The sequence below is a fragment of the Erigeron canadensis genome, chromosome 6, assembly GCF_010389155.1.
Source record: "Erigeron canadensis isolate Cc75 chromosome 6, C_canadensis_v1, whole genome shotgun sequence".
In the NCBI taxonomy this organism is placed as follows: Eukaryota; Viridiplantae; Streptophyta; class Magnoliopsida; order Asterales; family Asteraceae; genus Erigeron; species Erigeron canadensis.
The window spans coordinates 29,032,174-29,102,116 of NC_057766.1; the positions used below are offsets into that span (position 1 = coordinate 29,032,174).

Genomic DNA, 69,943 nt, shown 5'->3' on the forward strand with positions numbered 1-69,943 from the left:
TGCTACGGTACGGGCGAAGCCCTTGCTGTCGGCGCCGTGGTTGGAATGGTCGGAGATGACGGAGGTTGGTGGTGGTTATCCCGCGAAGGAAAAAACCTATAAATTTTAAACCCTAAAATGCTAAAAAAGAGTTGTAAGTCTCGCCGGAGATGGTCGCCGTCACCAGAGCATCATGATGGTGGTCGGAATGATGGTGGTCGGAGATGATCATGGTGGTGGTGGTGGTGATGGTCGGAGATGGAAGGAAAAAGGAAGAAGAAGGAGAAAAAACCTTGTACTTTTTGTACTTTTTTAAATGTTTGTACTATAATTATCTTTCCTTTATATATATATATATATATATGGGAAAAGTGAATATAAGGTTGTCCGACACCTAAGTTTAGGTGTGTAACCCCTCACATACTAATTTTTTAATATTTGTTGAATTTTAATTAAAACACATGTCCCCTTGATTTTTATGGATTAAAAAAATAATATATGAGTATTCCACATCTAAGCTTAACAACCTAACAACCTTATATTCCCATATATATATATATATATATATATATTTTACACGTCTTTAGTATCTGCCTATTTTTCATACACTATTTTCAATAACATTGTATATAATATACAATAAATAGAATGTTATTAAAACCTATTTTTCATACACTATTTTCAATAACATTGTATATAAAATACAATAAATAGAATGTTATTAAAAACTATAAGTATCTAAAGAACATAAATAAAAATACCATTAATATAAAAACATTAATAAAAAGTATATAGGTTTGAAAAACCTAAACTACTTTAATTAATCTACAGTATAATTAAAACAGGAGGTTAGGTACACTTACCACTCCTAATCTCCCTAGTTTAAATTAATACTTAATTCTCTATTTTTTAATGTTATTTTAATAAAAATGGCTGACCATTAATAAAAAAATCTTATAAAGTTTTTATTATTATTATTATTATTATTATTATTATTATTATTATTATTATTATTATTATATATACCACCTAAAAAAAACCCACACATATTCTCAACCTAAGAAAAAACCTATGACAAAAAAAACCTACGATCGATTACCAAAAAAGTTTTTTTATTTATATACTTTGTTTATATTTAATCATTAATACTATTCTTATTTAACATTGAATTCTTATGTTATTGGTATTATAATCTCTTTTGACTTAGTTTGTTGTCCATTATAGGTTCATTATGACTTTTTAAGCCCTCACATATTCTCAACCCTAAGAAAAAACCTACGGCTAAAAAGAAGAAAATCAAAACGTTCGAGATGGTCTTTGTTGATTAATTGGTATGTATTTTTCAAATTATATACTCGACACTTTTTGTTCTCTTTTTATTTAACTAAAGTTGAAAAAAAAAGGTAAACTGGAATCAATATTTATATGGAGTTAATTTTCATATGTTTCTTATTTAGCATTCGTATTGATTAAGTTGTGATATTAGTCATACACTTTTTGTTTCTCTTTTTAAAAAAGGGTAAACTAGAACCAACATTTATATGAAGTTAATTTTCATATGTTTTATTCTTTAGCTTTCGTATTCATTAAGTTGTAATATTCGTCATACACTTTTTGTTTAACAATTATTATAAGATTTATATAGCTTGAGACTACCCGTCTAATGGATGAGCTTGCGCACTAGTTATAAAATATAAATAATACTCGTACAAAGTAGTACTTTAACAAATAAACAAAAGAGAAAACTAAAATTTTTTGAGGGTTTGCTAAACGCAGCCTTAAAGACTATAGTTAATTTGCATTAAATAGTTGTATACTTATCATAAAATTTAGTAGGTACGTTACTTTTAATATAAAAGTTACAATTTTTTTTAACGTGGTTGAATTTAACATTTTCCATATATTTTTTTTAAAAGTTAAGTGTAACCTTTAAGACTGCATTTAACATTTTTCTATATCCTTTTATAAGTCCCAAAATCATACCAAGAAAAAAAAAGAAAAAGAAAAAAAAAAGAAAAAGAGTAAAATAAGTGGAACCTATGACATTATCTTCTATCATCCCTCCTATCTTTCTCCTTTCCTCTCCCAAACACTCGCCAGTCGCCATATAGCGTGCCTCTCCTTTCGCGTACATGAAATAATGCTCCCCCTATCCCTCCCTTTTATCATACCAATCATTCCAGATGATTCTTAACACATCGATTTACCATCAAAATGACTATCATTATTAGCGCCACCGCGTTCTATTTTAGTATAGAGAGGCCACCGCGTTCTATTTAATTGTATCTTTGTTATAATTTATAACTATAAAATTGTATAGATTTATAGTCAATGTGTGTAAGTGTACATATAAATATGTCATTGACATAACAATTTGTAATCTTTTGCCTCATTTGTAATAATACAAGTTCTCATTTTCCCTTCCACTTCCACTCTCTAACTTTTTCTCATAATAAACCAACTAACACGTTAATAACACACTGAATAGTGAATACTCATAATTAGTGTTAAAAAGTGGGTATATCAAATTAAGCGAATGGTATACGAATAATATGATTGTACAAACCCAACACTCTAATTATTCTCGGCAAACTTGTATAAAAAAAGTATAGGGCTTTAGAGGCCCACATTATTGGGTATAACATTGGGTGTAACATTATTGGGTGTCTCTACAATGACTGGCAGCCCATTCTGTACCCATGCTAGATAGCCTCCTCCCATGTTGTATACATACTTGAATCCCTACAAAATAAGTTTTAGATCAAGTTTTGACTATGTAAACAAAATTGTTATTGTTAAATACTAGGTAAACATTCGATACTATGGAACTGTTCTACTTCTTCAATTCAGTTCTTCTAAGATCGTGCTTTTAGTGATTTAAACAATATATGTTTGTATGCTCTATAACTTTAAAAGATCAAGTGAATACTAAATTGGTAAATTTGAAACAAGAAAATTAAGATTACAAATAAACTTACTGCATCAAGAAGATCAATTGTTGCATAAACTGAACGGACCCCCGATTGACAACCCTACATACAAAAATTTGAGAGTTGAGGTCCTTGAGGACACACATGGCGCACTTGATTTGATGTGGTAGATATAATCCAACGCAATTATAAGTTTGGCAAACTTTTACAACAAAATTTCACTTATTTGCCTTTAGAAACAGTAGCCGATCAAGGAGTCGATCCTTACCCTAGCAACAGCAGGTAAAATCGGAAACAGTTTTCTACCTTAGGTAAGGATAAGGTGATCTATTTTATTGAAGTGAATGAGGAAGTTTAATGAATTTATAGAGCCTTAACATAAATCATATTGTAATTTTAAACATATATTCAAAATTTCAAAAAAAAAAAGGAAAGGGGAATATAAGGCTGTCCGACACCTAAGTTTAGGTGTGGAACCCTTCACATACCAATATTTTATTATTTCTTGTTTAATGAATAAATGTTTGAGCCCTATGATATTTATTGTTTAAAAAATTAGTATGTGAGTGTTCCACACCTAAGCTTAGATACCCGACAGTCTTATATTACCATCCCCTAAAAAAAATATGATATTTGCTGATATATGTTTTGTGTATAAATCTTCTTGATGCATTATAAAATGATTACAATTTCCAATATAGCAAATACCTTATAAAAAAAATTTGATTTTATAATAAAACAAATAGAAAAAGTCCTTTTTATAAAGGGAGATGATATTTATACCACCAATATTAATTAGTGTTGCATTGCTGACTTGTAAAATATATATACTGTGGTACATTTATTAAAAATGATGGTACTAATATTATTAATCTTTTATAAAGCAAAGCTACATAGTAATTCCAGTTCGAAAAAAAGAAAAAACAAAAAAACTGTAGAGTAAATCATTGTTTATTTGACCCACCACAATAAGATGCTCATCTTTTGTACATTCTGGTAGTACTTGTTCCATGAATTTGGGATTCTTCACCCTACCTAAAACCACACATTTAATCAATCTCCAAAAAACCTGGATTTGAATATAACTACCATGAATATAAAATTAAAAAAAAAAGGTATAATCACCTTCAGGGGTATTGAACATGTAAGCAATGTTGAGTACATCATTATAATCAACATGACCTTTATTAAATTCTTCCTCAGTCCTATGTTGACCAAAAACAAAATAATAAACTATTAAAACATCATAAGAAACGAATTTCATTTATATATATCGTTCATAATAAACCTCAAAATATCATATATGACCAAAACACGCTTTAACACCTGACGTCAAGGTAACGATAGTTGCTATTATGTAGAAGATCGTTAGCTTTTAGGACATCGATAGTAGTAATTTGTGATTCTGAGCTACAAGATTGAAGAAAACGTTTATTATAGAATAAAAACAAAAGGAATGATAATTAATTTGTGATGTGTAACGAATGAAATTTGGCAAACGTTAATTTACAGTGCTTACCTTGGTTTCTTGTCCATGATTGAGGTAGTAAAAGATAGAGTTGACGATTAGGTACCAAAAGACCATATGATATTATATGGTGCATGATGATGAAGATAGAGTGTGATATTGAGTATTAGTTTATATCTAGCGGGTCCATACAATTGTGAATTATTTTATTTTAACTTTCATTTGGTTACTCGGATGAGTTAAATTAATTAACTAGAGATTAATAGCAACCATATGCCTTTGAATGATTTAATTATTAGAATCGTGTCTGCATGATGCGGCGACGATGGTGATAGTGATAATGATAACGGTGTGGGTAGGCGGCGACAGGCGACGGTGGTGGCGATGTGATAGTAAATGTAAAATTAATTAATTAATATAAAAGGGTTAGTTAGTATGGTTATTTAGGGGTTAAATGATTTATGTTGTAATTATTTCATCAAAGACATTATCTATATCTATATTATATTATAAAGTAAATAACTTTGTTCAACATTTTGAGTTTTAACATTCCATTAAACTACACTACTTGTTATCGCCACCATCGCCGGCACCACCACCCCCAATTTCCACTGTCATCACCTCCATCACTGCTACAACGCGCGAATACCGTTCTAGTAAATATATTAACTGATCAAGTTTAAGTTAGTCAATTAAAAAAGAAGTAATATGATCCAATCAAATTCTGAATTACTTATAAGGAAGATGTAGTTTGTTTATATGTTATAAGGAAGATGTAGTTTATTTTATATGAAAATAAAGATATTGTTTTTCTTTACATAATAATATACTTTTTTCTCTTTTCAAACGAAATTTTCATTGAGAAAATACACAAAAAATGTATGTTATCATACGGTGTATTAATACAACATCATCAATATCTTTTAAAGCCTCTTTTAATAGCCCAACAGTATACCCGAGTCCTCCAATGAAGGGATTTGTTCCGGAGACCCCGGTTCGAATCCTAGAGGGGGCAAGGTTTACCTTAATTAAATGTTGTGTCTTTTGTAGCGGTTTAATTAAGGGTTTTCCTCCCCAGTGGTTCCTTGACTTCATGGATCGGTCGCTAGTGACTGTCACCCTAGGACTGACTCTGTTCGACCTGCCTTGATTGCATAGCTAATGCTTCCCGTATGGATGTAACGGCTAGCCGTCTCGTGACACGAACGTTAAAAAAAATTGATTAAATATAAAAATGAACATTTTTTTTTAAAAGTAAACTTCATCCATAGCAATAATACACTACTCCACAATTACGGAGTAGCAAAATGGTTACAAAGGAGGAATTGTTACATTAAATCTATTCCAATCCTCCGAGCTAATAGTTCCTTGCTTTAATTAATCTACTTCTATGCCACAAGAAACCTATCGATTTAATATTTAGAAAAACTTTATCACTATAAAAATGAACATTTGTTTTGAGATATTGTCACATCGCAAAATAGAAACATAGATATTTAACACATGAGAAATTAACATCATTACATATATAGAGGCTCGATCAAAGCTCTTGAACTTTGGATGTCAACACTGCCATAACAGGTAGAGCATTCTCTACCCAAGCAAGATACCCACCTTCCATGTTGTATACATGCTTAAATCCCTGTAAAAATTTATTTCATTGTATTCATATAAAATCTAAAGTCTTATGATTTTGTAGAAGAAACACTAAATTGAGATGTTAAAAAAAAAATACTGCTTTGTGAAGAACTTTTGTTGCGTGTAGAGAACGAACCCCGGATTGACAACCCTTTACACATAAAAAACCAACGTTGTTGCAATTAGTTACATAAATAATGATTTGATTTACCAAAGTCCACCACATCTCAAATAATAATAATAATGATTTACCACAACAAGATGATCATCCTTGTTACACAATCGGAGCACTTGTTCTATGAAGTTGTTATTTTTCACTCTCCCTGAAATGACACAAGTAATTATATATATCAAGAGATTAGAAGAAAGGGTTTCTTATATAAATGTAGATAAAAAAAATGTACAGTTAGCTGAGAGGATTTGTTGAATTCAATTTGATGCAAATGTTCTGTATGTTAATCTTGTTGTCACTCCTCTTTGAGCGAATTTTATAGGAATAATGTGAATAAAAGTTATTTTCCATAAAAAAAAAAACAAATAAAAGTTATCAAAGAATTTAAAAAGGGAGAACTTTAAGACCCTAATTACATATTTCGGTTATTAATCATATTATAATAGAATGGACAAATATGATAAATTATAAACTAAAATTGGGTATATATGAAATTATTAGTTTTAGTTGGTTAATATATATGTAATTAGGGTGTTAAAATGGGGTATATATGAAATTCTGCTTTAAAAAAATATGTTTAATACTAAACGTTTTTCCATTGATCCTCATTTTCTCAATTTGGATAACATAAAACCCATATTTCTTTTACTAGGGTAAAATGACTAAAATCGATGTAAAGATGATAATTTTGTACTTACCCTTATTACAGAAAAAATATTGGACAAAATGAGCGGGCAAAATTGTATTTGCACTTTAACTTTACAATATATAATTTTAGAAATACATTTTGTTCAATTATTATAAATGCATTTATCCATAAAGTAAAAATTTATAGTGACGTATATCTATAAAATCTCAAAAAAATGTTCAAAACAAAATGCTAGACAAGTAGACAACACATGCAATTCACGGTCATAAATTATGGATCAGTGACAAAACATGAATATTCGGATCGACATCTTTTAAATTGAAATATCTGACTATTATAAATAGTAAGATATTAGATTTTAGACCCGTGTCTGACACTGGACATAGGGTTTATGATATTATCGATATTACATCTTGATACATTTAATTCATAAAAGCTTATAATTTTGAAAATATACGGTTTTAAGTGTTATACTTTACAAGTAGTAGTACAATAACCACAGGTTCGTCACTGTCATTATTTAGCTGAGACAAATTGATGAAAGTGTTTGTTGTAGTCATTACAACAGACACATGCAACAATAATTTCATTATTATATAATTGTTTGAAACTCATTGTACTCATAATCTTAATATATACTAAAAGGAAACTGACCAAACTTCAATTGACCAATCACAACCCTCAATTTATTTAAATTATCAAATTAAACATGTGACTTAATTCAATTTATTATTAAAATTAAGTTATGCAATTTAAAACAAAAATTAAATGTCGACTAAAATCACTCTAGATAAATACAGCTATTAATCCAATATACCTAATAAATAAGATTTTGTTATGTAAAAAAAAATGTCGACCTTATTATTGAAAAACTCTATTCATACAATTTTTTATGTATATTAATAAATTAAAGTAATCTTAGATGGTTCACAACTACCAATTGAAGTTAGAGTAGGATAAAAATTGATATTACATTATTTACAACAGAGGTAGATGTTAGGTAGTTTTAGTCATCCCAAAACCAATCTTTATCGATTATTGGTTTGTATTTATAACATTAAGTTTTTACATATGGGCAATTGTATATTATGGTTTTTCGGGTTAAGTTGAAAAAGGGTCTCAATGTGTTGATATAAGACAAAGATGGAAAGACAAATATCACTTCAATAATGTCGTCTACAAAAAAGTATTGCAAAAGATGAAGAATGATATATAAACTTTTTTTAAACCATTTGAATTAGGACTCTGTATTTACATTTGAGTATCTCAATTTTTTTAGAGTATAATTTTACATACTAACTTACCAGTATATATTATCGTCTTGCACATATTATCCCTTATAATGATAATGTTGTAAATCCCGTGTATTTGACACGGGTCTAAAATCTAGTGTGATATTATTATGAAAGATAATTAAGAATTAAAATATAAACATACTTGTGATCTTGTACTTGACATTCAAGTATATGTATATGTGTTTAATCATGATGCGCCCCCGATAACATGAATATGTTTTGTTTTAATCACTGTCCATTGATAATTAGATAACCATTAGGATTGTTTTCATATTGTTTGATAACAATTAGGACTATTGGTTTGAGTGACAATTGTAACTTTAAAAAATTAAATATAAATACTTTTTGCAACTTTTTAAAAAAAATTTAAAAAATCTTCTTAAGTTGATGACTAAAAATAAATATAAATTAAATATTCAGGACTAAAAAGTATAAATTGTTGATGAAAAACAAAAAAAATGTAAATTAATGAGACTTTTTCTACAAATAAATATAAATACTAATATAATAATATATTTGGATAATGATTATTATGATTTTTAATTAATGAGTCAATTTGATGAAATTGAGCGATTTGATTGGTTAATAAGTCATTAGTTCAACTGTCTTATAGTATATATTAAAATAAGATTTGAAGATTTTTAATCACTTTAACCTTATCAACTTTATGGATTTCAAATCTCTGGAGACAGAGGTCATGGGTTCGATCATCATCCCATGCAAAGGTTGGAGGGCCTTTTCTACCATTTAGGTAGAAACTGGAAGCAGTCTCTCTACTTAGGTAGAGGTAAGGTCTGTCTACATCTTAACCTCCCCCATACACCGTCGAGGTATTGGGGCTCAAAACCCACGGAAGGCGGCATTGAGCAGTTATTTACTTCTAAATCTTAATTTTGATTGCCTTATTTTTAGTTTAGCTATCGAATCTAGAAATCATCAAAAATTGATAAGAGTTTTGGTCTCACTTAAAATTCGGTACTACTTTCTGATATCGAGACAAAAAAAAACTTGAGATTTGACAAAAATAGCTCAACTTATCCCTAAAATTACCTTGAGGGGTGTTAAGCATATAAGGTATATTAAGTGTATCACTGAAATCAACATGCCCATCCATAAATTCTTCCCGAGTCCTATTATTATAGAGAGATAATAATAAATTAAAGACATGAACAAATACAAAAAGCATATATGACAAGAGTTATAAATTATTACCACTTTATATATAGTAAAAAAAAATCATAACAAAATAAACAAAGAGAATCAATCACCTGACATCGAGGTAATGGAAGTTGCGATCGCGGAGAAAATGGTTGGCTTTGTGAACATCTATGGTGATGATATTTGATTCTGAGCTACAAAAACACTGAATTATGAAAAGAAGTAGAAAGATCATTGTAATCATCCTTAAATTTTGATTAATCGTGATGTACATGTGAACATTCATTTGTAAGAATTAATTGCTAATAACTAAGGTGAATATTACAAATATTTGAATTTGTAGAGCTAGAGTTGGGGGAATAAATATAACATAAAAATGCGACTTTGTGAACAAGACAGACAGTGTGCGTGATTTGCAACTTAACTTGGTGCGCCAACAAGTTTGTTTATTGATCGATTTTGACTGTTTGTTAGTTTACCCGCCCGCCCACAAAATGATTTCCCATTTTTTAAAATTTGTATATGAAAATTAATGTTTATCTAATAACTAATTAAATACAAGTAGATCATAACAAAAAGAACATACCTCTTAGTTGGAAGTAATTAAGACGGAATTTGATCTTTTTACACTTTTTAGAGGTTGAGTCAACGGTATTTTTTTTTCCCAACAAGTGATTGAAAAATGTTTTCTGCTAAACTTTGTATAGTTTACAACCTAAACTAAGTTAATATAATTAGACGACTACACCGACTTATATTATAGAAGGTATCTTGTTACCTTGATTTAACTTTTACAAATTTATTGTTTAATAGTAGGTCAAGTTCAAGACATATTTTAAGTACTAAGTTAAGTACCAGCGCGATGTTGCGGTGGTCGTGACAGCGACTGTGTGATGGTTGAGCGACTGTTGGTGGTGAAGCGGCGTTGTGTTGTGTATATAATTGATGTAAATGGTTAATGGACATATTTTAAATGATAAAGGATTGATAGTGTAATTTAATCATTAATATTAAAGAGGTAGTGTATGTGAAAGTATTTTAAGGGGTGTTAAGTGAAAATATTATATTTTTAACATTACCAAAAATAAAAAAAGTGAAAATATTATATTTTTAACATTACCAAAAATAAAAAAGCTATTTTTATATTATAGTGAGCTTCAATTACAACTTATAATAACACTTTGTTCTGCAATTACTCTAATATTTTTTTTTCTAATTTTTAAATCTTTGAAATACCTTTTATTCTATGAAATGTCAAACAAAGCCCTTAAGGCAACACTTAACGTGCATAAAAAATTGTACATTTTTATATTAAAAGCTCACCCTAAATTTTATGATAAATGTACAACTAATTAATGTAAGTTAATGAAAACCCTTTTAAGTTTTCATATAGCAATACCCTTTATTTTATTACCTTTTAAATTTCTTTTTTTTTTTTTTGGAAGTTCATGTTGTTTGTTATAATAATAAAATATAACTTTATCAAGTTCGTATTAAGTTTGAAGTTTTTATTATTTGACTTTATTATCTATACTAATTTAATAAAACAAATCATTTTTTTTCCTTAAAATTTTACCTTTTTTCGATAAAAGACTGTCATTCCTTGTTAACTTGTCTTAATCATCAATAAAAACAAGCAACATAGTTGTAGTGTCAGTTGACTTATAAACTTTCTACATCTGAAAAAATCAAAATTACTTTTCTGTTTTATTCACCAATTTAAATATCTCCATCTAATATACTTATAATACCCTTAATGATATGATTTACAGTATATATCTCCAAACACTTAAAATAACTACAATATCACATTTAACATTAATTACTTTTACATTTACCACCATCACCGTCCCCACTGACGTCCTCACCACCGTCACCATCAATCCATCACCACCTCCGTCATATCACCTCCGTCATCACTATCCCGCTGCCACCGTATTATACAGGAATAAGTTATAGTTTTTAAAAAATGAATGAACACTACGCAAAACTAATTAATTTATTCACAATTATATTTTTACAATATCCAAATAAAAGGTTTGACCAAACACCACTACTAAGCTTTCAATCCAGGATATGGAGAAGAATGGGAGTAGTAAAACGGCATCGGCGTTACGCTGGGGAATCCTCCGCCGTGCCCTTATTCCTTCCACCACCACCACCACCACCACCATTGATTCCCGTAATTTTCTATTATTTAATATTTTTTGATCTATTATATATTTCTTTATTTCAGCTAGCAGTTTACTGTATAATTTACCTGATGATCATTGACTACATGTACACATAGATAAAATACAAAGTTATGTATGATGTAGTACTAGTTATTTACCTTTAATAACCAATTTAGCTTTGTAAAATTAAATAATAAAAATCATTTGTTATGTAATGTGGCAGAAGAAGAGGAAGCATCTATATCTAGAAAGCCTAATAATAATAATAATAACAATAATGTTGGGTTCGGTTTGATACCGTTCCGTTTAGTATCATCGGATCGATCTAAACAACAAGAATTATTCACAAACGAAGCAGAAGAAGAAGAAAAAGAAAAAGAAAAAGAAAAAGCTTGTTGTGTATGCTATACATTGCCTGATCACAATTCTACCAAGCTCTTTTTATAGTAAGATACTATATATTTTCGTACATTTTCATTAAGTCGTTTTTAGATTCGATTAGTCGAGTGTGTTGCTATTTGTTTTATTCATGATGGATATAAGTTTGAGAAAAATCATAGATGCATAAGTTGAAAATTGTGAATTTTTATATCGAATTTAAGCTTCAAACTGAATTGTAAAAGGTTAAATAGATTGGGTTCTCCTTGTTTAGGTTATATGGAGAGTGCAAGTTACGTGACCTAACTAGGGTCGTGGTGGCCGTTCCCTGTCCATCTGTTTTTGTATCGGCCACCTCAAGTTGTTTACCTAGGGAGGTTCAAACTTGAGATCTTTTGTAACGACATGAGGATGCGTGACCATTAGGCCACCTTGGTGTTCCGTGTTCGTTTGTCAGTTTTATTCTAGACATATGATAAAAAAAAATTTCACTAGTGTTGCCGGTAGGTTTTGGATTGAATTACGAGTTGCCGTGATCTTGTGGTATATTGTATGTTACTCGTATAATGTTTTCTTCTAATTGAATATATTGTTTTTAACAGTTTGATGTAATGATGGAAGTTCTTATGAGTTTAATGTCTATTTAAAGAAAGAAGCTTTGGATTGTTGCTTTGTATGTGATTATTGCCAACTTATGTTTTCCAATGCAGTCAAAGAGTGGACAATTGTGCAAATCTCAACGACTTCAGGATCTGTAACACATATGACATTGACAACACGGGCATTGTTTGTAAGTTCTCTTTGCACCCAAAATATCAGCTCTCATAATTAGGATATGACTAGAGTATACAAACCTTAATAGGAATAGTTAAATGATGTCCATAGACCAGAAACTCAAAGTCAACAACTCAACATGTAATAAAGCATATATAACATATTTGTAATGCACGTGACTCAAATTTACTACACTATCTAATTTTCAATGGGATGACCATGTCGGGATCTGAGAAAATCTTTTCTGGTGTTTACTTATTCAACATTACAAGTGTTTTGTACATACAAATTAGTCATTTCCTTCTCTTCCTTTTTTTTTTCTTTCCAGTTAATCTGCGTGTTACATTGACTTATAAACACATCAAATTTTTAAATCTATACTTCCCTGTGCAAAGCCTACTGTTGAATAAAGCATTATTCATGCTGCAAATGGATGGGAGGTCTATTTCATAAAGCTCGATAGTTTAAGATAAATGAAATGACTACTTTCTGGGTGATGAAAACTGAATTCGGCTGTCATGGAAATACATTATAAATACTTCAGCCATAACGCTTATTTTAGCAAAAAGGACGTTATGTGATAGATATTCAGTAAAATTCTGTCTTTACCTCTCTCTTAAAGAAGCTAATTTATTAATTATTTCTTCAAGTTATATATATTCATAGTTTCTTGTTGCATAAATTCTGTGTACTGATTCATTGAACAGGTTCTTGGCCATCAGAGGAAGTCCTTGCTTATTATTGTTTATCTCAGCTAGACTTATTCAGGTTACCGCTTAAGTTTTGTCTCTACAGCTGAATCAATTCTGTCTTGCTGTTTTCTTTTTCTGTTTCACCGTTTGTACCTGTGGAGGAACTTATAAACAAGCATATCCTAATTTTGTAATATACTTTTCTTACCAATTCAGGTCTAAAAGAGTAATTGAACTTGGATCAGGATACGGCCTAGCAGGCTTACTTATAGCTGCTGTCACAAAAGCATTAGAAGTTGTTATATCAGATGGAAATCCTCAAGTAGTTGATTGTATCCTCTTTGTTCCTCCATTATCAAAGCTTCAATTCATATATTTTTTTTAATCAGATGTCTTGCTTATGAAAATGTCCTTAAGATCTATAGATCTTCTTCAGATTTGGAGATGCTTAACATTTAGATATTCAGCGTAATGTAAAGGCGAATTTAACTGTATTTGGTGGTACAAAAGTGAAATCTATGATGCTGCACTGGAACCATGATGAACTCTCAGATATGTCTAACAGCTTTGACATCATCGTTGCAAGTGATTGGTAATCTTTACCCATTTGACTTTTAATAAAGGCTAATAGATGAGAGGTTGGGTAGCAGGTTAAAATGGATTCGGGTTAAAAGGGTCATCTTTTACTACCTGAAGAAAACGGACATGTTGGGTTGGGTAGACCCACAAACACTTCTTTGTCCACTTTTAAGTTTTTATCAAGAACTAATCTGCTAATTCAATTACAGAAGCATTATTATTGTAATAACTAGACACATGTCCGCGCGATGTTGCGGTGTGGCGGCGGCGGCGACGGGTGGTGGCGGCGGTGTCGGTGTGATTGTTAGTGAAAGTAATTTTTTTAATGGTTGAAAGATGTATGTTGTAGATAATTTCATTAAGGGTATTATAGGTTATTTGGTAGAGATATATAAATTAATGAATAAAAGAAAAAGGTAGTTTGGGTTTATCTAGTTCTTTTTGAGAAATCTGGAGGAGTAAATGGTTTATAAGGTAGTATAGGTATAGATATTGATAATCCAAATATTGGGATAAAACCATCTACGAGGATTTATGTATTAATGATAGACTTTGGACTAGTTTTAATCCGTTTAACATATATCCCTTGTTGCTAATTTTTTATTATTTGACCCTCATAGCTAGGTTATCTATAACTAATCGATCCATTAACATGTATACTGGGTCGAAATTGCCACATCACATATATACTTATTTTTTATTATGCTCCCCTTAACTTCTCTAATAAATTCCATTTTCACTCATATCTTTGCAGTACTTTCTTCAAAGAATTCCATAAAGGCCTTGTTCAAACTATCAAATGCTTGTTAAGGAAAGAAGGGACATCAGAAGCCATTTTTGTGGGCCCTAAAAGAGGCAACTCATTAGATGAGTTTTTGATGGAGGTAAAACAGAGTGGCTTGCAATTTACAGTTGATGAAATCTACAATTCAGAAGTTTGGAGGCGTCATCAGAACTTTAGCAACAACGACGCCTCTTGGCCTAACTATGAGAAGGATCACTGCTACCCGTTATTGGTCCGAATTACACTTTAAAATCTGAAGGTTTTCCATTTTTGTTTGCCTCTATTTTATGCTACTTGAATTTAGCATGAGTTACTTCTCGTTTTTCTCGCTACATTTTCTTTATTAAAAACAGGCAGCCTGCACAGAGCATTGTTTTCTAATTGTTTTTGTTTTATGTCCATGAATTCTTCATTTCTCTCTTCAAGAACTCGTTAGTCAAGTTTGGACACTGTTATGAAAGCTTTCATAGTTCAGGATCATCTAACATACCCAACCAAATTAAGGGTACTGAAATTGCATTTTGTTCTTTTGATGTAAATAATTATTCAATGACGTTTTGTATCTGAGAATCATATGCACGGAATAAGTTCTATAGGGAATATTACTTGGTTGGTCAAGTACTCAAGAAAGCAGAATGGCATAAAAGCCAAAAATACCGTGGAACATTCTTTTGTGAGTTTGAGCGTTGGCGAAGAAATCAATCAGAATATGCTACTGTTGGTTACCATTAAGTAAAAATAAACACCTTAATTGTAACAAACAGTCAATTACTAACCGATCTACCTTAGTATTTTTTTCATAGTTGTATTTTTTTTCCTGGTTCTTGAGTTTTATTTTTTTTTAATGTTGCATAATATTGATGTTGCCTATTTGAAAAGCAAAAAAAAGCCATTGAACGGTGTGAGAGTGCGACGGTTACCACAAGTTCACAACCCGCAACGGCTCAACAAACGCCAACTTACCATGTATCATCCCAAACCATGAGCTTCATACTGTAGGTAATGCCAATACCTTAAAAAATGTTTGTTGCATGTTACCTGAATAATACGCTTAGAAGTATGATATATAGTCAATTGGTATGTGGTGAATGGTGGCGGTTTGTGGTCGTCTCGAACCAAAAACAAAGAGAAATTAGCAAGCAAAGCTTTGGACAGCCGTACGTGCTCTCTCATTATGGAAACTTAAATTAGGGACAGTAAAAACCAGTTCCTGGGCTGTTGGCAGTGGCTGTGAGTTAGAAAATCGAATAAGAAAAATGTTTTAAAGGTTTAAGCTCAAGAAACCAAGCATGGGTAGAACTTGGGTGGTTGTTTGCTTTGTTTCTCACGTAGTCACGTGTACTGTGTAAATATATTTGTGTCTGTGATGTAAAGGAAAAAGGGTGCAGGGAAATTACTAGCATTTTATAACAAGGCACATAAGGTGGGTTTGGGTCATGGGTTGGGTTGGGCCGAACTTGAAGATGGGCTAAGGGGTCTTGAGCTATTTTTAACTAGTAACTTCATTTAGCCTTTTAATTATACATATTTGTATGGTTAACTTGTATATAAAATAATATTTTTATTTACTTATTTATATTTTCATAAATTACTAAATGTTTTAATGTATAAGTGTGTTTTTTAAATATATATCAACATATACGTCGTATAGGATTTTTCTACTGCAAAGGCTCATAGCTAATCATATTATCACACAAGATATGTTATTGGGGTCATCATTGACTAGTTCATCAGCCTGATAAATGTGTGTCGGCATCATTATCCTTTAACGATGTTTGATCTTGTTGACACATAAAAAGTTCAAATGCCAAATATTTAAATTGAACTTTCTGAAAATAGAACATGTAATAGTAGACTTTTTAAGTTTAGCAAATCGAAATTTGGCTGGTTTCACATAATGTTACTATTATAACTTATAAGTCTGTCTAACATTAAAATACAAGCCGCTCATTTATTTCTTTAGTTTTAAACTTAATAGTAAACTTTTTAAGTTTAGCAAATTGAAATTTGGCGGGTGTCAAATAATGTTACTATTATAACTTATAAGTCTGTTTAACATTAAAATACAAGCTGCTCATTTATTTCTTTAGTTTTAAACTTTTACTAATGGATTCTGATTTAAAAAAAACAACTGCATTCTTACCATAAAATTGAAAAATGAACTTTTGATATAATTTTTTTTTTTTTTTTTTGCAGTATATTAATAGTTTTTAACATTGTTATTAGAAATTTAAAGAAAAAAAAAAAAAACAGCCACAACCCACATGGTTCCTAAGCTATTAAAAAAGTTGTAGTTAATGGCAGCTCATGTAGTACCGTTAGCGATTGTATCCATTTAGACTGTTTGGAGCAAGGCGTATCCTTTCACTTTATGGGACACCTTGAACATCGCCACATGGGAGTTCCGGAGAGAGAAATGGTGGATGGCGTTACAAAAAAGACGCGTTCGAAATGGAAAGAAAAAATGAATTTTTGGGAATTTGGCCCATACCAACTGCCATTATTGGTCCGATTCAAACTTTTTCCTATTTTTTAATTTTCTTTCTAATATTAATTCTATATATCTTTTTCCTTTCATCACAAAATTGGTCTCAAAAAGGGCTTCCTATTAATGCCTCATTCCAACAAAAATTAAAAGAAAGTCGCTTGCTAATTGGTCGTCACATGACAAGAGATGCCATTAGGAGGGGTTTCCAATTAAGGTCTCGCTCCTCTTAGGGGGTGTTTGATTCACTAGAATCCTTTGTCATTTGTAGGAATTGGAATCTACATTCTATTTTTCACTTTGTTTGGTTGGAAATATTGATTGAATTGGAATTCCAAATTTTCCTTTAAATTCCTTAAAACAAAGAATTTACAATTTCTTCATTAAACCAATGTAAAGTAATTCCATTGGAATTGAACAATTTTACAAAATAGCCCACAAACTAAATAAATATAAACATATTTCATGAGCTTTGTATTCCTCAAATCATCCGTTGTTGTGCCATCAACAACCACAACCTCCAACCACGGGACCCATTGACCACCGCCAACCTCCACCCAACTCACCGACCACCGCCAACAACAACCTGAGCCACTTACCAACGCCAAAAACCACCCGACCCACTGACTACTACTAACAATTACCTAACCCACTTACCACCACAAACAACCACCGCCATAAACCACCCAACTCACTACCTTTCTTAAGTTGTTGTATATATTTTTACTTTCTCCTTATTTGATTGAAAGATACAATTTTTATGAGAAAGGAGATGTTTTTGAAAGTAAAAGGAAAATTGATGTTGGAATATTATTTTTCTTTTTCATGTGAGTAAGAGATTCCACTATGCATGTAGAGATGTGACAGAGTGACTAAAGAGGATAGTACCAATTATTAATGGGAAATTCCGATCAAAGGGTAAAGTTGTCATTTAATACAATTTTATGCTATGTGATACTATTTGAATTCCATTAGTTTTGACAATCAAACACAAAACAAATTTTAAAACCTTTCGATTCTAATTCCTTCGACAGATTTCAATTATTTCAAAAATATTGTGCAAGTACATACCTATATCTTTTTGTAGGTATGAGTCTCCAAGTTCTTTTTTGCCCTAATCTGTTTTCTCCAAGTTATTTTCACTCAAGTTTAAAAAGATAAAATGCTAATATGCTATAATACAATGGGGGTCAATTCATTAATACAATATTTGATTGTCAAAATACTTTTTATTTTAATGTAAAATTTAGGATTAATATTGTGTTTTCTGTTGTGAAAATTTGAGTTACAATTTGAGTATTTGACGACACATAAAAGGTAATTAAAATAAAACTAATGTCTCATTAGTTGTGATGTTTCTTTGTAAATGGACGAAAAATAAATAGAGGGATTTAAAGTGAAAATTGGAAATTAATTCCAAACTATTAAATATAATTAAAATGATAGTTATCATCATTTTCAAACAAAAAGAAAGAACACGCAATTCGGCCAAACATGTCAAATTATTCCTAATCGTTTATAGGCTTTGAATATCATCTTTTTAAGGTACTATTTTTTAATTTTCTAGTCTAATTAATAGTTAAATAAAAATATCGTAGGTTAAGAATAGGTGACTGTTTGGGCCCATATTAATTTCTTAGTATCCGGGCTTAGTTATGAAACATGTATTAAAATTTGGTAAGATATAGAGATAGTTTTTGTGTCACGCTATGTAACATAAAAAAGTTAAGAAAACCTATTATTTTGTAAGGTAATGATAAAATAATGATAAGGAAGTGAAAATTATTGGCTTGGGAAGTATTAGATAAAGAAAAATCAGAAAAGACGATATGTCTCAATATTGATGATTTATATGGATTTGGTTAATAGGTAACCAAAGATTTTGAAAAATACAAGTGTAAGTTGTAGCAGGACCACATGTGAGTATATAGGACTTAAACTAGTAGATGATTATATGAAATCGGATTACATTTGAGTAAGGGTTTCATATGAGTATATGGTTGAATATTGCCGTTGTTTAATTCATATATAAGTTTTAGTTGTTGTGATATATTAATGAGAATTGAGCAGTGGGTGCAGTCAAGAGTGATATAATAAATATTTATATGCAGTGATGTGTAGTTATATGAAGATTGCCTTATATGCCAGTTTATATGTTAGTTATGATAATAGCTAAGACGTAGGAGTGAAATTTGTAACTATCGCTAAGAACATACCGATTATTATGATGACTAAAGTAATAGTAGTGGAAGTGCCATTATTGAAGGCTTTATGATGGTTATGTAGTTAAGTATAGTGGTTATAAGTGATTTTATGCATTAATTGGTGTTTAGGCGTTTAGTGGAATAATCGCCGTTATTATGGTTGTAGTTCATAATTATGGTGTTGGTGGTATTTCAATTGTTGAGGTTGCATACTTAGATATGCTATGACATTGAATAAGTTAGTATATTAGTTAAAATGTTAATTAAGCCAGGAATGTATTAGAGAAGATGGTCATTAGGTTAACAATGTGTTAATCGGACATTTTATCGTGCGAATGTTTATTTGATGTAATTATGTGTGTTGTGATCATTTTTAGTCGTGTGATGTGTTAGATGTTTTGTTGTGCAAGTGTATTGTCTTTTATGCAACCACACGTGCTGTAATTGTTATGTGATCGCGGAAATGTGTTAGTCATGTTGTCATGTGTTACCTAGATGTTTTGTTGTGTAGTTGTGTATATTATGTAATCACACATGCTTTAATTGTTAGGTGATCATCATGTGATTGTGTGATGTAAATTTGGATACAGAAGGCTAATGTGCAGATTTTGTGGATGTATGCAGATTGACGATGTAGAAGCAGTTAATCCTTCTATGCAAATAGTTGTATTATTTACTTTCGTATAGTTTGATACAATGACTCTATTTTAGTAGGCAGAGGCAGAGTTGATTATATGGAGGTTGGCTATATACGTGTAGTCTGGTCCATATAACTGAACGACTGGCAGATTATACTTGCAGACTATCTTGCAGTTTATCTCACGCCGTAAGATATACATGCAGTTTATGTAATGCAGAAAATTATCAGTATGATATACACGCAGTTTATGTAATACAGAAGATTAATATGTTTATTTTTTATATATTAACTAAGCGGTGTATTTTTTTCTTTAATTATAATGCTGTAGGTGCTTGTGGATTTAACGGACAAGCACGTGGAAAGTTATAGCCGTGGATGAGCACTCCGAAAGGTTTACGCAAGTGTTATCTTTAAATTACAGCTGAATATATTATACTTGTTACATTAATATCCCATATTTTGAAACTAAATATGTAATTCTCTTTAAGTTGGCAATGTGGTCGTTAAACTGAGTCGTGTCAAGTATTTTGGTTGTTAAAAGCAGGTTGTTTTGAAAACTAGCAGGTATTGATTGTTGATATTACGATGAGGTCATGCCGAAATTTCAAAATTTTCCATTTGGTCGTTTTGAAATAAATTGGCATTTGGTATGGTCAAATACATATGTACTTACTTAATACATATTTATTTATAAAAACTAAATAAAGTTAAAAAAAAGAGACAGGCGTAACATTTCTACTTTGAGGGAGCTCTTTAACGTGGATCTGGTTAAGACAACGTATGTTAAACCTATCGCTATCGTATCGCGACACGAAGTTTTCAAGCAAAATTCACCTTTCAAAAAAATTGTGGACACAGGGATAATAGGATATAGTGCTATTCGTTTGACATTTACAAAAGATAAAAGGAATTAATGAGACACTAATTTTATTTTAATTTCAGCTATACCTTTTATGTGTTGTCAAATTGTAAGCCAATTTCCTTAACAACATAAAATACAATAGCATATATTTTTTTTTCCTCCAAATGAAAAAGAAGCATACTTTGAAAATTCACTCTGTTTTTTATGTATTGAAACTAATATGTACAAGGTTTTTCATTCAACTTGAATATCATAAGTCTTATTTTCGCTTTCCCTTTTACAATATTAGTAAATGTAACAAAACTCAAATATAATTAGTAAAAACTTACTCAACCATCTCATTTTAAATGTCATAGTTTGACTTGATAAACTTTTTCCTTATTAAGGGCCACTACTTAGAACTTGACCACTACTTAGCCTTAAACGTCGAATCGATTACCTCACATAAAATCCATTATCATATAGTACTTCACCCAGCACATATATAATCGTATATTGACTCAAACCAAAAGTTGTAAAGTGTCACCCAAATTAGTGATTACCCACTTATGCCTAGGTACATAGGCAGTAAGAGTAGGAGGGGCCAATGTATCGCTAGAAATTTTTAATTTAGTCATAAATTTTCAAATTCTTTTTATGATTTGTGAATTTTGCCCCCTTTCGATGTATTTTTATGGAATTTTTTGATTGTCCTCCCTTGATTTTTTTTTTACCGTCCCTACATAAGTCTGAACTCTTGACCCCTTAGGGGCAAGGATGTAGTCGGCAAAAACTATCGGCAAGTAAGATCGGCAAGTATCGAAAAATCGGCTCCCTACACCATCTACTTTGGCAAAAATCGGCAAATACCATCGGCAACTTCAATCGGCCAATTAAGAATAGCCGATGCATATGAACGTTGTGTGTATTGGAAAATGAGCTTTTGACCAGGTGTGGGGGGTTTGTGGGTGGGTGAATATATATTTTAGTATTTTACAAAGAAGATACAAAGGAACCGATTGACTTGTATTTTTCCACTACACCCACTTATTTGACTACTTTTGGTTAAAATTGGTTTTTTTTTTGTTTAGCTAGGTGTCCACTTGTGATTGGGTGTAACTTTACCAAAATTTTAGTAAATCGGCACTACACTTTTGCCTTTTAGAGAAGCAAAACCTCTCATTTCTTTCTTACACCACTAAACCAAAAGCTTATTTGCGATTAAAGAAAAAAACACATGTTAAAACTTAGTCGTTTAAATTTGTGTCGGACTGTCGGTAGTATCATCTTTTTTTTTTTATCTATAGTTTTTTAAACTTTTCTTTAGAACTATCGTCCACTCTCATTTAGCATGTGCCTTTGTGTACGTACCCCACTTCAGTTGAAAGATTGCTAAACATTAAACTTTACACTTCATGATGGAAAACTAGTGGGTTTTATAAGTCCGTATGATTGATAAACATCAAACTTTACTTCGTGATGGGAAACTAGTGGGTCTAAAATCCCGCAACGTGGGCTATTTCTGTCCACAACCACATTGAAAATCAAGGGCTAAGATTCAACCATTATATTTTAATTTTGACCCTTGATTTGGATAAGGATTCTCTCACGTTATTTTTATAACTTGAGTCAAGCTGGGGACATCTTGACCCTTGATTGAAAATCAAGGGCTAAGATTCAATCTTTATTTTTGAATCTTGACTCTTGATTTTCATCCAAAGACCAAGATTAGCCTAACATGACTAGTCATGTTAGTCTAACTTAAAGGAATCCCCTTCCAAAATAAATGGATAGGGTTAAGTATCCTATAGTGTAAGAAACTTTGAAATTTTTTTTATTGTGTGTATACATTAAAAATTTTGAACATTTCATGTAAGTATCTCGTTAAATTGAACGCTTAATGTAAAAATGTATATGTGGCATTGTGGCAACTATATGAGCTGCCCACGTAGAAGTTTTTGAGTGGTCAACGTAAAATTTTTACGTGTTCAATTTAACGAGATACTTACATAAAATGTTTAAAAATTTTCATGCATACACAAAATAAAAAAAGTTGCAAAGTTACTTACACTCTAGGATACTAAACCCAAATAAATAACAAACAACACAGTGACAGAAAGCTAAAAACATATAAAAGAATATGAATATAAATGTGTATATATACTTAAAAGCAATACAACCACCACGGAAATAAAGTTTGCAATACGAAATATGTAAATATATGTTTAGCTAAAGATAATATAACCATGTTAAAAAATTTATCATATCAAATATCTCCATCTCTATCTCTATCTATATAATAAATAAAAAAGATTGTTATGACATCACTAATTTATATAAATAGTTTATTTGTCATTTTCAAAGTTATTCTAAAAGTTTTGTTTTTTTAATCTTATTTATTTATTTATCATGTCATAAAAAATTTCCTTTTAAAATTTATTACATTTTTATTTTTGTTATTTAAGGATGTTTTTCTTTAAAAAAATATTTTTATTTTCTTTTAAAAACTATAATACTTTATACATGGTAATCATTTCAATAATATTGTCATAATAGATTTTTAAATTATCAGCATACTATGCGGGTTAATAAGCTAACTATAAGGTATATTATTTTGAGGTTATGAGTATCGTTGGACTGCTGCAACTTCAATGACGAAGATCGATTCGTTTTTATAAAACTTTTATCAATATGTCCGGGTATAAAGTCAATGGTGTTGTTGACCCTTTGATAAAATATTTGTACGAAATATGTAGATATATGTCTACCTAATGATAGTATTATAACTAATAATGTTGGTGGCCCATTTATAAAATATTTAACCTTAAAATATTTTATTTATAATAATAAATTTGTACTAGAATTAATTAGCAAAGTGTAATATGGGGCTTAAAAAATTTTTAGACAAAAGTTTGCTTATCCAATGGCAGCATGAGGCCTAAAAAATTGACTTATATGAAAAGTTTGAAAAGAGGGAAAAAAAAAAAGAAGCATTCAAGTAAGTTTTTTAAGTATCAGAAATATTGATGATGTACAGGTACCGGTACGGTACCGATCCTGAATATGATCAAAAGTGGGTACCAATTCCGGTCACATAGAAGTTGGTATAGAACCGAGATTTTGGTATTAAATTCCAACTAATTAATAGCGATTTGGAGGGAAAAAAAAGTTGACGATAAAGACACTGAACATATACTACACTCAGAAACTTAGATGAGACTAGTTGATTGATAAATCCCATCTTACACAAATTTACCAATAGTTCAAGAAAGCAAACCATAAATGAACATAATTTATGCACCTTAAACACTTTTTTATACAGATACCTTTTTAGATTATTTGCCTTTTACAAACGCAATAATCAGATAATCACTTTATAACGCAATCTCAAACACCCTCTAAGTAGGCTTTGAAACAAAGATTGGTAACTATATGGGACTAATCGGGACTTTATTGGGATTGCGGGATTTTTCCTGTACCGATTGATGGTGTTTTAGTTTAAGTGGAAAAAAAATGATTTTTAGTATGAAAGATAACACTGTTTTTTAAATTTATAAAAATATTGTTGTACAAGTAATTACCTCAAACTGAAAACCCAATAACGAGTAGAGTACCCGGTCAAGTGTAATATAGTAAGTGATAAGTTACATGATCGTTCTCAGGGACGCTTCCACTACCTAGTTTATTAATGTGTGTAATTCTAGCGATTGTGGGTTGTCAAGATTTTCTATTTAAACTATCGAAAACAATAAAAAAGTAAAATAAAAGGCCGCAACCGCTTTGTCTAGCGAGAAGCCTTTTAGTTTAACAACTAAAATACGAAAGCAGGAAATAGTAAATTAAAACAAATACTTGTTTGGCATCTCCGATCACATGCTTATGACTTTTATTATTATCTTATATCTATTACTAGTCTGTTCCAAAACTTATTCACGGTTTAGATTCTCCCTAGATTCACTTCGCCTGTGTAAATAGTGTTGTCGCTAGACTTATAATACTCTTTAGACAAATTCTCGTTAGATTCATTGTTTAAGCATTATTACCTAAGTTTACGTTACTAATTCATCTTTAGCTATACTCGGCTCTTAAGCCATGACCATGTAATAATTTCCTCCGGTGACCTAAATGCAAGTTTCCATGTCCCTAGATCACGTCTGACATTCTTAAGCTTCATGTTCAACTTGTTCTAGTTACTATGGTTCTGGATCCATCCACTAGAACGAAATCATCTTTTACATCTAAATATAGACCGATTAGTGTTTTCCATCTTTATATATTAATCCTAGTGCATGATTTATAGACTGATCATCAGAATTAAACTAAAATATTCAGATTTAGAACCTATAATAATATGAAGAACTTAATAACCATGGATCTACGACAGTCAGTTAACATAATCTAACAGATCTACAATATAAAATAAGATAAATAAAAGTATATATGATCATATCAATCCAAACAAGTATTTAGCTTACTAGCTAGACATTATAGAAGGAATAATATTATAAAGTCTGAAAATATGAAAAACATTGTTTACTAACTAGAAAGTAAATAAAAGTGATAGATCTAGGTTGATGATGAAGATCAAGAGGTGTTAAAAACTCCAAATCCTCCTGGGAGTCTGCAAAAATCGACATAGGGTTTGTGTTGCTCGACTGGTGGCTGAAAATATGTTCTCCCTTGGATTTGAGGGCTTATTGTTCTATTTATAAGGCGATAAGTCAGTACTGGACCTTGGGCGCCTAGCGGTGTCAGTAGTGGTGCCAGCGGCACTGGATGCTCCTGCATCCTACATATAATCTTCGTTCGACTCTTGTTTTGCCTCCTTGTGTCTTGTAATTTCATTGGCCTTCATGTAGAGTTGATAGATGTCATTCTCCTTCGTTCACATCTTCCATGAACCTGCATTTATATATAATCCATTAAGTACCAAGAGTTCACGATTATTAACTCATTTAAACATTAAATTGCGGCCTAATGATGGGGGAAATTATCACAAAATGAACGTTCATCACACATCCTGATTGATACCGGTCTTGCAAACCTATAAATGTGAGTACCAGACTTGGTACCACTTCCCGGTACTAGAATAGGGACGGTACCAGGATGGGTTCAGGTTGGGATTTTATGCCCATCCCTAATAAAAAGATATATATAAAGTCATAATTTAATATAACAACAAAAAAAAAAAAATCAAAAAAGTGATTTTAAAAAGATAATATATATTACACACTTATTAGTGTGTAAACATTTTTCTTTTCACTTTTGATTGTGAAACTTTTAACATTTTTCGCACTTTTTAATGTAGACTATTTGTACACATTTTTAAGTGTGAACAATTTAACAAAATTTTACGCATTTTTAATAAGTGCATAAAAAAAGTGTGTCCAAACAACTAATTTGTTGCAGTAATTTTCCATACTTTCTATAATTAAAATAATCACTTTCTAAATAATTTGTTGCAGTAATTAATGACAATATTTGAATTTATTATAATTAATTTAAAGATAAAAAAGTTATAAAATATATATGACATCAACATTTTAATCTAATGGTTCTAATTAAAAGTTGAATTTTATCCAAAGTTCTAAACATCTCTTTTTAAAATCAAAATTTCTTTTTTGTATATATTTAAAAATTTGGATAAACATATTGTTGGGATTTTATTAACCAAAATGATATTTATTCTGAGAATAAACATTTTTCATTAATCAAGGGTTATATTTAAAACCTTTTATAAGTGTAGGGTTTAAAACGTAAATAACTAAAAACGTTTAATTATTTAAATACAAATTAATTTTATCCAAATATAATTAATGAACATGTAGTTAATCTAATTAATTACTACTTAGCGGAAGCATGTAATAAAACAATTAAAACTATTTAATTCCCTAGCCAAGATCTATCGTGCATACATATAATAACTAAACGATAAATAAATTGAAGAAACACTAACCTCTTAGACGAACTCCTGGAGACGATATTCTTAAGCAAGAATATCGTGAGCTTGCTTGCACAAAAAAGAACCCGAAGTCGCGCCCCTCAAAAGACTTGTACACGCGAACGAATCAATGACACTTAAGTAAGTGCTAGTTATAACTTTACGTTATAACAAAATACCCACCGGAAAAATAACTAGAATGGGGTGCTTTCCACCTATGGTGGTGTCGAGCTCCACACGAAAAAGAGAGAGGAGAGAAAGGGTTTTTTGGTGCAAGGATTCAAGAAAGAATAAGGGTTCTTTATATAGGCATAAAAACCTAGGTTTCCTTCTTTGAATCAATGTGGGATAAGGAAACCTAGTTTCCTTCTCCCATCCTTTGCGTGGCCGACCTAGTGAGACCCCCATGAGTCATGGGTCGATCCATGGTGCTTGATGTCCGATCCCGTTCGACCCGATTCGAGTTTCTGACCCGCGAATCATTTCCAAATCCATTTTTGCAAACTTTTAGTTTATTTTCATTTTCATTTCCAATGAATTCCTTGTTATTATAAAGTTCATATAAGCCCTCCTCGTTCTATGTGTGCGATCCTAATGATTCATAGATATGCGCCTGTATTTGTATATTGAAATATTCTCACAATTACAACACATGTGAAATGTTCATTTGAAAACTAATTTTTTTGTGAAAACTAGAAAACTGCCAAAACACATTGTGATCCGAGTTTAACCCAATGTGTTTTAATTGTGTTTTTTATAGAACACAATGTGTTTTTATTGTGTAATCTAAAATACGTTGTGTTAAGTTTTAAATCACAATGTGTTTTTGATAGCGCTGTAAATCAGAAATTGTTCAAACACACTGTGATATAAACTTAACATAATGTGTTTTTGAAAAAATATTAAAAACACGTTGTGTTAAATAAGATCACAGTGTGTTTTAGTCAGTTTTCTGGCTTTTACGAAAATTTTAATTTTCAAATGATAAAAACCCGTTGTGAGTTATTTTCTGCAAGGTATTAAGTTTGGTACTAAGGTATTAACTACAACACATATATGGTATTAACTTGGATTATTGATTTACATTAATATATACGATATTAATAAGGATCACAACCAAATATTAAAAGAATAATCGAAAATTGACAAGTCGACCAAGATGTTGTATTAATTTGGATTAACATATACTAGAACGACACCCGTGCAATGCAAAGGTTTCGTGGCGGCGAAGGTGTGGTGGTGAGGGACGACTGTAAGTGGTAGAGGCGACGTCGAGTGTAGATAATTGATATAGAGGGTTAATGAGGATATTTAATTTAAAAGATAAATGACTAATAGTGTAATATAATCATTAAGTGTATTTAAGACATTTTTTTTATGTAACTTTCAATATGAGATTATTGTTTTTATTTTATAATAAAATATAGTATTGATGCTATGTATTTGGATTATTAATTCGGATTAACATATATGATAATGGGATTATGGTATACAAATATAACCACCTATGTCAAAATGGTTATGTAATGTAGTAACCTATTCAGGTGGCTATGTCATGTATGCACCTATGTTTTTTTGGCTATATAATGTAAGGACCTTTTTATTTGGGTCAATCAATGTAAGGACTTATGTATTTTTTTTTGCTATACTATGTAAGGTCTGTACATATTTTACATAGTATAGCCCAAAAAACATAGGTGCATACATTACATAACCACCCGACTAGATCACTACATTACATGACCATTTTGTCATAGGTGATTCGTATGCCATTATCCCTATGATAATTAATAACGATCACAACTAAATAATAAAAAAGGTAATAAAGTAAAAGAAGACGTATTTATATGTTAATATTAATCCAAACACTCTCAGATACACAGGTCAAATACAAGAACTTTAAAATAAAAAAAAACCTTCAAAGTATATCACGAATCTGTCTAATTCTACTTGAACACAACCAGAAATGCTTCTAAACGCACGATCGTTTAAAAAAACACAACTAGGCACAAATATCTTTCTAGTTCTAATCAAACTATTTCTAATATTGTTAATTTGTTAAGATTTAGTCCCGTAATAAATTTACGGAAGTTAATGATATTTTAAATAAAATGATTTCCTTTAATTTAGCTTAAATTATTTACATATAACTTCCCTATATTTTTAAAGTATTTTATTTTTTGAGTTTTGTTAGTGACAACTCTTAGAGTTGTCAGTTAAAACTAATTGAGTGCATTAAAATTTGTATCTTTCTGTTAGAAAAATTATGGGGCGGTTTTTAATATATAATGTATAAGTTTTTAAGCATGTAATAAGGTTTAGTGACAACCCTTAAGGCTGTCATTATCATTTTTTTTTTTTTTTACATTTGAATTTCTAAGCTTGTTGGGTTGCAACTAGACATGCAAATTTGTACTAGAATTCCAATCCTATAATTTTGTCTAACTCCCATTTAATTTCTACGATATTGCCGACTTTGTTAGGGTTATTAGCGTATTTGATCATTTGAAAACTAAATTTTTCGTGAAAACTAGAAAACTATCAAAACACATTGTGTTCTGAATTTAACACAATGTGTTTTTAATATGTTTTTCGAAAACACATTGTGTTAAGTTCATATCACAGTGTGTTTGAACAATTTTCTGATTTACAACGCTATCAAAAACACACCGTGATTTAAAACTTAATACAACGTATTTTAGATTACACAATAAAAACACAATTAAAACACATTATGTTAAATTCAAATTACAGTATGTTTTGACAGTTTTTTAATTTTCATAAAATATTTAATTTTCAAATGAACATTTAAAAAAACAATAGTGATGTAAGTATGTAACATCATTGGGTGATAGTAAGATAAAAGAACTCTATCTAAAAACATTAAGATATTACTTTTTTTTTTCTTTAAAATTTTAAGTGTAATTGTAAACGAGATTTCAATTTGAATTGAAATTTGAAAGTATCTTCGTTTTTCATCCATTTGTTTATTTAGCATTTTATTGCATGTCGAAATTAATATAATATTTTATACATGTTATTTTACTAGCCGAAAATTTTTAAAATTAATGTTGTGTTTTATGTCATAACTAGATTTTAGGCCCGTTTCTAATACACGGGGCTTATGACGTTATAAATATTAAATGTTAATTCTTTTTAGTTTAAAATTTAATATACTATTTTGAGTAATAAAAAATTGATCTGTATTTCAACATATTGAGTTTTATAATGAAATATTTTTTAAAAATATATATGTTCATCGAACTAGTTTCCTGTGACATGTTTAACGGTATTTGAATATTATAAAATATAATGTCTATCAAAGTTGTGAATTGTGACAGATTTAGCGATATTTAAACATTAAAAAATCATAGTAAGTTACTATTTGCTTTATTGTTACACATGATGTATTACATTCTTATTTTACACCAAAAGAAATATAATCTTATCTTTAAATGAAAGATATCTTAAATTTCAATTACAATATGAAAATGTTATATATTTTTCCTATAATATATTATATTATTACATGTTTTATTTTTTTTATATGTGTCATGACATTCACTTAAAAACACTCCAAAAAAAATAGTATAATTACTCTCAAAATCTTAATATTTGTATTAAATTTTATTTATTTTTAATTAACTAATTTTATGTCTTTATGACAAAACATACTATTGGATGTATGTTAGTTATTATTCAATTGGATATATGTTAATTATTATTCTATTGGATAAATATTAGGTATTATTTTAAATCTATTATATAAATAAAAAACAATTGTGATGACGTAAGATTTTTTAAAAGTTGTGTACTCCCATGTATCATTTTAATTAATTATGGCATTATCATACTTTATTGATTTAAAATATCCTTTTTTTTTAAATATATATCTCATTAATATATATTTTTATTAAATGCTCACACTATTAAAAAAAAAAAAAAGTGGGCAGTTTTAACATTTTCTACATCGTTGGGCAGTTTTAACATTTTAATTAATGTTTGTTGTCTACTCTTTTACAATTTCTACATCGTTGGGCAGTTTTAACATTTTCAAAAATAAAAAAAGTGAAAAAAAAGGAACGGACGAAAAGTGAAAAAAAAAAACAAACGAATGTTGGCAACCTTAACAAAGAAAAACTAACAACGTTATCGCGAGAACAAGAAGTGAAAAAAGTGCTAAGTTTAGGTTCTTTTCGCAATTTTTTTAACTTTAGGGATAAAAAAAGTACAAAATGTTTCAAGTTATAGGATGAAAAATGTAATTTTCTCATTAAAATAATATTACTACCTATGTCCCACTAAATGTGTCCTATTTTGAATATTCAAAGTCTTACTTTATAAACTTTGACCTTAAATATTATAGTTTTTGATGTTATATAATATTTGATGAAAGTTACATGAATTAATTGAGTTTTAAATGCATTTTTTTTATTGATATATAACTTTCATCAAATATTATATAATACAAATCAAAATATTTAAAGTAAAAGTTTATAAAAAACTTTAAAAATTCAAACTAAGACATATTTAATGGGATGCAGGGAGTACTATATTAGTAGTACCCCATTTGTTTTTTCATAAATGGAAAACAAAAGGATAGTAGTACACTAGTACATGTGTGTATCGAATGCGTAGCGGCACATTTTAAAATATCCGATCCCATCTATATTTCTTTATAAAAATTATCAAAACCCTCATTTCTAGAAATAGTTACACAATGGTTGCATACGAAATTATTAAATTACCCTTAATAAACACCCAACATGTAAAGACTTTTTATAAAATATCAAGTTAGCCTTTAATGAATTAATTTACTCGCTAAACCTTTATTTTAATATTTAACACTTTAGGTCCTTATTTTTTAAAAAATTTTCATTATCACAATTAAATTAACCTATATCACTCGACACCGCCACCACCACTAATAATACCATCACTAGCAGCAATAGACCGTCTTTCCTACCATCGCCGTCGCATTTGTGCCGGGTAGGATACTCGTGTATATATATTGAGAGAGACGCCTATAGTTAAGGTTCATATATCTTCGTATGTATTAATTAGTTATCAACAATAATGAAAACCATCACAAACCAGGAAACCATTAAACCATCGTCCCCAACGCCACCTCACCTCAACCGTTATAATCTTTCATTCATTGATAACAAGATTCCCAACTTTCACTTACCATGGGTTTTCTTGTACAAAAACTACAACAAGGATGACATTAACAAATTAAAAAAATCGTTGTCAAAATGTTTAACACAATACTATCCATTCGCAGGTAGGCTTCCGTCGCCTTCTGCGTCTTACGTCGAATGTAACGATGAAGGAGTTGAGTTCTTGGAAGCTTCTATCGATGTTGTTCGGCTCGAAGACTTGGTTCTCAAGAGAGACCCAGACGAGACCATAATTAATAATGAACTGGTTCCTAACCTTGGTATCGAAAGTAGTAATCGTATGTTGGAGGTCCAAGTGAACCACTTTTCTTGCGGTGGAGTTGCAGTGGCGGTTTCCATCTCACATAAAATTGCTGATGGGTTCACGATGGCCAACTTGGTCAACCACTGGGCCACTGTTACACGCGGCGGATCGCCAATAATAAACCCAACTTTTGTTTCTGCACCCGTAAGAGATGCTACTACTACTACTACTAATGTTCATCAAGATGATCATCAATCTGTAATGAAAAAAGTACCATCCAAAGATAAGTATACGGCGAAAAGATTTGTGTTTTCGAATTCAAAATTAAATGATCTAAAAAACAGGATAAATAATATGAATATAACTCCATTGAACCCTAGTCGGGTCGAATCATTAACATCTCTACTTTTTAAATGTGCGGTGAATGCAGCCACAACGAAAGCAGGAGGCTCTTTTCAGCCTTCAAATTTGAGTCTAATGGTGAACATGAGGGAAAAGATTTCTAGTACGACCGTTTCTCTTAAAAACGCCGTAGGAAACATACTGAACTTGGCGATTGCAAAGATGGCCGATAATTCGAGTGAAATAATCCACTTGCACGAGGTGATTACTCGTTTGAGGAAAGATAGAATGGAGATCGAAGGGGCAGCTGTAAGAGATGTCGAGGAACTAGGCGAAATGTATTTCAAAAGAAGAACAGGATTTCTACAACACGATCAAAGTCATCGAGTTTATGGCTGTACGAGTCTATGTAACTTTTCATTTTACGGGGTGGACTTTGGGTGGGGAAACCCTGTGCGGGTAATCTTACCGTTTCACAATTGGGATGATTCAAGCTATTTTACATTGATGGATGCGGCTTCCGGAGATGGTATTGAAGCAACGGTGATATTGGAAGAAGGAGAAATGGCTCATTTTCAAAATGATAAAGATCTTGCATATGTCCAGGATTAGTAACCATAATGACAAAGCAGATCGATCAGAACGATCGATGCTGAGCCAACAGCAAAAGAGCGTCTCCCGGCCTTAGTATCAAGTCATTTATAAGACGTACTTTCTCCCTCTTGTCAATATATGGGTGATATCTTTTAATTTGTGCTTTTACACATATAATGTTTTATTCAAGTGTTTTAATGTCATTGTTATTTCGTCAATGAATAACGAAGTATTACGAGTAATATTTTACCTGCCAATGGGTTGATAGCCCGGTGGCATCCTAGATCTCCAATGAACGGTTGTTCCCAAGGAGGCGCAGGTTTGACCCCAAATGATATTTAATGCCGTAGATGTCGTGCCATTTGGTGATTTATCCAGAGGTTTTCCCTGTGAAGTACCACGATGGTATCCTGTCCGGTGGGTGTATAGACCACATATGAGATAAACAGGCTCTGACCAAAAAACGAAAGTTCAAAAAATAAGTTAATATTTTACCTAATTATCAAAGAAATTAAATTAGCTTTAATCTTAATTTTTTAACTTGAAATTCAACATGTAATATTGTCAAGGGTAAATTGCATAAAAAGGTATTCAAGTTTATTGATTTTTAAATTTAAAGTATTCAACTTTTTTTTATTAATAAAAGGTATCTAACTTTTCAAATCATCATAAAAAGAAAACGTTTTTTTTGATATTTTTTTAACATGGTTTCTGCTAAGTTTTCGTACACTGGGTAACCAATAGGGTGTCCAAAACTAACCATATCTGAACCCGTAATCTGATCTAAATTTAACCGAAACTTCAATCCAAAAGCTCAGGTATCCAACCTTCGAATAATCGACTTTTGGATTCAAATCTTTTGAAATCCAATATCTGAAATTTCAAAAAATTTGAATTTACTGATTTTAAGTTTTAAATATCGTATTTTATTTTTATGTGACGATTTGTTTATGTTGTGGCGGTGGTTAAAAAAAAGCGGTAATTCTCGAGGATTTATAAAGTCAAATGTCTAAAATTTTGGATTATAAATTTCAATATCCGAACCTGAATCCAAAAAGTTGGATATCTGAAGTTCAGATATCTAAGAATTTGAATATATATTCGAGTTTTCAGATAATATCGGATATAGGGATAGCTTCTAACATTCTAGTGGTTCATCCATGTACAAAAACTTAATGAAAATCACGGTTAGAAAATATCAAAAAAAAGTTTTAAATTTATGTTTTGAAAAGTTGAATACCTTTCAATTGATCAATAAAAAGTTAAATACATTAAATTTAAAAATCAACAAAGTTGGATACCTTTTTATGCAATTTACCCTTTAATTTAACTATAAATAAATAACTCTAATAATCATTATCCAAATATATTATTATATTAGTATTTATATTAATATTAGTAGAAAAAGCCTCATTTAGTTTACACTTTTTTGTTTTAAAAGCACGATTTACAATAAAGGGTTACTTGAATACTAAATCCAAATCAATCTAAACTCCATTCAAGATTCATTATATCTCTCATTAAAAAAGGTACAAAATGTTCTCCCTTTTTATATATATTAGTTTTGCGTATTAATGTTTAAAGTTACAATTGTTATTCAAATCAAGAGCCCTAATTGTTATTAAAGAATATGAAAACAATCTTAATTATTAACTAATTATCATAAGACAGGTGATTTATAATAAACCTATTCGTGTCATGAGTCCATATCATGATCAAATACATATCCTTGAATATCAAGTACGGGATCACAAGTATGTATATATTTTAATTTTTAATTATCTTTTAAAATAATATTACATCAAGAGTACAATTGGTATCAAAAATTTCTATAATAGAGGATATATTGTAGCATGTGCCTTGTGGTATGACTCCGACCAATAAATAATTTCATCAATATGTCTGAGCTAATTATGACAGTGACAAAGTTGTGGTTATTGTACTACAACTTGCAATGGCTAACGAAAATAATATTACTCTTTTACAAGATATCAATGAGAATTCGAACTACTTATGTAATCAAAGTTAAAATATTAATTCTTTGGAAGAGTTTGTATAAAACAAACCCTGCTACACCATCCAATCTTGATATAATTTTATCATTCCGTATTTATATTTAAATATCTCAATTCCCTTTTAACAATAATTTTACATTTAAGGTATAATTTTTTTTTTTCATATACTAATTTCTATATTAATAATGTTGTAAACCCGTATATATGACACGTCTTTATGTTACATTGAGCTATCACATACTTTTTTGAGGTAATATTTATTCAGGTACCTTTATGAGATTTTGACTAATATGATGAGGTTGATGAAACTAACTAATTGGTGTAATTAGCACTGATATGTCTCAATTTATACATATTTCTCACATCTTATTTGGACGTTTTAGGCGCGTTTGATAGCCGTTTATACATGTTTTATGGTATTTGCTAGTGATTTCAGGTCTAAAGCAAGTTTATCGCTCACAAATGGTAGAAAACGACTTAGGAAAGGTCCATATACACTAACGGATGAGTATCGGTAAAGAACGAAGCTGAAATGGCGAGTCCAGGCAAAACTTGCGGCGCTAGCTTGCATCCTAGCGGCGCGAGCTATTGGACAAGTCAACTAGCGGCGCTAGTGTAACAACCCTACTTCTTAATATTATATACGTGCTAGTTAGGTTGTCTATGTTCCCACAAGCCATAGTTATACTTGAAGTTAGTAGATAATGCCCTTAAATTAGTAATCTAAAGCTATTGATTAATTCTAAATTCAATTTAATAAAATAAGATTGAACAAAAACCTTAATGTTCAAATCAAGTTATAATTAATAAAGCGAGTCTCACAAGTTGAGATAACAATTAAAAATCCTTGTAAATGTCCAACAAATTGTACCATCAACCCAACTAATTAATATTTGGTCATAAAAATGTCATGAGTAACTTAAAAATATGTATAGCTCATAAAGCATATAAAAGTGTTTAAAAATCTATAAGTGTATATATATGCTTAAAATAAATACAAGAAAGCAACTAATAAGCCATGTAACAAATTTAAAATACAAAAATGTATATACACATACATATATATACACGACATACATACATGCATATACTAGAGTAAATAGTCACTTAACATTGCTAATAAACATATAATACTCTTAAAAATATATACATACACTTATACACTTATATAAAATAAACTTACAACTTTTATAAAAAAAAAAAAGAGAGGATAAACCCCTCCAAATCCCCTAAGTGGCCGGCCCCCCCTCTCACACCCTCACACATACCCATTTCAAATTTCCTTTCACACAAAATCACTCTTGGAACTCTCATTTTTACACACTCTTCACATACTAGTCATTATTTTCTCTCAAGAAACTCCTCCTCCCTCTCTTTTCTTGTCCATTTCGGCAGCCAAAAGGAGAGCAAGAACAAGGCAAAAATCCAACTTAAACTTATACTAATAATAAGGGTTTAGGATAGGTTAAGCAAGAGTTTGATTAAGCTATAAATTAAGGGTTGTTTCAAGGTTTGAACAAGGGTTTTTGGAGCCATATTAGTCACGAAAATCTGCACCATTTCATCTTCAAAAAAAGTGTTCTTCAAGGGTATATATCTTCATCTCTTTATTAGATTAATCTTGTTCTTGTTCATATTAAAAAGGTTTTATCAAAAGATTGTGTTTTCTTTATGTTTTCTTTTAAAAATACACTTGATGAGGGCAAAGTTGATAGGATCTTTCATTCCATGCTCATGCATGTTAAATCCATGAAGAAAGATCCAAGGATTCAACTAGTTAAAGACCCAAAAGTGTAGATATATATTATATAGTTTTTGATATGGTTTTTCTTGTAAAAGATGGTCATATTAATGTATATTATGAAGAAATATTTTCTGGAAAATTTGATAAAAAAATATGTATTTGATGTTATATTATTAGATCCATGAAAGTTTGTAGCAAAAAGTGTTGATGTGTGTTGATAGTTTGTAAAGTGACTTTTTATATAAAAAGATGAACATATTTTATGTAATATTTGTACATATATTTCTGGAATATTTCATAAAAATATATTTTTATGTTGATGGATTTTTGATGGATAAAGATTTATGTTAAAAAGTGTTGATTTAAGTGCATGCATGCTAGATTTAAGAAGGTTGGATTTGTTGTTGGATTATGAGATGAAGCTAGGCTTGTCATAAGTGAAAAATATGTTAATATTATTGTTAACATTCTGGAAAAATTATTATAATGTCAAAAATATGAGTATGGAACTAAACAAGTCAAAATAGGCTTGAAATCGAAAACCGAAAGCTTGTAAAAATGCACTTTTAACACACACTTGCACCAAAATCAAATGACCAAGAAAATATCACAAAGTTACTGTGAAAAATTGATATTAATATTACAAAACTCAACTTGCTTGGTCCAAGACAATAATAAGCTCAAAAATCACTTTTTCGGGTCAAATAATCACCAACCGAAAGCACAAAATTGCACATATCACACCACCACCACAATCACGACTTGGAACATCAAAATATGATGAATATTCTGGACAAAATGAAACAAGAACAAAAATCCATTTTGAAGCACTTAATTTGCTTGAGAAATGAGGCAAAAATCACTATTTCGGTAAACGATTTTCATGTTTAAAAGTCCTCAAATTATAAAGACACAAGAGAGGTTGAATGTTATAAATTTTTATTGATAAAAGGTATCTAGAGAGGCCTGGTATTTTTGGACAAAAACTCTTGTGGTGATTTCTAAGTGTTTTTATGATTTAATGAATTTAAAAAGGGATATAAAGGATAATTAAATCAATAATAAATTATATAAATCATGAACTTGGACAAATTCACATAACCAATGACAAAAATAGCTCAAACCTACTGGAGGAAAACAATCACAAGGAAAGAACCAAGTTTTATATGATTTAAGAATAAATAACTAAGTTAAAATCACTAATTAATCGCTATTATTAAATAAATTAATAATAAAGCTTAAATAAATATATAAAACATAATATTACAAATTTAAAAAGCATAATAATCAGTAGATAATCAAAATATAATTATCCATGAATTTTAAAGGCAATTTAAGAACCTAAGAATAATTATAAGGAATTATTTAATTAATTAATGAATAAATGGAATAAATAATTAATTAAATAATAATAAATCAAGGAAATTAATATAAATCAGAAACTATATTTTAATATCCATAATATTACAGCACTAATGTCAAATAATATTACAAAGCTAAGTGTACAAAAGAAATCATGCGTATCAAAGCCAAATTACCGAAATTCCAATAAACGCGCAAAAACGTATAACACGAAAACTACTCTTATCACCAATTCTAACTTAACCAAACATTTTGAACATCATAATGCACTTTGATTCCATAATTAAGTAACAACCAAAGATAGGCAAGCCTACTAGCATACGTCTCATGATCTAGTTTACTAGTTCGTGTATCACACACTTACGTTGTGTATATTTCGAATACCATGGTTTAGGCTTGCTTGAGGAAAGACACCACTAGCCGAAGATCTCACTCTTAATCAGCCCTCTTTCACTCTCAAATCAAGTGAGTCATAGCCCCCTTTCAAACTATTTTATGTGTTTATTTATCGGGGTGAAAAGCATGATATATAAATTAAATTGTTTTTGTATATATATGAAATGGTTCTTGATATTATGATTATGAATTGAAATTATTTCGTATGTTCAATGTGATGAATGTTTTATGATGAGCTTGAGTTCTGTCAACCCGTTTCGTCGGTACACTACTATTTACTCCGAAAGAAGAGGCATGTAATTAGAGAGTTGCGCAACTAGGATTCGTCCACCCACCCATAGTGTAACGGTAGAAGGTTAGTTGCCTTTGTGACGACTTTCACTTCTAGTCCAACCATAGGGTGTTCTAGCTACCTTACTTTAAGTGGTCGTCCCCATGGTACGACCCTATTTTATATTTAAAGCACTTGAATGACAGCTTGTGCTATTATTCCAATTGATTTTATTATGGGACTTGAAAAAATGGTAGTAGTAGTGGCTCAAGCATTTGCTCATCAAAAGTTATTCATATTAAGCCCTAGTGGCCAAATGAGTTTGATATTGAATTATGCCCTCGTGGCTAAACGAAATTGATGTTATTATGATTTGGATATTATGATTTGAACATACGTTTTGGAAATGATTATTCAAAAGTTTTATGACTTATTATCTTGATTATGGATGGAAATTATATATTGCTAGCTAAAACCTATGAATTCACTCAACTCTCGTAGTTGACACTTCTTCTTCTTCATGCTTTTCAGGTTAAAGCATTAGGTGCGTAGCTTGGACCGCCTTTTTGGACTCTATAATGCTTGTATGGTTGGACAAGTATTGCAAACATTTGATCTTTTAAATTATGAATTTGGTTATGTAATGGATTTGGACATCATCTTGAACTTGTAATCTTTTGGATTTGAATGTCATTTGGAAAACTTGTGTTGATGTTTTATATTTAAATCTTTTGTACCATGTCGCTCTGTGACATCTCGTGTTTCCGCCTTAGTCGGGGTGTTACAGCTAGCTGGAGTTCTAGCGGCGCGAGCCACTGAACCAAGTCCAGTAGCGCCACGATCTGGAGTCCTAGCGGCACGAGTTTCAATGTCCGTTGATCAGAATTGCTTAAAAATGCTCCTTGCGGCGCGAGGAAGGGTTCTAGCGGCGCGAGATCGAGCTGACATGTCGATTTTCTCTCGGGGTATAAATACCACCCACAACTCAACCTTAACCCTAATCTTGGACACTTTAGCTCACACACTTATACTCCAGCCGTTTTTCAAGGTTTTCTAAGGGTTTTCATCACTCCAACATCATTGGAAGATTTGAAGATTAAATTTGGCTCTTGTTTAGTGATTATAGCTCGATTGTAACCTCGATTTGGATTATTACTTCATATTTGGTACATTATGTCTTCCTTTTTATTTCAATCTTTAGCTCTTAACATTATGAGTAGCTAAATCTTTATACATCTATGAAGATGAAGTGAAACAATTAGTTATAGTTGCATAATATTTTGAATTCAAGTTGGTTTTACTTAACATCTTGTTAAGATCTTAATGAAGTGATTTATTCTACTTAAATTTGGTTCTTGGTGATATTTGCGTTCTTCGATAGTGGTACTAGTTGAATGCAAGTATTATTTTAGTTGTTTGTCTATGAATAACTTTTGCTAGGTCATGGTATGATAGTAAAGAATACAAGTTTAATAAAAATTACTTTGTTGAGTGGATTTAACGGTTGGTGGTACCACGTTTCTTTCACAAAGATAAAACTGTTATTTAAATAATCAAGCAAACTAGTTAGTTCAAGGAATTATAATAGGGTTGGTGGTACCATTTGTTGCAAGTGATTGAGTTGATTAGGTTATTGAGCAGATTGTACAAACGTAGTGCACCCGTTTGTGTTTTTGACTTGTCACGATTATTATCACCAACATTATTGAATTTTGAGCTCAAATCATATGCAACCTAGACTTTTTGTGTAGCCGATTCGACATAGATGGCTTTTTAATTATTGTTCACACTAAAACCATTTTCGATTAATTATTCGGAATTACTAATTTATTTTAATTTCCGCAAACTAACTTTTCAAAATGCAAAGTGACAACTCGGTCACAAACCAAACTTTCTTTGATTTACGTTTTTACAACCTTAAGTGCAATTTTCAGTCTTTGCGTTCGATCCTGGTCTTACCAAGTTGCTATATTACATACGAATGGATACACTGTCCGTAAGTGTGTGGTAGTCAGTAAGCGTTAGATCTTGTTATAAATTATTAAACTCAATTTCACACATCAAGCACCTTTGTTGATTGTCCGTCTCCTAATTTAACCCTTTACTTATTGATAACCTACTTTCATACCCAAATAACCTTTCGCTAAACGTATCTTCTTATTAGGACTTAATATATTGGTTTTTGTGCATTATTTGTTGTTCAAAACATCAAATTTGTAAAGGTTATAATACTAGTGTTGACATATTAATGGTGTTTGCATGTATTGTCAAAGGGGATGCTGTATTATGTGTGTTTTCTCTCAATTTTGGGCGATTTTTTCCCCTAGCCTCCTCTCGATCTTAACCTTTCAATTTTCATCCAAAAACACACTCAAATCTTCAAACTGTTAATCCCATTCAATTCCTTGTTAAATATTGATCATTATCATGTCAAAAAAATCACCATATAATCGATCAAAAGCTCCAAACAACTCAAAAAAGATTTATGTTGTTGTCGAACCAAAAACCCTAAGTATTGATTCGGTTTCTTCTGCCTCAAATCGGTCCAACTACAATCTTAGATCATCATCATCTTCATCAATTGAGGTTGATTCTTTTCAATCTGAACCTACTGAACCGTCATTGAAATCAGCTGATTTCATTGAAAAATCAAAACAGCCACTGCCTACCACCGTACAAACACCATCGTCCGCCTCTTCTATTGGGGTTGCCGGCCGCCAGAGGGTGGCCATGGAAGCGAATTCAAGTGGGGTGGGGGCATCATCGATTGATTCTGGTCAGATTCATGGGGTGGGGGAGAAACGAACCGCTACTACTTTTGAAAACCCCAACCGCCCTTTGTCTTCTTTTCCACCGCGGATCACCACCACTGCTCAACCGGCCACCATGTGGTGACTGAGTGGTGACTGACTGGTTCCAACATTAGTCATGTCATTGAGCAACCCTTTGAAACAGGTATAGGTGCTCTCGAGACTTTCATCCAAAAGAGAAAAGAAGTTTTCATAGGCCCGCTTTAGGTCTATTTTCTTGGTCTATATGAGGTCAGCAGATCCTTCATAGGTACTGACCAGTCTATCCCATACTTCCTTAGAAGAGGGATATTTGATGACGAGCTTCATCACCTCAGTAGGAAGGGTGGTGATGATCATGTTTTAAGCCTTGAGTCAAGATTGACTAGCTCACGCTCCTAATCAGTCCATTGGACTTCTGGCTTTACCAGGTCAGTCACAATTTCAGGAGCATCAGTTGTAGCACCTGGAGTCCTTAGGACATAAGTGGGTATATAGGGACCTTCAGTGAGAATGGTCATTAAATAAGGTTCCACACCTACAATGTGAAGAAGCATCCTCTCCTTCCATGACCCAAAATCTTTGGGCTCAAATTTAGGAGGGATGGATATGTAACACCCGTCATTTTAAAAACCTGGATTTCAAAAAACTTTTGCCAAATGACATTTAAAACATAGCGGAAATAGGATCACTTAAAAACTGCCCCAACCGAAACGGTTGGTACTTTCAATAAATGGTGTTACTAAGTGCATCATCAAACGATATAATTGAAATCCAAGTTATGGCACCAACATAAATGCCATCATTATTACATGTTCATAAATCATAAATGAAATAGCCAAAACATAAGGCTAAGGGAAGTCTAAGCATCCAACGAACTATGCTAATCTTCTTTATTACATCTACCTATCTCACGCGCTAATCCTTTCTCTAGCTCAAACCTGCTTATCCTGAAGGACACAACATTTTCATAAAAGCAAGTGTTAGCTAATAAATTAGCTAAGTAAGATACATACATTATAAAACGTTCTTCATTTTACTTTCATAAAACTTGTTCATGTTACTCTTATAAAACATGACCATATCACATATCATCATAAGATCATAAGATCATCTCATCTTTACCTTTTTCCCACATCCCATCACATATCATATCGTATCAAAATATAATTGCAAAGCAAACATAACAACATATAGTTGCATCTTAATCAACATCTCACATCAAATCATAGCACACATAAACATATCTCACATATTCATATTAGCACATGTAGAGTAGATACTCCTAATTGTGCCTATCAACAGTTATATCACACATAACAACATATCCTGCGTCTCACGTCACATAACCTCATAATCAACTTAATCAACTTTATCTACTTTATCAACTTTATTCCACTTTATTCCACTTCATGCATTCCGTTATGCTTTTAACATTGGTGGTTAGTCACTCCACCCGGAAATATAAGATCAACATAACTATGCCACATAGAGCAACCCAAGTGACCATGTATAGTATCCCGTCATGCTTCTAACATTGGTGGTTAGTCACTCCACCCGCAAATACAAGATCAACATAACTATGCCGCAAGGAGCCACCCAAACGACCACGTACACACTAGCTTTACAACTAGCAGGGGTTAAGCTTAACACAACATATGCTCGAGACTTCTTTATTATATTAGTTTAGGCTACACTTTCACCTAGACTAATCACTTTTATCTTTCTTTATTTTATCTTAGATTAGGCTACACTTTCACCTAAGCTAAGCATATATTACATCTTTACTTCATATCAACTTAGGCTACCTTTTCACCTAAGTTAATCACATAACATCATTTCATTAGGGCCCTTAACGTGCACGTGAACATGGCAATCCTAATCAAAGGACTAGTGACTAGATGATCAAGTCACACATGTAATCATATCATAAACATATCACCATTTTGTGTTCACATATCAGTAGCATAAAATCAGATCATGATAGCATAAACGTATCATAGCATCAACTCATAATCACATAACTTTAACATAACAACATATCATGATCGCATAACTTTATCATAACGTCATATCATAATCACAAGTAATAAGCATATCATCATATCATTTCATGGGTACTTACCTCAAGCCTTTGCAACCTGCATTTACATGTCATTCATCATAGAATGGTAAGCATCATATCCCATATCAACCTCCCATAATCACCCTTTAACTTTACATTAAGCATACATTCCCATATAACCCCCCGCATAACCCGGAATACCCAACACACATAAGATAATCCGATTAAGAGGTTAATTAAAGAAACTACATTTTGTTGTGCCTCCAGCGTGAGAAAAGTCATGTATCTTACCTCAATGGAGTACTCAACAGTCACAAATTTGTTTACCGTGCTTCACAAGTGTCCTCGACAACCTATGATACAAGAAGTATGGATATATATAAGTCAACTAGACACTTAAACGCGCTTAGGAACTTTCTACAGGCTGATCTCGTCGAGCCTAGAGGTGGTCTCGTCGACTTCAGTTTCCAGAATCAGACCCTTCACTTGTAGGCGATTTTTCGACCTCTAGACGACCAAATTAGTCAAAACTTAGTTCTTATGAAATGTAGGTAATTCAAAGACCTTTCCAGAAATATAAAGTTTGAATCTTGAAGTTCTATAATGAATGATTTATGATGTTTACAAGATAGATCTGCAGAAATCATTCGTAATTAGACTAGTTTTGGAAATCGACACTTTTCGTCTATCTATGGGCAAAATCACCAGAAACTTTGTTCTTAACGATTCAAAAGAACACATAGACCTTTTCAAAAATATAAAATTCATTATCTAACTCTTTGAATTAAAGGAGATATGATTTTTGCAAGATGACTGAAAATTTAGACCTATGAAACCCTATGTTTTCAATATCCCTTCAGCCATCGAACGACCTTAGCAATACCCCACGACCTAAAGAACTCATATACATACAATATATGACTCATATGATGATTTTACACGATAACTTGTTCCAGGGACAAGAGGATACAATAACAATACATTAGATTACCCGAAAACCCAAGAAATCGATGACGAAACGTAATCAAATCAATCCTAACCCTCAAGGTCAAATTTACAGAGACAAAACCTACTTTAAAACTTAATCAACAATCAAATGATGATATACTATCTATAGGGTTGATCAACGGATCGAAAACCAAGCAAAAACCCTTCCGAAATCCCCCGAAATTGACTATAACTTGAAGATTTGACCTAGGGTTTTGTGTGTTAGACTTTTTTAGGGTTTTGGATCTGTTTTTCCAGCCTCATGCATGAATTTTGGCCCTATTTATACTGAGGATACTTTCATAACGTTACATCTAGGCCCTCACACTTCGTTTTAACTCGTTTCGGCCCTTAACGACTCGTTCAACGCCACCGTGGACACTTATCGACACTTATATCTTATCGATCACATTAATTGACTTTATTAATCATTTTCAACTTTAATTTCATTAATTTAAATCACTTTAATACATATCTCACGTAAATCATTTAAATCACACAATTACATATAAATCACATGGTAACTAACGGTCACTAACGACAAGTTAACGGTCAACGTCAAAAGTCAAACTTGAAAAGTTTGGGATGTTGCAGGATACATAACCAAAGTCACGTTGATTCACCATGTTCTTGATTTAAAAGAAATTGAAAGAAGAAAATAACAGAAATTTAATGAAAACACAAGAAGGCATACAGATCTTGTTCCAATAATTTAGGAACCTGGCTCTGATACCACATGACAGTCCACGAATGCACAACTTATGTTTATAATTAACAAGAAAATAAAGTAAATAATCAGGTAAATAAACAAGAACAATTATATGTTCAAATACAAAGAATCTATGCAAGTCTAATCATATGTTTCATTGATTAAATGATGAATACATGATCGATATTGTCGACATTGACTTACAAGAATACAAATGAACAAGTAAAGTAATTGTAAAGTAAGTCTAGACACACTAAAAACTTTAATACAATTACAATTGAAGTGACACACACTTTTTAAGGTGACAAACACACTTAATATGTTGCGGCTGTGTTGCTTTATATAGTGGAGGAATTAGGGCAACACAGCCTTCCTTTAATGGTGATAGATGGTGGTTGTCGACGTCCCATTGGCTCCTTGTACTTCCATGCAAGAACCCTTGTCTTCATTACCAAAACGGGTATGAGAGAGAAAACCCTTGTTTTGGTTCCAACTTGTACCTTTGCCATATAAGGTATTTTACAGTTGGAAGAATCACCATGTGACTCATGTCTTCATCTGGTTTGAATTCTTCCCGCCATGACAAACATTTGGGCAGCATACAACCCGCTGAAGAGAGTCACTGGACTCGCTGACGGCACACGTTAGCGAGCAAGTCTTATCAGCGAATCCAAGACTCAACAAAAAGGTTTCATTCAATCCGGTGACGAAGACCTGTCATGGAAATAGGTCTCATTCTGAAAGTGAGACGGAGGAACAAGATAACGTCAACGAGCAGCCAAGCAACCCTACAGTTCAAACTCCTAGAACATACGCATATATCTTTAAAGATGCTGAAAATATCAAGAATAAAGGTACTTTGCGTTTTATTGCTCCCTCGGTGAGTGAGTCAGGTACTAGACATGCCATATGAATGATCAAGGGTATTTGTTTCTGATCACTGTCGTTGAACCAATCAAAATTAAAACTAAATACCAATAATTAGTACGGGTAAGTAGAGTATCGTATCCACAGGGAATCAAGGGAAAGTGTTAAACAAATTACAAGAGTTAATTGAATTAGACATAAACTTAAAACGATTTGATTGATTGATTTGTTTGATTAAAACTAAAAATGGGCATAAACTTAATAAAATACTTCAATTAAATAAAGGGACCATTCTCATGCTTCAAATTATGTTTTCAAAAGTATAACCTAACTTATGTTCGTTGGAAACCACATGGACATGATTCGTTATATGCTTGGATTGAATGAATGCTAAGAACTAATCAATTAGGTTGTGATGATTCACGATAATGAAAACCGGAGAATTGACATAACTAAATTATCTATCCATTAACAAGATTACAAATTCATAAGAGATTCTTCCAATAATAATTGATTAACAAGAATTTGAAATCAAAAGATAGATGGAATTCATTCAAGTCATAAACTAGTAATCATTCAAACAATCCAAACAACATTAGATGTAAAAGACTAATGGGAAATTAAACATCTAATCCAACATGAACATAAGAAAAGTTGAATACAATTGTCTTACATAATTGTTCACATGAGAATGATCAAAAGAAAATTAGCCTAAAATCTTCATCATTGATAATATCATTGATTCTTCAATTAAAGCTTTGATCTCCATGAAAATATGATTTGATGATGAAATTGGGGTGTTGTGTGTGTTAGGAAACTGCCCAAGGATGAGAAAAAATGAAGTGTTAACTTCCCAAGTCGTGTATGAAGGTATTATAAACTGAAAAGTAATTAAATCCCTAATTTTCGGATTTTTAGTGCAGCTCTGGCCGTCCCAGACTGCCTCTTGGCCGTCCCAGACTGCCCTCCAGAAATGGCAGTTTTCCAGATTTTTGCCTTGACACTTCTTAACTTTGGTTCTTGACTTTGCTTGACTTCTTAATGATCCATTTAACTTCAATTTGTCACCAAAGACCTGAAACACTTAAACAAACATAAACACGCCCTAATCGTCTATTAACATTCACAAAACATGTTCGTTTTCGTATCTTAAATTAATACGGATTAGGCGTTTATCACATTCCCCAACTTAACTCTTTTTCGTCCCGAAAAAGACATTCATCATGTGACAAGTCAATTTACAACCCCATAATATATCCTATCACCAAAGAAACACCATATAAGAATTATATCGATTATATATATTTATAAAACTCAATCTTCAAGCAACCTTCAAAATACAATTGGGCGAAACTAAGTAATGCAAACCAAACTACATAATACAACCAACTCACAAGACTTATAACTATCAAAAGATTTACGACTAGCAAATAGAAATATATAAATGTGCAATTAAACCTAATAAACCTCAAATTCGCCACAATACATGTATCACACTCTCACAATGTGCACTCCCCTCGGTTCATATTTGAGTGAATTAGCAAAGGATGTGCCAATATATGTATATGAAACTCTCAACTCATTATTGCACACTAAAAGTCATAGGCTAGTACACAAATCGAATCAAGACCTCATAACTCAAACTATTACTTCGGTGTTCATACAAGATTGATAGAAATATGGAAAAAAACACGGTAATGATTCTCAATTGGTGATTTACTAGAATGATTTTTGAACAATTCACTTTTGATTCTTTTGAATCAACTTACATGGATAATTGAATAGGATTTCACTTATGACCATATACTTTGACTTTTCAACCGGATTTTTCGATTTAACTTTGATTTGTTCTTTCTTTCGATTCATCATCATAAACAACACAACTTTGAACTATTAACAGATTTCATGACGAAGTGAGGTGAAATATGGAATAATTTGTATGATCGTTTTATAATTTTAAGCACATAATTCAAGCTAGAGGTCTTAACACGGTAAGTGTACTAGTTCTAACCTAATGTACAATAATAGTTCACACAATATGATAATCACAAGAGCAATGCTACGCTAACAATCTAAATCAATCGTCGACGAGGCGTTTTTCTCATGAAATTGAAGGATATAACGGATAAATAAATGTGATACATGCATTGCGACTCACAATTGGCATATTACCCTTATTTGCACATTTCTATGTTTTTACTTGCTAGCAACTCTATCAAGCGGCTCATAAGTCAATCATATCATGCAATCTAGCCTACATCACCTAGCCCCACTTACATGTACTCATCCAATCACAAGAAAACCTCATTTTACAAACATATATAACTGATATAACTCGAACATTTTGTCTCTTTGATTCAGTTCAATATTACAAGAAAGTAAATCAACATCTAAACTAGAAACATAAATGAAATTAACTAGAAATTAAATCTACCTACAAATTGAAAATGCAAAAACATCAAAACAAACCTAGAAAGGCACATAGTCACACAAGAGAATTAGAAAAATGGATAGAAGGTACCAATCACTGACGTGGACCCTGAGGTGGTCCAAAGATCGACTCCATCAAGCTCCGATACAAAGACTGACCATCAAATGAATCATGAGCAGCAGTAGAAGAAGAAGAAGCTGCAGAAGATGATGCTAGGGGATCACTCGGACCAGACTCCATCCGTTCTACACAAGACTGCTGTGGTAACCACTCAGAATCGTGGCTCTGAGGATATGCGGGATGTCTCTCCTCCTCATAATCTCCTATGGTCTGAAAGTTATAAACTGGAGGAGTCTCGATAAAAGGAAGTCCCGCAGTGTGATCCTCGTGATGACGAACGGCTTCCGTATACTGGAATCTTCTCCTAATCTCCAACTCATGAGCATATGCCATTGCTCGCTCATAATCTCTCTGCTCTTGTCGCCTAATTCTTGCTTCTTCAGCTTGTTGAGCAGCCAAATCCCACATACTCTTCTCAAAAGAGGTCCATCGATGATAATCATTAGGCCGCTTAATCCCAACATTCGGCCCATCTCCTCCTCTTCCTGCATCTAACACACCAACACATATCCTTGGTAGTTCTTCCTCATTCCCCATATTATCACCACTCGGCTCACCATGCTCATTAACATCCATAGGCCCCACAAGCTCCAATTGTGCCTCAACCTCCTCCAAAGTTAATCCATCCTTAGGAGCTATCAAACGCCCCATTGATTTCAAATCCTTTAAAATCCTACATTGAGGCCTATCCTCCAAAGCCCACTCAGTTCCATTCAACAATTTCTTCATGGAAACAACAACTTGATTAACCGGAATTGTGGGTGAATCAATTGTAGCGGCTTTATGACTAAAGATTAGGCGAGTAATGAGCCTTGGATAAGGAATGATCAATTTCACCTTCTTATTGCGACCCTCCCAAATGTTTGTCATGATAATGTGTCTAAGTGACAAATTCAACTTTCCCGTTACCAAAGCATACAAGACTACAACTTCTTGTAACCTTATTGAACCCTTGTCACTACTTCTTGGACAAATATTCCAACTAATAATGCTCATAATCAAACGGGGTAACGGTTTCAACCTAGAACGGCTCAAATTCTTGTTTACATGCAAAGCATCTCGAGGATATGTGAACAACTCGGCTATCATCTCTACCAAGTTCATATCCGGGGCTACCCCATTTAATACATCATCAGACACAAAATCGAATGACTTTTTGACTTAGGACCTAAATCAAACTTCACTATTTTATCCAAAGTTTCAAAAGACATTGTGACATCTTTACCATCCACCTTACCGACTAACTTGGTGGTCTCGGGAGGTTTCTTACCATCAATCTTTTTCAACGTACCCAACCATTCCATGATACCTTCTAAATTCACTTCGGGATCATCATTATTATTCCATACTAAGACATTTTTCCAACCAGTATTTTCAAAAGCTTCAATGAACCCAAAACCTTTAAAATCTTTCAACAAAACTTTTCTTTCACCCAACAATTGTTTTTTCATATTTTCGGCCGTACCCATTTTATCTTTAAACAATACACATTGCCATTTATAAGGTAAAGAAGATAAGGGCTTACTACACGGCCATTCGGGCTTCTCTTCTTGTTGTTGAACTTCCATTGCTTGTTCTTGAGTTGTATCATCTTCTTCATCATAATTAATCATCTTTCTCCTCCTTTTTTGTTGAGGTTGATTCGAAGAAGTGGGCTTGGTTGATTTGGCTAGAGTTTTCATCAATGCTCCTGCTTTTTTCTTCATCCTATCAACACAATTAACCAAAAAGTATTAAACTTTAATCAAGGTTAATAATTAAAAGCAAGAACAATACAATTTTTAAATAAATTCGGTTCTTGACTCACTTTATCGGAGAAATCTAGGTTGAAATAGAACAAACAAAGGTAAGGGTTTTTTAGCTCTCGAAAAATTATGCGATTTTGAATAAAGAATTGTTTAATTTGGTTGAAAATTGAATGAGATATGGTGGTTTGAAGATTTAGGGTTTATGGGAAAATTTAATTGGGGAAGAAAAGAAAAAGAGAGGGAGAGACGATCGGTTGTGTATGTGTGTGTGTGGTTATAATTAAAAAAAATAATTTTTCAATTTTAAACTAATTAAACAACAATAATTAAATAAATAAATAATAAATAAAAAGGAAAGAACTTAGGTTAGATTAGTTGACCCGGTCAACCTACAGACTTGTCGACCCGACCGGCGTCTAGTACGATCCGACCCAGTATGATCCACCATCTTATACCCCTTCTGTTCTTGCTAAACCGTCCAACACGCCACCCACCGTCCTAGACGGTGGCCTGGAAAGTGCTGGTTCACCGTCTGTGGGCCGTAAAACAGAAAAGTAGGCCGTCTGGTACCCGTGCACCGTTTCAGACCTATCGGAGGCACCGTCTCAAACGGCCAACAGCCGTCCCACACGCTGCCATTGATGCTCGCCTACCCGTCTGACACGCCACACCCCACCGTCCAAGACTGCTGTTGATGTTTTTTTTTTTTTTTTTTTTTTTTTTTTTTTTTTTAAGTACAACCACCTTACACTTTTTCAAAAATTTTTAAAACACAATTTAAATAAAATTAAAATTAAAACTTTAAAAAGTGATTAAACTTTAAAACCAATTTATATTACAATTTGCAATTTAATCTAAAAATGAATTCCCTTCCCCAACTTAATCGTACGTTGTCCCAACGTACACTTCAATTAGAGATAAGTTACGTAGCTCGACAGATTGCAAAAAACGATCTCCTTTTTCTCCCAAAACGACTTTCCCCAACTTAATTCTCAATCACGGATGCCGAGAATTATTCAACTTGTGTAACTATGCGATAAAACACTAAAAGCACTAAAAATAACTAAATAAAAATGCACGAAAGCGAAAACATACCGAAAATTGAAGATTAGAAAACAAACAAACAACGGGTTGCCTCCCGTTTAGCGCTAAGTTTATTGTCCTCAGCCCGACATTACCTCGATTTGATTCATGCAAGATCATAAGATGGTGGGCTTGAAATGAAGTTCACCATTTCCTGTGTAGAACCATTAATGTCATTTGCATCCAAATAAGGCTTCAAACGGTGTCCGTTGACCATTTGCTTTGTTCCATCTTTCGAATCTTCAATTTCAATCTCACCAAACTTTCCAACTCTTGTAATCACATACGGACCCATCCATTTGCTCTTGAGTTTTCCCGGAAAGAATTTAAGTCTTGAATTGTAAAGCCAAACCTTTTGGCCAACTTCGAACACCCTTTTCTTCAACTTGGCATCATGAACCGCTTTCATTTTGTCTTTGTATGTTGATGCGCATTCATATGCTTCATTCCTCAATTCTTCCAATTCACACAATTGCAACTTTCTTTCCTTACCTGCACTCTCAAAATCCATGTTAACGGCCTTAACGGCCCACAAAGCTCTATGTGCAAGCTCAATTGGAAGATGAAAACCTTTCCCATAAACCAACCGATATGGTGTAGTGCCAATAGGTGTTTTAAAAGCGGTTCGATAAGCCCATAAAGCATCATTCAATTTTGTTGACCAATCCTTTCTATCGGGCCTAACCGTCTTTTGCAAAATTTCTTTAATTTGCCTATTGGAAACCTCAACTTGACCACTCGTTTGTGGGTGGTAAGGAGTAGCAATTCGGTGGTTTACGCCATACCGTTTGAGAAGTTTGCCAAACTGAAAATTTTTAAAATGAGATCCCCCATCACTTATGATCACACGAGGAATTCCAAATCTTGAGAAAATGTTACTTTGAACAAACTTGCAAACAACGGTATGGTCATTGGTTTTAGTGGCAATGGCTTCTACCCATTTTGAAACATAATCTACGGCCACTAAAATATAGTAATTACCAAAGGAATTAGGGAAGGGACCCATAAAATCAATGCCCCAAACATCAAAAATATTAACAACTAAAATTGGTTGCATGGGCATTTCGTTTCTTTTGGTAATACTACCTAATTGTTGACACCTAACACATTTCTTGACAAATTCAGCGGCATCTTTAAAGATACTAGGCCAAAACAAACCACACATAAGAACCTTATAACCTGTCTTTTGGCCGCTGAAGTGACCTCCACATGCAAATGAGTGTGCATGAGTCAAAACCTCTTGAATTTCTTCTTCCGGAACGCATCTTCTCACCAATTGATTCGGGCCAACTTTGAACAAATCCGGCTCATCCCAAATGTATTGCTTTGCTTGTGCCAAGAATTGTTGTTTCTTCCTCTTAGGCCAATGTTCCGGTATCTTACCTGCAGACAAGAAATTCACAAAATTTGCATACCAAGGAACAATAGAAACGGTTAGTAAATGTTCATCTGGAAACGTTTCATTGATCTCCTTGGTTGATCCATCATCCATTGATTGAATCCTTGACAAGTGGTCCGCTACCACGTTCTCACTCCCTTTCTTGTCTCGAATCTCCAAGTCAAACTCTTGTAATAGCAACACCCATCTAATTAACCTTGGTTTAGCATCTTTCTTCTCCATCAAATGCTTCACCGCGCTATGATCTGTGTACACAATGACCTTGCTACCACAAATGTAAGAACGAAACTTGTCAAGTGCATAAACAACAGCAAGCAATTCTTTTTCGGTGGTCGTATAATTCAATTGGGCATCCGATAAAGTTTTGCTTGCATAATAAATCACAACGGGTTTCTTGTCTACCCGTTGCCCCAAAACAGCCCCGATTGCAAAATAACTTGCATCACACATAATTTCAAATGGCATGGACCAATTTGGTGATTGCAAAATGGGGGCTTCAACCAATTTCTCTTTCAAGGTTTCGAAAGCTTTTAAACACTCTTCATCAAAAACAAAAGGTACATCTTTTAGTAACAAATTACACAAAGGTTTTGTTATGACACTAAATCCTTTGATGAACCTTCTATAAAACCCGGCGTGTCCAAGAAAATAACGGACACCCTTAACATTGGTTGGAGGGGGTAAAGTAGAAATCACTTTGATTTTGGCCCGGTCAACTTCCATGCCTTTATTTGAAATTACATGACCCAAAACCGTCCCTTCTTGAACCATGAAGTGGCTCTTTTCCCAGCTTAAAACCAAATTTGTCTCAACACATCTTTTCAAAACTTTGGTAAGCTCATCAAGACAATTATCAAAGGTTTGACCAAAAATTGAAAAATCATCCATAAAGATTTCTAGTGAATCACCGACCATATCTGAAAAGATACTCATCATACACCTTTGAAAGGTAGCTGGAGCATTACACAAACCGAATGGCATTCGCCTAAAGGCAAAAGTCCCATAGGGGCATGTGAATGTGGTCTTGTGTTGGTCATCGGGATGGATAGCAATTTGATTATAACCCGAATAACCATCTAGAAAACAATAAAACTTCTGACCTGCAAGTTTCTCGATGATTTGATCAATGAATGGCAATGGGAAATGATCTTTTGAAGTAGCGGTGTTCAACTTCCGGTAGTCAATGCATACCCTCCACCCGGTGATGGGTCGAGTTGCAATTTGCTCACCACTATCTCCTTTCACCACTTGAATTCCAGCTTTCTTAGGTACCGTTTGTGTTGGACTTACCCATGTACTATCTGAAATTGGATAAATGATTCCAGCATCCAACCACTTTAGCACCTCCTTCTTCACAACTTCACGCATATGAGGATTCAACCTTCTTTGAGCATCACGTGAAGGTTTTGCTTCAGAATCGGTGATTATCTTATGCATCACAATTGATGGACTAATGCCTTTCAAGTCGGCAATTGTCCACCCAATGGCCGCCTTGTATTCCTTGAGCACTTTTAGCAATGCCTTTTCTTGCACTTCTTCCAAATTTGATGCAATAATCACCGGTAAAGTTTGTTCTTCTCCCAAAAATGCATACTTCAAATGAGATGGGAGCTCTTTCAATTCAACTTGTGGTGGACTTTCAATGGAAGGTTTGAGATGAGTATCAATGTGGTCCGGTAGACTTTCAACCAAATGAGTCCATGGTGGTCTACCTTCTTGAATTGCCATGATCTCCCAATCCTTCTCTTCCTTCTTCAATGTTTCACTATGCTCCACAGTTAACCTGTCAACCAAAGCACAAGACTCCCGTGTGTCTTTCTCACTTTCATGAGAAATGCACTCGTCAATGACATCCGCCATGAAGCATTCGTCACTAACTACGGGGTTAGGAACACTAGCAAAAACATTTAATCTAATCTTACGGTTGCCAAAGGTCATTTCAACCGTACCCCGCCTACAATCAATTAATGCATTAGCGGTGGCCAAAAAGGGCCTACCCATGATGACATTGGGTTGCCTTACATTACCGCTTGGTGCAAAATCAAGAACTAGAAAATCTACGGGGTAATAAAAGTCCTCCACCTTCACTATGACATCTTGGACAATTCCTCTTGGAAGTTTAAGGGACAAATCAGCCATCACCAAGGTGGTGTCGACTTTTTCCAATGGTCCAAAGTCATATTGGTCATACAACATACCCGGTAGGATACTCACACCCGCACCCATATCCAAAAGTGCCTTGTTCATTTTAAAATCACCAACTTGAATTGTAATTAAAGGCGCTCCAGGATCTTGGAGTTTAGGTGGGAGTATACCCATCACAACGGCACTAACTTCCTCATTCAAAACAATCTTCTTTGGAAGTTTATGATGCCGTTTTTGGGTACACAACTCCTTAAGATATTTAGCATAGGCCGGAACTTGTTTAATAATGTCAATTAGAGGTATATTGATTTTCACTTGTTTAAAAATTTCCCACATTTCTTCCTCATGGGGACCTCTTTTCTTAAGTGTAGGCCTAAGTTTTGGATCAATCAAAGCCAAAGGAAAGGGAATGGTATTACCCTCCATATCCTTTCCTTGTTTTTCAGACAATTTTTCACTAGACCTATTGTTTTCTACCTCTTTAAAAGACACTTTTTTACTTGGTTTAGGCAAAACAAATTCTGGTTCATGCTCACTATCTTGGTCATCATCAACATCCTCCACCACACCATCAACAAGTGATGATGGAGGTTCAACTTTATTATCATAAATCCTACCACTACGAAGAGTACTTACATTGTTTATCTCCACATTCCTGACATTCTTCGAACCGCCACTTTGATGTTGTGGATTGATCTTCGTGTCACTTGGTAGCTTTCCCGGATTCTTCCTTAATTCCGATACATCCTCCGCTAATTGACCCACTTGCTTTTGCAAAGATTCAACCGTTTTATCCCGAATCTCATTCTTCCTATCCATCTCTTTCAAGTACTCCATAATTTCCCCGGTTGACACTTCATTGCTTCCCGAAGGTCCACCTTGGTTATTACCTTGTTGATAGTTCCTTGGATAGCCTTTATTGAATCCTCCCTGATTTTGGCCACCTTGGTAATTTCCTTGGTTGTAATTTCGGCCTTGGAATGGTTGAAATGGTGTTCCTCCGGTTTGGTTATTTCCTTGAAAATTTGGGTTGAGTTGATTTGAAGAGTTTCCATACCGAAGGTTTGGATGGTTTCTCATTCCCGGATGATAAGTGTTGGAATTCATGTCAAATGGTCTCTTTTCTCCATACACTTGATTCACTTCTTCAACTTGTTCCGGGATCAATGGACATTGCAAAGTCGTGTGTCCAAGCTCATCACAACTTTCACAAATCGGGTATTCTTGAGAAACATGAGCAACACCTTGACTTTCAACTTTCCCCAACTTAGCAAACTTTCGTTCCAAAGCTTCAACTCGATCTTTGGTGGCTTGATCACTTGTAGATGATGATGATGCTATTGGGTGCCTTGCTCTCCTATTCGATTGAGCTTGCCTTTTCGAATTCACACTCATTTTCTCCAAGAATTCCCAATCAACATCTTCGGGATTAGTCAAGAAAGTTCCATTGCTAATTGAATTCACATCTCTTTTCTCTTCCGGTAGTAAACCATCATAGAAAGCCGTGATCAATTCCCATTTTGCAATTCCATGGTGAGGACAAATTCTCAACAATTCATTAAACCTCTTAAAAGCCTCATGAAAAGTTTCACCTGATTGTTGCTGAAAAGTTCTTATTGAAGTTCTCGCATCACTAGTCTTTTGCATCGTATAATACTCATCCAAGAATTGTTGTTGCATTTCAGCCCATGTAAAGATACTACCCGATGGCAATGATAAAAACCATTGCTTTGCTTTATCCTTCAAAGTGAACTGAAACAAAACTAGTTTAACTTCATCCGGAGAAAATCCTTGACCTCCAATGGTACCACAAATAGCCTCAAACTCCGACAAGTGCAAATAAGGCTCCTCCGTTGCTTTACCATAAAAACTCGGTAGAATACTTAAACATTGAGGTCTAACTTCAAAAGCTCTACCCCTCAACACCGGTGGTACTATAGGCGAAGCATTAACGGCTATGGCGGGTCGAAAATGACTATCAACTCCTTGTGGTGGAGGTTGATAGTTCATATTAGGATTGACACGGTTGTGTGGTTGGTTAATGGGTGGAACTCTACGACGATAGTGACGTGGTGGTTGTCCTTGAGGAATTCTTGGGTTGATGTATTGAGGTTGGTTAAATTGAGGGTATTGAACGTTTTGTGGTTGCCCATAATCATCTCCATCATTCCAATCATATCCATCATAATTATCAAACCTCCCATCATTCCAATTATCAACTCTTTCATACACCGACTTCGTATACCGTGATCCTTCCCCAACAAAGGTTGGTGTTCCAGTTCGATGAGGAGTTGTGAATCCACTTCTCACGGAGCGGGGTGGATGTTGTTGTTGAGGTTGGTTTTGGGGTTGGGCATTTTGTTCAAGGTTAGGTTCTTGTTGGGTTCCGGTTGGTTGAATAATTGGTGGCATATTTCCGGGATTACTCATGTTTGCACGGTGAAGTACTCGGTTTCTCCTAGCTGTTTTCTCAATTTCCGGATCAAACAACAACGGTGATTTCTTCTTTGAATACCTCGTATGCATAAACAACCTGTAACCTACACAAATAACACACCTAGTGTAATTCGGAAATACAAAAATGCAAAGAAATTAAACAACTACTAACAAAACTAAACTAATTCTTTTTGTATTTTCTGAAAATTTTAACAATTGAAAGCAAATTTTAACACTTTGCACACCGATTCCCCGGCAGCGGCGCCAAAATTTGATCACTGTCGTTGAACCAATCAAAATTAAAACTAAATACCAATAATTAGTACGGGTAAGTAGAGTATCGTATCCACAGGGAATCAAGGGAAAGTGTTAAACAAATTACAAGAGTTAATTGAATTAGACATAAACTTAAAACGATTTGATTGATTGATTTGTTTGATTAAAACTAAAAATGGGCATAAACTTAATAAAATACTTCAATTAAATAAAGGGACCATTCTCATGCTTCAAATTATGTTTTCAAAAGTATAACCTAACTTATGTTCGTTGGAAACCACATGGACATGATTCGTTATATGCTTGGATTGAATGAATGCTAAGAACTAATCAATTAGGTTGTGATGATTCACGATAATGAAAACCGGAGAATTGACATAACTAAATTATCTATTCATTAACAAGATTACAAATTCATAAGAGATTCTTCCAATAATAATTGATTAACAAGAATTTGAAATCAAAAGATAGATGGAATTCATTCAAGTCATAAACTAGTAATCATTCAAACAATCCAAACAACATTAGATGTAAAAGACTAATGGGAAATTAAACATCTAATCCAACATGAACATAAGAAAAGTTGAATACAATTGTCTTACATAATTGTTCACATGAGAATGATCAAAAGAGAATTAGCCTAAAATCTTCATCATTGATAATATCATTGATTCTTCAATTAAAGCTTTGATCTCCATGAAAATATGATTTGATGATGAAATTGGGGTGTTGTGTGTGTTAGGAAACTGCCCAAGGATGAGAAAAAATGAAGTGTTAACTTCCCAAGTCGTGTATGAAGGTATTATAAACTGAAAAGTAATTAAATCCCTAATTTTCGGATTTTTAGTGCAGCTCTGGCCGTCCCAGACTGCCTCCTGGCCGTCCCAGACTGCCCTCCAGAAATGGCAGTTTTCCAGATTTTTGCCTTGACACTTCTTAACTTTGGTTCTTGACTTTGCTTGACTTCTTAATGATCCATTTAACTTCAATTTGTCACCAAAGACCTGAAACACTTAAACAAACATAAACACGCCCTAATCGTCTATTAACATTCACAAAACATGTTCGTTTTCGTATCTTAAATTAATACGGATTAGGCGTTTATCAGTTTCAAGTAATGTTGTTAACAGAAGTAGTCATATGCTTGGGGTCCAAGTGAGCCAATTTTCGTGCGGTGGAATTACAGTGGCTGTTTCTACCTCACATAAAATTGTTGATGGTGTCACATTGGCCAACTTAATTCGTCAACCACTGGGCGACTGTTACACGTGGTGGATCGCCAATAAACTCCACTTTTGTTTCCTCCCCCATAAGAATTAATACTAATGTTGAAGGTCACTAGCTCTGTTATGAATTTAACATCAAAAAATAAGTAACGTCAAAAAGATTTGTGTTTTCTAATTCTAAATTGGGTGATCTTAAAAACAAGATAAACAATATGTACGGGTATAACTCTGTTGAACCCTACTCGTGTTGAATCATTAACATCACAATGGACTATTGGTATGATGTGGACCAGCAGAGTGATCCAAAGCAATTGAAAGTGGACTCATTATCAACAAAAGGCCCAAACTAGAAAGTAAAAAGCTTGCCCGTAATTTACAAAATTGAGAGGATAATCTAAATATTCTTTATGTGTTTTTATTGAAGACAATACACATACACAATAACGTAAATATGTTTACTCTCACATTAATAATTCACTAAACATAATATATTAAAAACCGTGCATGGTTGTCCATTTCCCTTTTTAAGGGTAAAGACCATGACACACCATCTTATTTGTGTTTATTCTTAAAAATCCATAGAGAGAAATTGTTACCAGAAAATCCAAGAACAAAATTAAAACAAAAATTGTACAAAGAAACAAAATTCAGAATAAGATATATATTAAATAAAAATGTTTCCTTTTTTAAAAACTTTAAGAAGTAAAATAAATCAAAAGTAAAAAAAAAAAACAAAAATGTTGTAGAAAGTGAAAATAAAAAAACAAAAATTATAAAAAAGAGTATAGTAAGAAAACAAAACTAAAAAATAAAACATGTTAATATATAAATTAAAAAAAAAAACGAAACGTAAATATAAATAGAAGAGGGCTGTATGGTTTAAAATTAATTTGGAAGGGGGCACATGTAAATCTTGTAAAGGGTGAAATTTAACTTTATGAAAATAAATTGAAAAAAATAAATTCAAACCAAGATCACTATTTTAGATTGTGAAAACATGAACCAATCTATTTCAAATAGATTAAAAAAAATAAATTTAACTTTATTCAAATAAATTGGAAAAAATAAATTCTAAATCTAGTTTCTTAAAGTTGCTAAATCTTGTCTTTTATATATATATATAATATACTCGTAACTAAAAGAGGGGATTGGGGTACATTTGGCACCCCTAATCTCCCTCCTTTAGCCTAATACTCTCTCTTTATTAATCTCTATTTTTCACTAATATTTATTAAATAAAAAATGGCCGACCTTTAATAAAATAATCTTTATTATTATTATTATTATTATTATTATTATTATTATTATTATTATTATTATTATTATTATTATTATTATTATTATATATACACCACCTAGAAAAACCCTCACATATTCTCAACCCTAAGAAAAAATTTACGGCAATAAAAAAGCTAAAAAATCTTTATTATTATTATTATTATTATTATTATCTATATATGTACCACCTAGAAAAACCCTCACATATTCTCAACCCTAAAAAAAAACCTACGGCAAAAAAAAAAGCTACAATCGACTACCAAAAATGTTTTTCTATTTATATACTTTGTTCATATATAATCATTATTTTTATTATTATTTAATATTAAGTTCTTATATTGTTGTTATTATTATATCTTTTAATATTTATATGGAGTTAATTTTCATATTTTCTTCTTTAACTTTCGTATTGATTAAGTTGTGATATTGGTCATAAACTTTTTTTTTCTTTTTATTTAACTAAAATTGAAAAAAAAAAAAGGTAAACTGGAATCAATATTTATATGGAGTTAATTTTCATATGTTTTTTCTTTAGTTTTCGTATTGATTAAGTTGTGATATTAGTCATACATTTTTTGTTTCTCTTTTTATTTTAACTAAAATTGAAAAAAAAAAATAGGATAAACTCGAATCAATATTTATATGTGGTTAATTTTTATATTTTTTTTCTTTAGCTTTCGTAATCATTAAGTTGTGATATTTGCCATTAATTCACTTTTTGTTTCACAATTATTATAAGATTTATTATATATTTTGAGACTAATATATATATAGGGGTGGTTTAGATTAGGGACTCCTTATTTTAGGGACTGTTAGGGACTCGATCTAGACCGTCCATTTTCATCAGATCTAATCACCACTGATCATCTCCGTCGACATCTCTGGCCATATTCATCTCCGGCGAGACTTACACTTGTGTAAGTACAACTTACACATGTGTAAGTTGAATAAAAATTATGATTCGGAGCGGGCTTCGCCCTTAAGGATATTCATAAACCAAAGCGGGTGGGGGTGATAGGTCATTGAGGGTGATAGGTCATAGTGTGATAGGTCATAGGGAGTGACCGGTGATGGGTGATCTACCTAAAAAAAATTGTACTTAAAACATGTATAAGTTACTTACACATGTGTAAGTCTCGCCGGAGATGGTCGCCGTCGCCAGAGGATCATGGTGGTGGTCGGAGATGATCATGGTGGTGGTGGTGGTCAGAGATGATGGTGGTGGTGGCCGGAGAAGAAGGTAGAAGGAGTTTCTAACAGTCCCTAAAATAAGGAGTCTCTAATTTAACTTTTCCCTATATATAGTCAAAATAAATTAATATCTGAAAATATGGACACGAAAAATAAAAGTCACAAAAGAAGTGTGATACTTTTGATTGTTTTACTGGACATGCTAATATGCTTGGAAGAACTCCACTGCAAAATCTATAAATACACGAGCGTTGGTTTCAAAAGCATAGCCAATCTAATTTAATCGTAGAACTAAAGTTACAAAATAGATTATATGCACCTTTTATATAAACTATGAGATATTTATGCCAAACTTATGAAATATAGTATGAGCTTGATTATATGAGAACAAAAATTAAAAGAACGACATTGTATCATATGCATTTGGGTGTTGTACATTCTCTTTAGAAATTTTAACAATTATGCGAGATGTAAAACAAATAGCATCTAAATAATAGTTACAAAGCATCATTGACATCACTATATGAGCTAAATATACCAACAGAAGCTATACATCACTTGAATTGTCATATTAATAAAAGAATCCCTAAATCAAAAATACACACTGAATAAAAAAAAATTCATCAAAGACCTAAAAAATCATAGATTTGGTAAAGAAAAACTAACATTGCTTCGTTGTTGTAGACTTACAGTATGATGTTTAATTGTGAAATTATTGTTGTTTGTTGTTCCTGAATACATCTTATTTGAAACCCTAATCCTTAAAATTTAAGAATTTGAGGTTATGGAATTGATGGGAAATAATTTGGGAGGTTTATTTGTTTTTCCTTTTATAAATTGAAATAAATTATTAACTGAAATTCAAATTATACGGATGTATAGAGTTGTGACCTTCTGAGCATATGAAAATGAGGATGTTTATCAAATTTGGTTTTCCAATTAAGAAACAAAACAAATGATAGTTCAAGTGGTATCTGCATGTTTAGATATGATAACTAGGAGGCCGCGGGTTCGATCCAGCGTCCGGAATTTTTATATTAAGAGATGCTTAATGGCTTATATATGTTTAAGTGGACACTCCATGTCACCACATAAGTTTACGTGCCTGATGACTTGCGTTGGATCGCTCTGGTGATGTCACGTAGGAAAATGCTGACATGACGGGCTAAGAGACCGCTGCATGCACTTTGAGATAGCCTTTTATATATATCTAGATGAAGATAGAGATTAAGAAGATAATGGCTAAGATGCACTTTGAGATAGCCTTTTATATATATCTAGATGAAGATAAAGATTAAGAAGATAATTAAGAAAAAAAAAAGTCAAATTAGGTATATGAGGTTTCAAACGCACGTGAGATTAAGAAGATAATTAAGAAAAAAAAAGAGTCAAATTAGGTATATGAGGTTTCAAACGCACGTGGTTTAGTTAAGAAATAACCATCACCACTCAGTGCTATCCGTTTTACATTTACAAAAAATAAAACCAATTAAGTAGATACTAATATTATTTTTATTTTTGGATATACCTTTTACGTGTTGTCAAAATGTAACCAAATTTTCTTAACAACATAAAATACAATCAACCTCATTTTGATTTTCACTTATACAATATTAGTAAATGTAACAAAACTCATATATAACTAGTAAAAAACTTATTCCTCCTTTTATTTTATATGTCATAGTTTGATTTTATTAAGCTTTTTCCTTATTATGGGCAACAACTTAGGACTCAACCACTGACTAGCCTTAAACATCAATTAGATTACCACACACATAATCTATCAAATAGATTACCACACACATAATCCATCATATTACGTAATACTTAACCTAACGCGTATATAATCTTATTTTGACTCTACCCAAAAGTTGAAAAGGGTCACCCGAATTAATTAGTGATTATGCACTTATGCCTAGGTACATAGGCAGTAGGAGTAGAGGGTAGGATGGCCAAATGTATCGCTAGAAATAATTTCAATTGTCATTAATTTTTAAATTCTTTTTATGGCCATTTGTAAATATTGTCCCCTTTTGTTTTTTTTTTTATGGACTTTTTTAATTTTGCCTATCATATATTTTTTTGGAGTAAATTACACTTTTCGTCCCTAAAGTTGGCACGTTTATCACTTTTCGTCCTTTAAGTGAAAAAATTACAATTTTGATCTTAAAGTTGACAGATTTTTTCAATCATCATCCCTCGTCAAATGTCGTTAATTTTTCAGCCGTTCATTCGGACACGTGCAACACACTTGAGGGACTGAAACTGCAAAAAATGACAAGTTCAGGGACGAAACTGAAGTTTACTTTTCAAGTTTTCATCATCTTCATCTTCTCCGGCTGACTTTCGTCTAGAAAATTCGCCGAAAAACCTAAAATACCGATATCTCACCCGTTTCTTCGAATTAGACCACAAAACCACCACCAAACTTCTCAAAATTAATTTTCGCACGAATCCTAACCAAAAGATTTCAGATTCAACACTTGCCGGAAAACTCAAAATACCCATAACATGGATTTTGAGCAATATTTCTGTACGATTTAGCTTGTTTCAAAAATGCAATATTTCTGTTTTCGCAAATAGGTCTATGTTGGATTAGGTGTACGTGGTACTCACTAAGACACAAATGGTGTGCCTCATTCATTATTCCATATTCATCTAGTATTGTGTTAAGTTTCATCGCGATTCGTTACCTTTCATTTTTGGCGATATAGTTAGATGTTAGTTTCATCGTAAGAATTTCGATATAGTTTACTGGTCAATCGTTAAGGTTATTAAGTTGTTACAATAATTAGATTAGTAGATTGAGGTACAAAGAATTCGGGTGTGACAACCGATTTATTGGATCTCATTTCGATTATAAGTTATTCGCACTCAAAGTTGCTAGTTCGTATAAGTTCCATGCTAGTTTGTTGATTTTTTTGGTCAACTGGGTCTTGGTTACAATTTCATTTACGATGCTTTTCATTTACATTTCATGAAATATTGGCATCTTAAGATTTTTTTTTTGTTAGGATTCGTGCGGAAATTAATTTTGAGAGGTTTGGTGGTAGTTTCGTGGTCTAATTTGAATAAACGAGTGAAATATCGGCATTTTAAGTTTTTCGGCGAATTTTCAGACGAAAGTCAGTCGGAGAAGATGAAGATGATGACAACGGAAAAGTAAATTTCAGTTTTCGTCCGTGAACTTGTCTTTTTTTGCATCAGTCCCTCACGTGTTTTCCACGTGTCCGACTTAACGGCTGAAACTTAACGACGTTTGGCGAGGGACGATGATTGAAAAAATCTGCCAACTTTAAGGTCAAAATTGTAATTTTTTCACTTAAGGGACGAAAAGTGAAAAACATGCCAACTTCAGGGACAAAAAGTGTAATTTACTCTTTTTTTTTAGTTAATTGCAAAGTTGGTCCCTGTGGTTTACGCACTTTAGCTATGGGGGTACCTTTTTAAGTATCGTTGTAATGGGAGTCCCTATTTTAAGAATATTTTGCAAGATTAGTCCCTTTTTAACAAAACCGTTAGCAAATGTCGTCAAGTCTTAACAGAAGGGACCATCATTGCTAGTAAACTCAGAAAGAACCCCCATTGCTTAAATGGAAAAACCATAGGGACCAATCTTCCAATTAACAACTTGATATCTTTTTTAATTTAACTCAAGAGATTGCAACATACAATTGTCAGTGTGTCAGATCCCTAATTAGTAAACTTATGTATACTCAAACTTTTAATAATGGAGATGTCCTTGTATAATCTTTTTTACTTTAAAAAATAATTGATATATAAACTTTTATTATTATTTATAGTTACGAAATTAGAGGTTGTATGTTTGAAATTTTATGTTACCAAAAAGTAAACATGGTCAAAAAAATATAATTACCATATATGGTTTTTTAGTTACGTGTGTAAGATGTTAAATATTTATGCAGTTGGTAAATTAATAAATATTAATTAATAAATATATAGTTTAGTTTAATATAGATCATAACAAATTTTTTAATATGTTTTTTATGTATCAAATAATACAGTTTGTTATTTTAAGACGTGAATATAAATTATTATGTGGATTTGATTATCATCAACAATTGAAGCATTTATAAATTTTAGAATATTTTTTTAGAAATATGTTTTTAATAGTTTAATTATTAATAATCATGAAAAGCTAAAGTATGTTAATAGTTATATTTAAATTAAGTATTTATAATTTTCATTGTTTATTAGAATGGTTAAAAAGTATAATTAGGGATCTGGCGCACTGACAATTGTATGTTGCAATCTCTTGAATTAAATAAAAAAGATATCACACTACCAACAATATTGCATTTGTCCACACTTTTAGTGAGTGTGAACAAATTAAAAATTTTGTCACGCTTTTTTGTGTGTAAAAACATACAAAAATTTTAGTGTGTAAAAATTTCTCCAAACTAAAAAATGTGTAGAACTAAAAGTTCACACTTTTTAGTGTAGAACTAAAAGTTCACACTTTTTAGTGTGAACTTGTATAATTAGTTTGTAACACCTCATTTGTCCAGGCTAACTTTTTAGTTACCGTGAACAAATGAAGTGTTACAAAGTAATGATAGTCAATCTTAAAAAGTATGAACTTTTAGTTCTACACACTTTTTAGTGTGGAGAACTTTCTACATACTTTTATTATTTATATACTTTTACACACAAAAAAGTGTGATAAAGTTATTATATTGTTCACAGTCACTAAAAGTGTGAACAAGTGCAATATTGTTTGTTGTGTCAAGTTGTTAAGCAAAATTAGTCCCTATGGTTTTTCCATTTTAGCAAATGGGGGTCCTTCTTGAGTTTATTAGCAATAATGGTCCCTTTTGTTAAGACTTGATGACACCCACTAATGGTCTTGTTAAAAAATGACCAATCTTGCAAAAAATTCTCAAAATAAGGACCTCTATTGCAACGATACTTAAAAGGAACCCCCGCCCATTGCTAAAGTGTGTAAACCACAGGGACCAATTTTGTAATTAACTCTTTTTTTTTTTGGTACTGTTCCTTCGTAAGTATGAACCTGTGACCCTTTAGAGAGAAGAAACCTCTCATTTTCTTTTATACCACTAGACCAGAAACTTATTTGCAATTTAAGAAATAAATACATGTTTAAACTTAGCCGTTTAAATTTATGTTAGTGACATCATCTTTTTCTTTGATTTATATTTTTTTCACCTCACATTTATTGCTTTAGAACTATCGTCCACTCTCATTTACAAATTTTCAAACTATTATTAAGGTCGTCTTTTATCACAAATGGAGGTGGGTTTGATTTCATCAACAGTATTCGGAAAAATTATTGAGAGGAAATCTCCATGTGCTTGTCATTTTATCATGACCGAGAAATATCACCCCAAATTCGTCCTTAAAGGAAAAAAAAAAGAAAAAAAATCTCATCTCTTGGACCACAACTAGCTGCTGCACTTAAATTTGAACCCATTTGTCATTTGCTTGCAATTGCTTTGAGACATCTAGATTGATGAAGTGTATTTGTAATTTTATTCATTTGTGACTAGCACCTTGCTAGTTGCATTTTCTAATAAAATTTTGCAGTTAAAAAAAATAACCACCGTTGTGGGTCAAATATGTGTTCCACTCATTTAATGTAACGTATTCTTCTAATTTGAAACATAGAAAAAAATAATTCCTGCGTTTCAGATAAATATATTTGGTAGAAAATTGTAGAGTGTCTCGTCTCTTTTAGAGTTGGCAAGTTTGACAATTTTTTAATTAAGGAGGAGGCACCGAAAAAGTGCATTCATGACGTTGATCCTCTATGATCCGTCCGTCGTCTTCAAAATATTGCCATATACAAACTTGTTATGAACCTTTCAAAAAAAAAAAAAAAAACTTTTCAAAAAAACAAACTTGTAATGAAATTGACTCAACCTGCCACCAAAGCTGGGAACAGGTGCCACTGAGCCAGAGTAGAGAACTAGTACAATAATTGGGTATATACTAGCTTGTGAGAAATTATAAATGTAAATAAATTAATACAAATATTAATATATCGAAAAATCTGATATTAACATAATCAATAGTGAAAAACATTAAATAAAAAAATAAATTCAATTTATGTGTCATCTATTTTAATTTTTAAACATATATTGTATGTCATTACTCTTTATTTATACATAATTAGAAAAATAACCAGCTAGCGATTATACCCGCGCATTGTTGCAGAACATGTTTTTACGTGAAAAATATTTTGGATACAAACAATATATAATAATATTATTTTAATATAAAAGTTTTATGCCAAATTTTCTAGCTAAAAGAGACAACAAAATATGTAACAATAATAAAAATAACATAAAAATAACATATAAGAGGAAAATTTAAATAATAAAACGTACAAAAACATAGAACGAAATGATAACTATATTAATACAAATAATGATAGTTTGACAACATGACGTAATCAGTAATGGATCCAGGATTTATATAAGACGGGGGCATAGAAATATTTTTTATTTAAAACTGGGTTGGTGTTCAGAGGTGATTATGAGATTTTCAATGTTCAAACAAGACGATTCAAAAATACCCTGAAACTGAAATTTAATGATGCTATAATATATATAAAAAAGATAAGTAACATAATTATATTGTTTTTACATCCTAATTTTACTGCTAAATTACACGTATGTGTGAGATGAAATTCATGATATCATATCTCTCTCAATAATCCACCCGTTCAAAAAAAAATAATAATCCACCCTATATATATTATAATAAGTTTTTACATGGTTATGTATTACCAGATATGATGATTTATCTTTTAATCTGGTGTAACGCATTAATTAGGTCTTTCTTTTGCTTTTAACCGGTTTCCATCTTTTGTGCTTGACATGATTCGAAAGTGAAACATTTGTAAAGGAGAAATGACTAATTAACCTAAAATAATTGACCTAATTATCAACCTAAATATTTGGGCCTAACATCTGTCATCATACAAATACTTTTATTTTAATCCCTGTTTTACCCTTATTAATGTATTAAGACAATTAATCAAATAATCAAAATGACCCTTCCGTTTTTCGTATTACTTTTACATCCCACAAAAGTCTAAACCCATTTTCTCATATTGCCTCCGATACTCGATCCCTTCACGCAGTTATCCTGGCCTTCATCCTTTTGGCCCCAATATTAAAGTATGTATGTAATGCACATATTCTCATCAATTGCTTTATTGAATCCATATATTCTTGTCAAGTGATTTTTATTGAATCCACTTATAGCCAAATCATTAGTCTAATGTTTTAGGAATTATTGATTGATTATTTTATTTATTTAGCTAGGATGAAAAACTTTCTTACATAATCTCATATGTTGCTTAGGTAATGTATGTGTTTGATTTCTTTCATGTGTAGCAAGTGAGATTTGTTTACGGGAGATAAAGAAAGTGTCCCGAATGTCGAATCTATCGAAAGATTCTAAGTGTCGGGCCTATCGAACCAACTCCAAATGTTGAACCTTTTGAATCAGTTTCAAGTTTTTGATGTCAAACATATCGAACCAACTCCTAATCTTAAACCTTTAATTGGATCAATTTGATGAAGATTTTGATATCGAAAAATTTTGAGTGTTGATCCTTTGAACCTTTGCAGCTTTTGCTTTTTTTATTTTACCCCCTTACACCCTTAATGACCAAAAGCTTTTATGGATGTATAATAACTTATTTGTTTGTGCATATGGTTCTTTATGACAAGAGATCAGTGGGTCAGATTCTACCTTGGCTGCTTAATTGGTGTTGCATTTTCTTATGGATGGTTACCCTACATTAGATTGGAAAGTGTCAATTTTTTGTTAATATTATGCAGAAGTAATAAATGGGTAATAAAATATAAGGTGAGTAAACTGGTTAATGGAAGGCAGCAGTATTTGATTTCTTTTGATTTTTTCGAGTAGGCAAGCAAGAAATGAAAGAGTATTTTTTTTTTTTATCTAATATTTATGAAGGGCAAAATAGAGAAAATATTTAACTTTTTAAGCATTAATTATATATATAACAATTCTAATTACAACTACTACAGTAAACTTTAGTTAGCTTAGTTGGATTTCTGGTTGGCTTAGTTTCTCTTAGTTGGTTCTATAGTGTTACACGTGTGAAAAGTACAATGAATTTTGGACTTTTTATTTGTCACGACAAACTTTTAGTTGTTTTACATCTTGCCTCTTACATATTTTCATGCAACATGTACAACTTCAGATATATATGTGAGTACTATCACTAGTTAAAATTACAAAGCCAC

At 32.1% G+C, this 69,943-nt stretch overlaps 4 protein-coding genes across 5 annotated transcripts; 2 read left to right on the plus strand and 2 right to left on the minus strand.

Moving 5' to 3' along the window:
- Positions 1 to 2,480: 2,480 nt before the first annotated feature.
- Positions 2,481 to 4,528, minus strand: LOC122605161 (thiosulfate sulfurtransferase 18-like). Of its 2 annotated transcripts, none has more exons than XM_043778053.1 (6): positions 4,429 to 4,528; positions 4,236 to 4,319; positions 4,035 to 4,114; positions 3,877 to 3,944; positions 2,958 to 3,011; positions 2,481 to 2,721 (listed from the first exon to the last, which is right to left on the minus strand). In XM_043778053.1, the coding sequence occupies exons 1-6, from the start codon at positions 4,443 to 4,445 to the stop codon at positions 2,596 to 2,598; spliced, it is 429 nt and encodes a 142-aa protein (XP_043633988.1). In that variant the 5' UTR covers positions 4,446 to 4,528; the 3' UTR covers positions 2,481 to 2,595. The 2 variants fall into 2 exon arrangements, with proteins under 2 accessions (XP_043633988.1, XP_043633987.1); XM_043778052.1 differs by having other exon boundaries at positions 3,874 to 3,944.
- Positions 4,529 to 5,917: 1,389 nt separating this feature from the next.
- Positions 5,918 to 9,533, minus strand: LOC122604642 (rhodanese-like domain-containing protein 17). The gene is made up of 5 exons (XM_043777516.1): positions 9,400 to 9,533; positions 9,182 to 9,261; positions 6,268 to 6,338; positions 6,113 to 6,166; positions 5,918 to 6,019 (listed from the first exon to the last, which is right to left on the minus strand). The coding sequence occupies exons 1-5, from the start codon at positions 9,531 to 9,533 to the stop codon at positions 5,918 to 5,920; spliced, it is 441 nt and encodes a 146-aa protein (XP_043633451.1).
- Positions 9,534 to 11,312: 1,779 nt separating this feature from the next.
- Positions 11,313 to 15,470, plus strand: LOC122604075 (calmodulin-lysine N-methyltransferase). Its single transcript, XM_043776975.1, has 7 exons — positions 11,313 to 11,471; positions 11,687 to 11,909; positions 12,552 to 12,631; positions 13,323 to 13,383; positions 13,524 to 13,639; positions 13,767 to 13,899; positions 14,641 to 15,470. The coding sequence occupies exons 1-7, from the start codon at positions 11,366 to 11,368 to the stop codon at positions 14,918 to 14,920; spliced, it is 999 nt and encodes a 332-aa protein (XP_043632910.1). The 5' UTR covers positions 11,313 to 11,365; the 3' UTR covers positions 14,921 to 15,470.
- A 16,371-nt stretch (positions 15,471 to 31,841) lies between these two features.
- On the plus strand, positions 31,842 to 33,383 carry LOC122605259 (acyltransferase Pun1-like). Its single transcript, XM_043778167.1, has one exon. The coding sequence runs from the start codon at positions 31,858 to 31,860 to the stop codon at positions 33,157 to 33,159; it is 1,302 nt and encodes a 433-aa protein (XP_043634102.1). The 5' UTR covers positions 31,842 to 31,857; the 3' UTR covers positions 33,160 to 33,383.
- Positions 33,384 to 69,943: the final 36,560 nt, after the last annotated feature.

Excerpts from the sequence above, each read along its gene's own strand:
- LOC122605161 (XM_043778052.1), bottom strand. Across the intron at positions 4,115-4,235 it reads TATCGTTACCTTGACGTCAG|GACTGAGGAAGAATTTAATA; the intron begins GTGTTAAAGCGT and ends TGGTCAACATAG. Across the intron at positions 2,722-2,957 it reads CAATTGATCTTCTTGATGCA|GGATTCAAGTATGTATACAA; the intron begins GTAAGTTTATTT and ends CTTATTTTGTAG.
- LOC122604642 (XM_043777516.1), bottom strand. The coding sequence starts at position 9,533 with ATGATTACAATGATCTTTCTACTTCTTTTCATAATTCAGTGTTTTTGT. Across the intron at positions 9,262-9,399 it reads TTCCATTACCTCGATGTCAG|GACTCGGGAAGAATTTATGG; the intron begins GTGATTGATTCT and ends CTATAATAATAG. Across the intron at positions 6,339-9,181 it reads TATGCTTAACACCCCTCAAG|GGAGAGTGAAAAATAACAAC; the intron begins GTAATTTTAGGG and ends GTGTCATTTCAG.
- LOC122604075 (XM_043776975.1), top strand. The coding sequence starts at position 11,366 with ATGGAGAAGAATGGGAGTAGTAAAACGGCATCGGCGTTACGCTGGGGA. Across the intron at positions 11,910-12,551 it reads TCTACCAAGCTCTTTTTATA|TCAAAGAGTGGACAATTGTG; the intron begins GTAAGATACTAT and ends TTTCCAATGCAG. Across the intron at positions 13,640-13,766 it reads AAATCCTCAAGTAGTTGATT|ATATTCAGCGTAATGTAAAG; the intron begins GTATCCTCTTTG and ends CTTAACATTTAG.
- LOC122605259 (XM_043778167.1), top strand. The coding sequence starts at position 31,858 with ATGAAAACCATCACAAACCAGGAAACCATTAAACCATCGTCCCCAACG.